Source organism: Chionomys nivalis, chromosome 22 (assembly GCF_950005125.1).
Source record: "Chionomys nivalis chromosome 22, mChiNiv1.1, whole genome shotgun sequence".
In the NCBI taxonomy this organism is placed as follows: Eukaryota; Metazoa; Chordata; class Mammalia; order Rodentia; family Cricetidae; genus Chionomys; species Chionomys nivalis.
Genome location: NC_080107.1, coordinates 7943698 through 8014352, shown reverse-complemented (window position 1 = coordinate 8014352; position 70655 = coordinate 7943698). Strand labels below are relative to the sequence as shown.

General features: G+C 45.1%; 2 protein-coding genes across 7 annotated transcripts; one reads left to right on the top strand and one right to left on the bottom strand.

Annotated features, from left to right (window-relative positions):
* Positions 1–19535: 19535 nt before the first annotated feature.
* Hnrnpa3 (heterogeneous nuclear ribonucleoprotein A3) lies at positions 19536–30201 on the top strand. Of its 4 annotated transcripts, none has more exons than XM_057755376.1 (11): positions 19536–19663; positions 21759–21881; positions 21966–22112; positions 22191–22401; positions 23150–23239; positions 23322–23417; positions 23515–23595; positions 24197–24343; positions 25668–25787; positions 26042–26113; positions 28806–30201. In XM_057755376.1, exons 1-10 carry the CDS (start codon positions 19592–19594, stop codon positions 26092–26094), a joined length of 1140 nt encoding a protein of 379 aa, XP_057611359.1. In that variant the 5' UTR covers positions 19536–19591; the 3' UTR covers positions 26095–26113; positions 28806–30201. The 4 variants fall into 4 exon arrangements, with proteins under 4 accessions (XP_057611359.1, XP_057611358.1, XP_057611360.1 ...); XM_057755375.1 differs by having other exon boundaries at positions 26211–30201; XM_057755377.1 differs by having other exon boundaries at positions 19559–19597; positions 26211–30201.
* A 4348-nt stretch (positions 30202–34549) lies between these two features.
* Positions 34550–62426, bottom strand: Nfe2l2 (NFE2 like bZIP transcription factor 2). Of its 3 annotated transcripts, XM_057755761.1 has the most exons (6): positions 62230–62426; positions 48971–49053; positions 38569–38835; positions 37508–37597; positions 36648–36833; positions 34550–36330 (listed from the first exon to the last, which is right to left on the bottom strand). In XM_057755761.1, exons 3-6 carry the CDS (start codon positions 38830–38832, stop codon positions 35107–35109), a joined length of 1764 nt encoding a protein of 587 aa, XP_057611744.1. In that variant the 5' UTR covers positions 38833–38835; positions 48971–49053; positions 62230–62426; the 3' UTR covers positions 34550–35106. The 3 variants fall into 3 exon arrangements, with proteins under 3 accessions (XP_057611744.1, XP_057611742.1, XP_057611743.1); XM_057755759.1 differs by lacking the exon at positions 48971–49053; XM_057755760.1 differs by lacking the exon at positions 48971–49053 and having other exon boundaries at positions 34551–36330; positions 36648–36812.
* Between the last annotated feature and the right edge of the window lie 8229 nt (positions 62427–70655).

The window sequence follows — 70655 nt, the reverse complement described above, 5'->3', positions numbered from 1 at the left end:
TCCCCATCTTACAGATGGGAAAACCGAGGAAAGAGGGGCTAGCGCATTCCTACACAGCTAGTAAACAACGCAGCCTGGCTTCCAAACCAGGTAGTGTAACCCAGAACTTAATCACTGTGCTATCACCTAACAGAACAAAACTGGAAACGGCAAACTAATGTTTTTCAGTGAGCACCATGAGGTTCGAGTATCACGGTCTCCCTCATTGCTATGTAAAGTGTGCACCCTGATTCTCTCATAGCAGTGAGGAGCTATTGGCTCACCTGACAAAGGTGGAGCACACTGCACACGGACACAAACATTTGTTCAACAAACATTTATCTGTCATCTCTGCAGTTGCATGCCCCACACCAGAGGATAGGAACTCCCGCTCTCCTTAAGTCAACTGTAAACTCAGTGGCCGTGTTATCAGCAGAATTCAGAAGATGAAGACCAGCGCTCAAGTTTAAGTGTCTGTCGTGTCTGTCTCTCTGCGTATGTATGTATCAAAATTTTAATAAAGCTCTAGCAACTGCTGATTTCCACATCCCCAAAACCTCCCATGTAGTATCTGCCCAGTAACTCTGCCTCTATTTTAAACAAGTAATCTAGGCCCTAAAAAGCTAAATAAATTAGCTGCTGTCACTAAACAAGTAAGGGGAAGAGATTCAAACCTGGATTCTTGGTCTCCGCGTGATCATGCTCGCTCCATAACTCTGCGCTATTATGACAGAGTCCAGGCCCAGAGCAGAGCCAGTGACCATCAACCAGATCTCCAAGAGAAGTGAAAAACAGTAAACATGGAAAGGGAAGAGGAACTCAAAAGTTGTGACCCGTTCTTCTCAGTCAGCTCAGTTACCTTTCTATCGCTGGGATGAAACACCATGACCAAGGCAACCTAGAGAAGGAAGGGGTTATTTGGCACGTACAGTTTCAGAGGATGAGGCCACAATCGTGGCAGGAAGCAGGGCAGCAGGTAGGTAGGCAGGCATGGCATTGGAGCAGCAACTGAGAGTTTACATCTAATCTACAAGTCAGAGGCAGATGAAGAGACACTGGGCCTGGTGTGGGCTTTTTTTTTTTTTTAAATATTTATTTATTTATTATGTATACAATATTCTGTCTGTGTGTATGCCTGCAGGCCAGAAGAGGGCACCAGACACCATTGCAGATGGTTGTGAGCCACCATGTTATTGCTGGGAATTGAACTCAGGACCTTTGGAAGAGCAGGCAATGCTCTTAACCTCTGAGCCATCTCTCCAGCCCTGGTGTGGGCTTTTGAAACCTCAAATCCTCCCCACATCACACACATCCTCCAGCAAGGCCACCTCCTCCTGATCCCTCCCTAAACAGGTTCCATCACCTGGGACCAAGCACTAAATACATGAGCCTAAGGGAGCCATTGTCATTCAGCCACCACACAAGGATTAGTTAGGCAGCACCTACATGATGCCTACAGGATCCAATGAAAACATGCCCTAATAGGCTGGCTCCTCTTCTGCCTGAAAGACATGTCCAAATACAGGGGACCTCCTAGGACAGGTACCCCATGAGAAAACACGGAAGAAGCCCAGGGTTTTCTGTGGAGATTAGGAAAACACTCATTATCTACACCCAGATATTAGATCGAGAAAGCCATCGGCATGACTGGAATGAATAAAGCACTGTCAATAGATGCCCACGGGGAGTGGCTGTGCCCAGACTCTCCCTCCTCAGCCTGGCTGTCAGGGTAATGTTTATGATATGGGTGAGACCACTGCTGACCTGGGGAAGGTTAAATACGACTGGCAAAGGGCAGATCAGGCAACAAAATGCGGCAAGAGAAAGGGAGAAACAAAACTAGGGAAGAGGGATGGGTTGTGGCAGCTTAGATAAAAGAAAGTAGATGTGTGGTTTGCTCTGTGGACACCCAGAAAAGATAGCCTACTACAATCTTAGTGGCCTTGTGGAAGGAACTTAGACCAAACAAGAGTGCCAACCTTTCTCCTCTGCCCCTCTAAAGGGACATAAAGGGGCTGGAGAAATGGCTCAGTGGTTAAGAGCACTGCCTGCTCTTCCAAAGGTCCTGAGTTCAATTCCCAGCAACCACATGGTGGCTCACAACCATCTGTAAAGAGGTCTGGCGCCCTCTTCTGGCCTTCAGGTATACACACAGATGGAATATTGTATACATAATAAATAAATAAATATTTAAAAAAAATAAAGGGACATAAAAAGCATTCCATATTCTGGTATTTGCTAGCTGTCTTAGGGTTGTTACTACTGCTATGATGAAACGCCAAGACCAAAGCATCTCGGAGAGGAAAGGGTTTGTATGACTTACACTTCCATATAGCTCTTCATCACGGAAGAAAGCCAGGACAGGAACTCAAACAGGGCAGGAGCCTGGCAGCAGGAGCTGATGCAGAAGCCATGGAGGTGTGCTGTTTATTGGCTTGCTCTTAATGGCTTGATCAGCCTGCGTTCTTAGAGAATCGACCACAAGCCCAAGGATAACACCATCCACAATAAGCTGAACCCTCCCCCCTCGATTGCTAATTAAGAAAATGTTGTACAGGTTTGCCTACAGTTGTATCATATAAAGGCATTTTCTCTTTTGAAAATCCCTCTTCTGCCAGGCAGTAGTGGCGCATGCCTTTAATCCCAGTACTCAGGAGGTAGATGCAGGCAGATCTCTGTGAGTTTAAGGCTAGCCTGGTCTACAAGAGCTAGTTCTAGGACAGGCTCCAAAGCTACAGAGACACCCAGATTCACCCGCCCCCCCCCAAAAAAGAAAGAAAATCCCTCCTCTGTGATGACTCTAGCTTGTGTTAAGTTGACATTAAACTAGACAGCACTCTAGTTATGTGATAGATCCCTTCAGTTCCCTGAGATCATCCCAGAACAAGACGGGACAACCAGAGGACCCATGTGAAACTCACTGCTTACTGTCCTCCAAGAAGACAGCCTTTCTGTTAGAGATGGGTGCCTCGGAACCTCTTTTGAGATCCTGAGGAGTTACTGATGGATGTGGGGAAGAAACATCACAGCAAAGCAAGACTTATTGCATGTAGGCATTGAAAGCGTGCCTCCCGCTCATTTGGTGTTGATCTCTCTGGACTCTGAAAACATTCTAGGGATGGCTACTCCCTAAAGGACACTGTAGAGGAAGAGAGAGATGGTTCAGTGGTTAAAGAGCACTGGCTGTGTGGTTCCTAGCACCCATGTGATGGCTCACAACGGGCTGCAACTCCAATTCCAAGGTGTACAACAAACAGCCTCTTCTGGCCTCGGAGGGCATCACACACACAGACATGAAAGTGGAACATTCATACACATTTAAAAAAAAAAAAAAGGAGGAGGAAGAAGGAGGAAGAAGAAAGAAGAAAAAGAGGGGGAAACCGACAGACATTACCTCCATGGGAACCAAAGTCTGAGACGGAGAGCACTATGGGAACCAAAGTCTGAGACGGAGAGCACTATGGGAACCAAAGTCTGAGACGGAGAGCACTATGGGAACCAAAGTCTGAGACGGAGAGCAGTATGGGAGTCTATTCGTCTTTCCGCCTGGACACAGGAGGCGAACACCAGCAGCACAAGTTGACACGCTGAGATTGGAGCGAACGTAAAAGAATGAGAGTGGAATGGGACTTTCCGCAGCCTGTCTGGCCAGCAAAAAGCCAGACACAGCTTGGAGAAGACTGCACACTTGAAGAACCAGTTTTTCTTCACCCTGGAAGGAAGACAGGGGAATTCCCCAAGTGATAATTCCTGACTCTAATGAAGGAATGACATCATTCCATCTGGTAGAAACTATATATACTCTTGGCACCCATAGCAAAATGGCTGAATTCACAGTTGTTCACGTAAGGGAGTAGGCTGCCAACCCCAAAAAGATACAGACGCTCTCTGAGTGGTGGTGGCGCACGCCTTTAATCCCAGCACTTGGGAGGCAGAGGCAGGCAGATCTCAGCAAGTTTGAAGTCAGTGACTTCCAGGATGGACAGGACGATTACACAGAGAACCCCTGTCTTGAAAAACCAAAATAAGGCCGGGCGTTGGTGGCGCACACCTTTAATCCCAGCACTCGGGAGGCAGAGGCAGGCGGATCTCTGTGAGTTCGAGGCCAGCCTGGTCTACAAAGGGAGTTCCAGGACAGGTTCCAAAGCTACAGAGAAACCCTGTCTCGAAAAAACCAAAAAAAGGCCGGGCGGTGGTGGTGCACGCCTTTAATCCCAGCACTCGGGAGGCAGAGGCAGGCGGATCTCTGTGAGTTCGAGACCAGCTTGGTCTACAAGAGCTAGTTCCAGGACAGGCTCCAAAACCACAGAGAAACCCTGACTCGAAAAACAAAAAAAAACAAAAAAAAAAAAAACAAAAAAAAAAGAAAAAGAAAAACCAAAATAAGATAAAATAAACCACAAAATCGCATTCGTTAAAATGACAAGTGTGGAGCTCGGGAGGTGGCACAAGGATAGAGTGCTTGTCTGAGAAGCACGAGGCCCTGGGTTCGATCCCCAGCAACACTCACACACACACACACACACACACACACACACACACGGAGCTAAGTGAGATTTCTCATAAGAATGTTAATTATTCTGTTTCTTTTGTTGTTGGTGGTGGTTTTTTGTTTGTTTGTTTGTTTGTTTTCGAGACAGGGTTTCTCTATAGCTTTGGAGCCTGTCCTGGAACTAGCTCTTGTAGACCAGGCTGGCCTCGAACTCACAGAGATCTGCCAGTGGCTCACCCCTGCACTCCCCCACCCCCTGTGGCTCACCCCTGCAATCCCAGCATTCTGCAGCAGGACAGTGAGTTCAAATGCAGACTGGGGGCTACAGAGAGAGCTTCCTAGTGGCACAGGGAGACTTCATCTTAAGAAAAAGTGGGGGGGATATGAACAGATCAGAAGAGAATAAAACCAAGGCATGATCAATGTTAAAGATATTCATGATTGCCGGGCGGTGGTGACGCACGCCTTTAATCCCAGCACTTGGGAGGCAGAGGCAGGTGGATCTCTGTGAGTTCGAGACCAGCCTGGTCTACAGAGCTAGTTCCAGGACAGGCTCCAAAACCACAGAGAAACCCTGTCTCGAAAAACCAAAAAAAAAAAAAAAAAAAAAAAAAATATTCATGATTTTAATATTTTCCCTGGGCAAAGGTCACCAGCCATCACCGAAGGGTTTAGAGACAAAACCAAAACCAAAAAAAGCAGCAGGCATGATGAGAAGTTGTCATTATTTTTACAGTAACCACTTAGGTAAAAAATGAAGTAGTTTGTGGGAAATCCATTAAAAAAAAAAAACTGAGAAAAGAAAGGGGCTCATTTTCATTTTGTGCTGAAGGCCAGATCTCCATAGTTGACCAACTGTTTTGTTTTTCTTTCTTTTTCAAAAATAAAATTTCAAGCTGGGCGATGGTGGCGCACGCCTTTAATCCCAGCACTCGGGAGGCAGAGGCAGGCGGATCTCTGAGTTTGAGACCAGCCTGGATGTGGAGTTTCAACTTGAACTTTGCCCATGGTTAGCAATGAGACTTTGATCCAATGTACTCAAATGACAGACAGTTGATTTGATTGAAGGAAATGATAATAAATGATTATAAACTATTCAGCTACCAAATAACAATGTATATGTGACTGAGCATTGTAAGTAAAATGCTTCATTTCTTTTTTTTCATCTGGTTACAGGCTCTGTAAATTGTTTCTCTCTCAAAACTCCTAATAAATAAGAAAGACATGTTTAAAAAGGTTTTTATTATACAAACTAAGATGTCCATGAACTCACAATCCTCCTGTGGCCTCTGGCGTTGTGGTTTTGAAGGTCTTTTTTTTTTTTTAAGGACCTGGGTTTCATTCCCAGCATTTACAGCACAGAGGTTCACAACTGTCTGTAATGTCATCACAGAGGCGCTAACACCCTCTTCTGGCCCTGAGGTAGGTGAGGTACACAGACGCCCATGCAAGCAAACCCTCTTTACATATAATTTTTTTAAAGATTTATTTATTTATTATGTATACAGTATTCTCAGTATTCTGTCTGCATGTATGCCTGCAGGCCAGAAGAGGGTACCAGATTTCACTACAGATGGTTGTGAGCCACTATGTGGTTGCCGGGAATTGAACTTAGGACCTTTGGAAGAGCAGGCAGTGCTATTAACCACCGAGCCCCCCCTACATATAAATTTTTTTTAAAGAAAAAAAGGGATACCAGGCCATGTTGGATCACACCTTTAATACCAGCACTTTGTGAGTTTGAGGTCAGTCTGGTCTACAGAGTGAGTTCCAGGACAGACTCCAAAGCTACAGAGAACCCCTGTCTCAAAAAAACAAAAAAACAAATAAAAGAGAAGAAAAGAAAAAGAAAGAATAAAAAAGAAAGAAAGAATAAAGAAATGAAGGGGTGAGCCCAGTACAGGGAGACAAAGGCAAAAAGGCGTATGAGTGATGCTGGAACACAGAGGAGAACCTGTCTCAAACAGGGGTGGGGGTGAAGAGATGGCTCAGTGGTTAGCTCTCTTTCAGCCGCTCTGGTTCTTTCCATTCCCAGGACCAGTGCCAGGCAGCTCACAACCGCCTGCAGCTCCAGGGGCTCCCAACATGTTACCTCCGTGGGACCTCCACACACATGGTCTATATTTACACGGACAAAGGAACGTATCCGTGATTAATATATATAAAGAGTAGAGGGAGGGAGAGGAGGGAGGGGAAATGGGTGATGCAGCAGAAATGGATGGGAAACAATGTTAGCTACCTGGACAGCCACCATTGGGCGGTGAGTTAGTGAGGGAGGAAGTACGGCGAACAAAGCACCACATTCCCCCTGAACCCCGTTCCTGTTGGTCAGAGTTCGTTCTGGGTGCAGTTAACACCCTAGTACTTTGCATGACATCACCCAAAGACTGGGCAACCATCTGTGAAACTGGAGACCTTGCTCTTTGATGTAGGGTTTCATCAAAAGCCAGGCATTCCAGAAGCTGCCAAGAAAAGTCAACATCCTGGACACACAACGGGACGGCCCCAGGCAGCAGAACCACAGCTGTGGAGCTGTCAGTCACCCGTCTTGACGTCCTAGTCAGAGCAGCCACGGGCCGAGGAAGTCTAAGGGAGAGCACGTGGTAAATTTCCCTGATGATGTGCGCCCATCCTAGGTGTGCAGAGGACAGAAGACAAGAAGTTCTGCTTTCTCTGGGTTCTTTCCTGGCACTCTCAGAAGCAGTGAGATAGGCTAGCTACAGTAAACACAGGCCCCCACTCCCAATATTCACTCTGTGTGGCTATCAAAACCCCTTGACATTATATAATATTAATATAACAATATTAATATAAATGACATTATATAATATTAATATAACAAGGGGTCTCTTATGGCCACCTATTTCACATAGGGCTGAGCAGTGAGAACAACATTTTCTATATTCCTAGTAAAACACAAATCCTAAATAATCTATAACTTAAATAATATACTCTGTGTTTGAGCGGTGGTGGCACAGGCCTTTAATCCCAGCACTAGGGAGGCAGAAGCAGGCTGATCTCTGTGAGGTCTAGGCTAGCCACTCTACAGAGTGAATTCCAGGACAGCCAGAGCTGGTACACATAGAAACCCTGTGTTGAAGGAGGGGAGGGCCGTGGCATGCCTTTAATCCCAGCACTCAGGAGGCAGAGGCGGAAGGATCTCCGTGAGTTCGAGGCAAGCCTGGTCTACAAGAGCTAGTTCCACGACAGGCTCCAAAGCTACAGAGAAACCCTGTCTTGAAAAAACAAAAACAAAAGAAAACAAAACAAAGAAAGAAAGGAAGGAAGGAAGGAAGGAAGGAAGGAAGGAAGGAAGGAAGGAAGGAAGAAAGAAAGAAAGAAAGAAAGAAAGAAAGAAAGAAAGAAAGAAAGAAAGAAAGAAAGAAACCCTGTATTGAAAAAGCAAAATTGCTGGAGACCTGCTTCAGCAGGGTGGGTGGTGATGGTGGGGGATTGGGGAAGGGTAGGGGGTCCCAAAGAGGACTGTGGGGAGTAGGCAGTGGGAGTGGGTTAGGGGAGAAGGAGGAGATAGACAGAATCTGAGGATGAGTCAGGATGGCTGCCAGCAACCTTTAACTGGGAAAAAAAAAAAAAAAAAAAAAAAGAAGACCCCTTTAAAATGCTACAATTGCCCAAAGGATTAAACAGAGGCGGGGCACGGGAGCTGAGGTGTGGCTTGATGGTGACCGGTGAGAAATCTAGGGTTGACCTTGACAATTGGCGCCAGTCCAGGGCCACGAGATCCTCTCGCTAGAGATAAGAATGGCTTCTTTTTTTTTTTTTTTTTTTTAATCAAGCAGGAACTTTTTTTCCTCAAGTCCCTGCGGGAACAGAGGTCCTATGCAAATGCCTGACCTGGGAAAAGGACCATATAAAATATGGTCTTCCTCTAAGGGCCTGTTCCTCTCAGAACGCTCCCGGAGGGAAGGTCCTGCTGTCTAAGTCCTTTCCCGTTATGTGGGACCATTCTGTTTTCTCTGCATTTATTAACTGAACTCTTGCCTTTAACCGCCTCAGGCTCTGGATCTGAATTGTGGGCGTGTCATCCTTGGGATCAGGAGGATCTGGTGCATCTCTGACTTTCCTGTTCTGGGTGTAATTAGGAGGGCACAATGGAATTCCTGGGGGGGGGTGTTTTTTCTCCCCCCCCCCCAGAGAATTATCTTGTTTAGAGAGGCCACCATTGTACACATTTTTTTTTTTTTTTTTTGGTTTTTTCGAGACAGGGTTTCTCTGTGGTTTTGGAGCCTGTCCTGGAACTAGCTCTTGTACACCAGGCTGGTCTCGAACTCACAGAGATCCGCCTGCCTCTGCCTCCCAAGTGCTGGTATTAAAGGCGTGCGCCACCACTGCCCGTCTTGTCATTTCACTCTTCTCAGAGAATATCTTTATATCTTTTCTGAGGAAGTAGCTACTAACTTACTTTAAAATTTACTTATTTAATGTGCATTTGTGTTTTTGCCTGTATGTATGTATGTTGGAGGGTGTCAGGTCTTGGAGTTAGAGACAGTTGTAAGCTGTCATGTGGGTGCTGGGAGTTGAACCCAGGTCCTCTGGATGAGGAGCCAGTGTTAACTGTGCGCCAAATCTCCAGCTACTTTATACTCAACTTGCACATCTAATAGATGAGTAAAATACAATTAACATCTTTCACATTATGTAGGAGGGGAATACAGTCTTTGGTAAAATCCAGTTTGATGGCTAAAAGAGAAAAAATAATACCTATAAATAGGAAGACCAAAGAGAAAGACTTGAAGTACACCACTTTGCCCATTGAGGCCACCCAATGGAGAAGAGCCAGCCCTGCTGTGCCTCTCAGACTAGAGCAACTGCGTCCCTGCCAGACTGCTAACAATTCAGGGCCAACAAGATGGCTGAGATAAGAGAGGTTGCTGAGTGAGCCTGAAGGCCTGAATTCCATCCCTCGACTCAGAGAAAGACAGAGGAGACGACTGACTTCCCAGTTGTTCTCGGAGCTCCACACTTACACCGTGACATGCACACAGGCATCCCACGTGTACACATCACACGCACACACAATACACACACATGCACAATAATAATAAAGTTTAAAAAAAAAGTTTGGAGAGGTGGCTCAATAGTCAAGAGCACTAGCCGTTCTTGTAGAGGACCCAGGTTTGATTTACAGCACCCACATTGTAACTCACAATTTTAACTCCAGTTCCAGGAGATCCACTGCCCTCTTCAGGCCTCTGCGGTACCAGGCAAGCACATGGTACATACATTGTAGGCAAAACACTCACACCCAGCAAATAAAACAAAAATAAATTAAATTTTTAAAAAATCTTCCAAAAAATTAAAATTAAAAAAAAAGTTAAAGTAAAAGAAGGATTCAGTATTATACTTTAATTTTTCTTCTGGATATAAGATCTCACCATGTAGCCCAGGCTGGCCTTAGACTCACGGTCCTCCCACCTAGAAACTTACCTTTATTTATGATATTTCCCTCCAGTCTATCTATAGGGCTGGTTGCGGCTGTCATTGGAGAAAAGCAAGTTTCTGCTTGGCAGCCATCATCTTCCTCCTGCACGAAGGCCCAGAGATGCCTCTACAGCTGTTCAATATGGCAGGGTCAAGAAAGGGGGAGTTACTGAGTGAACCCTGATCTCTGTGCTTCTAACTTGACCTCAAATTCGCTTCTAGTCTTTAACCAGCTATATGATTATAAACAATGACTTAGCTTCTCTGACTCACAGTAACTTTGTATCTTCTGCGGAAATAATAAACCTACCTATGGACAGAGAAAGGATTAATTTAGACAATGTAGATAAACACTTTTGACAAGGGGTGGGTCCTTACTAAAGTTTTCACTCACCTCCATCGTTTAAATAGAAGTGGAAATAAAAAAAAAAAAAAACACTGTTCCTACTTTGTTATCTTTGTTGCTTAGAAATTCAAACTCACAACACAGGAAACAGTACAGAACCTAATGCTGGAATTGACAGAGAGCCAGAAAGGCAAGATGGCTACCTTAGCCGCTCTGGGAATTTGCTCAACTCCAGACAAACAAGTTCTCAAAGGAACAAGAAAAAAAAATCACATTTTGGTTATGTTTTTAAAATATATTTCAGTATGTAGGAATTTGACCTTTTAAAAGTTTTGAGAAACAGTCTTTATTCCACAAAGTAAGGAATACTTAATGTCATCCTCTTAGCTTCCACTATCACATAAAAAGCTTCTCGGAAAGAATGTGATATTCTTGGCACCTAGAAATAGCCTGGTTGCTGTCCTTTCCATCGCTGTGCTAAAAAAGCTCCTTTCACTTGTGAAAGGTGTGTGGCCCTTGAGATTGAGAGTTTGTCGGTTTGTCATGGAATTTAGCTTGAGGATTTCTCTCTCTCTCTCTCTCTCTCTCTCTCTCTCTCTCTCTCTCTCTCTCTCTCTCTCTTTGGGAGCCTGTCCTGGAACTAGTAAACTAGCTCTTTTAGACCAGGCTGGCCTCAAACTCATCAAACTCAGAGATCCATCTGCCCCTGCCTCCCCAGTGCTGGGATTTAGGCGTGTGCCACCACTGCCCAGCTATCTTGAGGATTTCAATACATCCTCCTTTTTTTGTTTGTTTTGTTGTTTGTTTGGGTTTTTTTGGGTTTTTTTTTTTTTTTTTTTTTTTTTTTTTTTTTTTTTGGTTTTTCGAGACAGGGTTTCTCTGTGGTTTTTTGGAGCCTGTCCTGGAACTAGCTCTTGTAGACCAGGCTGGTCTCGAACTCACAGAGATCTGCCTGCCTCTGCCTCCCGAGTGCTGGGATTAAAGGCGTGCGCCACCACTGCCCGGCTGTTTGTTTTTGTTTAATTTGTTTTGGTGTGCTTTAGTTTTGTTGTTGTTTGTTTGCTTCAAGACAGGGGTTTTTTTGTTGTTTTTTTTTTTTTGTTTTTTTTTTTTGTTTTTTTTTTTTTTTGAGACAGGGTTTCTCTGAAGCTTTGGAACCTGTCCTGGAACTAGTTCTTTTAGACTAGGCTGGCCGTAGACTCACAGAGATCCTCCTGCTTCTGCCTTCCAAATGCTGGGATTAAAGGCATGCGGCACCACCACCCTGCTGGTTTTTTTTTTGTTGTTTGTTTGTTTGTTTGTTTTAAATAGGGTCTCTCTGTGTAGCCCTGGCTGTACTGAAACTCTGTAGACTTTGATCTCAAAGAGATCCTCTTGTCTATGCCTCCTGAATGCTGGAATTAAAGACATGTGCCACCATGTCCAATTTATACTACATATTCCTGTTGAGATGCCTTATTCTAGAGAGTATGACAATATTTAATGATTATATTGTAGAAATAAATCATTTGTTATCAAATAGCATGAAGAATGAAACATAAAAAAAGTAGACTTTTGCCGGGTGGTGGTGGCGCACGCCTTTAATCCCAGCACTTGGGAGGCAGAGGCAGGCGGATCTCTGTGAGTTCGAGACCAGCCTGGTGTACAAGAGCTAGTTCCAGGACAGGCTCCAAAACCACAGAGAAACCCTGTCTCGAAAAACCAAAAAAAAAAAAAAAAAAAAGGAAAAAGTAGACTTTTCTATAAAATAAAATTTTCAGTAGGGCAGTGGTGGTGCACACTTTTAATCCCAGCACTCAGAGGCAGAGGCAGGTGCTTCTCTGAGTCCAAGGCCAGCCTAGACTACAGAGTGAGTTCCAGGGCAGCCAGGGCTGCACAAAGAAACCCTGTCTCAAGAAAACCAAAAACAAACAAAAACCAACAACAATTTCAACAACAATGCTATATTTAATATCTATTAAATTTAGTATTCAATGCTTTGCTTATGATGAAATTCAGGGAATCAGCTCCAAGTTGGTTCTGTTTTCTGTAGTAGAAACCACAGACATGGCCACCTATTTCATATGTGGATATTTTTATTCTGCAGAGCACAAATTAAAATGAAAATGTAAACAAAATTAAGATGCATCTTATCCAAATATTCAGGTGATAATCATACTGTGTCTCAGTTTGGTTACTGCTGCTGTGATAAAATATGTTGACATAAAACAACTTAAGTAAGAAAGGGCTTATTCAGCTTACAATTCCAGGTTACAATCCATCATTACTGGAAAATCAAGACAGGAACTTGAAGTCATATCCACAGTCAAGAGCAGAGAGTCAAAGTAGTGGTCCTGGCGCACGCCTTTAATGCCAGCACTCGGGAGGCAAAGGCAGGCAGATCTCTGTGAGTTTGATGAAGCCAGCCTGATCTACAAGAGCTAGTTTCAGGACAGGCTCCAAAGCTAAAGAGAAACCCTGTCTCAAAAAAAAAAAAAAAAAAAAAAAAGAAAGAAAAAAAGAAAAAAGAGAAAAAAAGAAAAAAAGAAAAAAATTCAAATGGCAAGGAAGGAGAAATTTAAATAAGCATATTAGATTTGGTCTCTTTTTGTGAAGTCCTAGAGATGAAACCTAGGGTTTCATGCCTAGTAAGCAAGTATTCTACCAACTAACAACCCCCAGGCCTGTGTCTTCCATTCATGTGCCCTATCTGCTAGAGTTTTTTTTTTTTTTTAGGTCTTTAGGAGTTTAGGAGCCCAGAAACAAGGAGCAAAGCCCAGATCCGTGCCCACTGGAGGACTCAGAGCACTAATTCCCCATTGGCTTCTATTTTATCCTTCCTCAAAATTATGGAATTGTAGCTAAATGTCCTGTAAAAACCATTGTGGCCATGAAATATTCTCATTGCCCTTCACAATGGTTTGATTCTTTTGAAAATTCTAAACATTTTCAGAGTTTTTTTTTAATTAATTAATTTATTTAATTATTAAAGATTTCTGCCTCTTCCCCGCCACCACCTCCCATTCCCTCCCCCTCCCCCTTCAAAGAGTTTTTTATTCTTATTTGTTTATTGTTTGAGACAAGGTCTCACTTTGGAGCCTAGGCAAGCTTGGAACTTGCTTTGTAGGCCAGGCTGGTTTCAGAGTTCCAGAAATCTGCCTTCCTCTGTTTCCTAAATACCAAGATTAAAGGTGATGCACCACCACTCCTGTATGTGTGTTTGTATATATGAATGTATGTATGTATGTATGTGTGTGTGTATGAGATACAGTCCTACTCTGTAACCATGACATCATGAGTCATCTGTCTTAGCCTTCTGAAGACTGGGAGTACAAATATGAACCCCAATGCTTATCAGATATGTCTCTAGTAGATGTTTTTTTTTTTTTTTGGTTTTTCGAGACAGGGTTTCTCTGTGGTTTTGGAGCCTGTCCTGGAACTAGCTCTTGTAGACCAGGCTGGTCTCGAACTCACAGAGATCCGCCTGCCTCTGCCTCCCGAGTGCTGGGATTAAAGGCGTGCGCCACCACCGCCCGGCTGTCTCTAGTAGATGTAAGACCAGGATGAGATATTTCATATAAATGTTTGATTATGAACAAAGTATAAAGGGGCTGGGGAGGTGTCAGAGGCCTGGGATCCCAACACTTAGGTGGTGATAAGAGTCTCAGGAATTTGCCGGGCGGTGGTGGCGCACGCCTTTAATCCCAGCACTCGGGAGGCAGAGACAGGCGGATCTCTGTGAGTTCGAGACCAGCCTGGTCTACAAGAGCTAGTTCCAGGACAGGCTCCAAAACCACAGAGAAACCCTGTCTCAAAAAACCAAAAAAAAAAAAAAAAAAAAAAAAAAAAAAAGAGTCTCAGGAATTTGATGGGCGGTGGTGGCACACGCCTTTAATCCCAACAGTTGGGAGGCAGAGACAGGCGGATCTCTGTGAGTTCGAGGCCAGCCTAGTCTACTAGTCTACAAGACCAGGATAGGCTCCAGAGAAACCCTATCTCGAAAAACAAAATAAAAAAAAAAAAAAACAAAGAAAGAAGGAAGGAAGAGTCTCAGGAACTGAAGATCACACTCAGCTGAGGTCTGAGGTTCATCTGGCCAGTTCACTCCGTTTCCCTTTGCCTACTCACCTCCAAAGAAGGAGAATAATAAGAGGACTAATGTCCTGAAGTGGTCTATGGGGTAGGACTGGGGATGAGCTCAACTGGTAAAACAGAGTGTTTTGGGTATACGCAAAGCTCGACATCGAATATGACTAAGACGGGGCTGGAGAGATGGCTCATTGGTAAGAGCACTGCCTGCTATTCGAAAGGTCCTGAGTTCAATTCCCAGCAACCACAAGGTGGCTCACAACCATCTGTAATGAGGTCTGGTGCCCTCTTCTGGCCTGCAGGCATGCAGACAGAACAATGTATACATAATAAATAAATAAATATTTTTTAAAAAAATTAACACGAATATGACTAAGACATCCTAGTGACTGCTGTAGACCAGACTTTAGAGCCAGTAAGTGCATGGGTTTGGAAACCAGGTACGTAGGGCAGGGCTGTTGGTAAGGGAGAGAAAGGCTGAGTGGTAGTTTCTGGTGGGCTCAGCTCCATGAAACGCTCTTAGTCACTGTCAGAATGTGTAGTGACAATTTGGAGTAGTCAATGCCTTTGAACCATTTTTTCTTTTTTCTTTCTTTTTTTTTTTTTTTTTTAAATTTTTTTTTGTTTTTTTTTTTGGTTTTTCGAGACAGGGTTTCTCTGTGGTTTTGGAGCCTGTCCTGGAACTAGCTCTGTAGACCAGGCTGGTCTCGAACTCACAGAGATCCGCCTGCCTCTGCCTCCCAAGTGCTGGGATTAAAGGCGTGCACCACCACCGCCCGGCCTGAACCATTTTTTTTATCATTTGACGCTTGCAGATAATATTCAAGCACTCTACCCCACAACAGCCACAGGGCTGTGCCCTTTCAAGGGCATCCAGCTTGTTGTCAGGGCAAGTGTGTTCTGAAAGCTAGAGTTTCAATATACAGTTTAAATATGGGGGGGTAACACGGTCTTACATAGCACAGACTGGCCTTGAACTTACCTCTGATCTCCCTATCTTTGTCGCAGCCGCACAGGTTCGGGGATTATAGGTATGCGGCTACTGGCTACTATGTCTGGCTTAAAGTAGAAATATTAATATAAAATTGTTCTACTGGGTTTGAAATCCATCTGCATTATCACGTGAAATGACATCACATTTGTCAATAAAAAGTTGTTTGATTCTTTAAATAAAATTATAATTGTAAATTTTGAATGGTGGTGTAAAGTGGTTTTAAATATTTTATTACCCACTTATGTGATCAGAGGCCCTCAATGATAATGAGTACCCAGAATATGAGGGACTCATCATTAGAAAGTCTGAATCAAAAGCTGCACAAAGTCATTCTAACCATAAAACTCAATACAAAAATATAGTCACAAGACCAAGTTCAAAGTGATCATTAACAAAATGGATATTTTTACTTGCTAGTTTTATGCAAATTCCATGTGCAATATCTTCCCTAATAATTTGCATCTTATTTTTAATCACAATTATATAAAGAGGATGTTATGAAAATTTTAAATCAGCCATTACTTAGATGGCGCCAGATCGCTGCTACTTACCCTAGTGAGCTTTGAAACGTGACGTTGTTCAGTTCAGGATCACACAGTGAGTTCAAGGCCAGCCTGGGCAGTATAAAACCCCATCTCAAAGATTTCTAATTATTGCCGGGCGGTGGTGGCACACGCCTTTAATCCCAGCACTGGGGAGGCAGAGGCAGGCGGATCTCTGTGAGTTCGAGACCAGCCTGGTCTACAAGAGCTAGTTCCAGGACAGGCTCCAAAGCTACAGAGAAACCCTGTCTCGAAAAACCAAAAAAAAAAAAAAAAAAAAAAAAGATTTCTAATTATTTTCTAGGCTTGGTAACAGCCTTTAATCTCAGGACTTGGGAGGCGGAAGCAGATGGATCTCTGTGAGTTCTAGTCAACCTGGTTTCCATAACGAATTTCAAGCAAGTCAAGGCTGCATATGGAGACCATCTCAAAAAAAAAAAAAAAAGAAAGAAAAGAAAAAGAAATCTGTGCCTTGTGAAATGGAAGAAGTGGAAAGACCTCATATAAAGTCTCTAGGCCACCCCTTTCACCCCAACATCCTGTTTCCCTGTCCCTCATATAATGTCTCTAGGTCACCCCATTCACCCCAACATCCCTATTTCCCTGTCCCTCAGATAAAGTCTCTAGGTCACCCCTTTCACCCCAACATCCCTATTTCCCTGTTCCCCACTCCATCCTACTACAGTCCCTCATTTCAAAAAAAGTTAGGGCTACAAGGATTGGCAGAAGACAAGGTTCAACAAGGTCTGAGCCTGTGTTTTATAGGGTCAAGAGCTAGATCAGGGATATTATATGTGCGATGTTTTGGGCACAAGAACTGGAGGTACTTTTAGGGGGAAAAAGCATGGAAAAATAGTTGGGCATGAGTGCTCACCCATATAGGTGGGGTCTTTGCCAGCTTGACCTGCAGTGTGAACTCCAGACCAGCAGTACTGGGTCTTGCTGACCCAGTCTTAAAACACAAAACCCAAGCTAGTCGGTGGGGGTGCATGCCTTTAATCCCAGCACTCAGAGGGCGGACGGATCTCTGTGAGTTTGAGTCCAGCCTGATCTGCAGAGTGAGTTCCAGGACAGGCTACAAAGCAACACAGAAAACCCAACTTGGGCAGACAACATGCAGACAGATTGCAGATCTTCACTGCTAGGCCTGCCCCCTTTCCCGAGTTCAAATCGTATAACTTTTCTCTCTCTCTCTTATTTATTTAGGTTTTTGAAGACAGGATTTCTCTGTTTAACAGCTCTGTCTGTCCTGAATCTCGTTCTGTACAGTGCTGAAATTAAAGGCATGCACCACCACTGCCTGGCGGCCTCTCTTTCTTTTGGATTCCGCCCAGAGCCTATAACCATGCTTTCACAGACACACTGGACTTTGGATTCTCTGAAGGACATATCCCACACTCCACTCTTCTACAGATGCTTGCCCACCTCCATGCACTACTCTTCCCTGTCTCTCTTTCCAGCAGGGGCTGGGATTTACAGCTTGCCTACTTTGTTCTTCTCTCTCAAACTTTATCAAAATGGTCAAACTACAAAAAGAAAGACAGAAAAAAAATCCTAGACAAACATAAAATGTCATGTAGTTCTTACCAATCACCCTGGCAGTATTTCTCAGAGGAAGCACAGTTTGAATATCATTATTGAAGGCCTTTAAGATTGTCCTTCCTAGCCGGGCGATGGTGGCGCACACCTTTAGTCCCAACACTTGGGACGCAGAAGCAGGCCGATCTGTGAGTTCAAGGCCAGCCTGGTCAACAGAGTGAGTTCCAGGGCATCCAGGGTTGTACAGAGAAACTGTCTGGAAAAACCAAGGACTAAAAAAAAAAAAAGAACGAAAGCCCACGCCTTTAATCCCAGAACCTGGGAATAGAGGTGGGAGGACCTCTGTCAGTTTAAGGCCAGCCTGGTCTACAGAGTGAGATCCGGGACAGCTTCAGTGCTTTCAGTGGTGAACCATGACCTGGAAGGATAAAAAGAATTAAACCATTTCCTCTCCTAAACTGTTTTTGGTCATGGTGTTTATTATAGCAACAGAGAGCGACTAGAACCAGGTGTCATGTAGCCCAGGGTGGCCTCACATTCCCCTTTGTAGCTGTGAATGTCCTTGAGCTTTTTCTTTTGAGACAGGGTTTCTTTGTGTAGCTGTCTGTCCTGAAACTAGCTGTGTAGATCAGGCTGGCCCGAAACTCACAGAGATTCTTCTGAATCTGTCTCCTGATTGCTGGGATTAAAAGTGTCAGGCACTACACCTGGCTGTTCTCAATCGTCTGAACTCCTAAGGCCACCCCACAAATGCGTGATTAGGGGCTGTGTCACGTTGCTCAGATGAAGATCCAGGCAAAAGCCTCATGCATTCTAGGCAAGCAAGTTAGAACATACCTAAATCCATTTTTCCCTCAAGACAGTTTCTCTGTGTAGTCTAGCTGTCCTAGAACTTGCTCTGTAGACCACGCTGGCTTCAGACTCAGAGATCCACTAGCTTCTGCCTCCTTAGGCCTGCGCCACCACCTGAGTTCATCTCCAGTCTTTCTCAGAAAGGGACAGATAATTTCTAAAGGAATTTGTTAGGCAGAATGGTAAGTTAAAACAGGCGATTTGTTGCAGGAAAGGGCTTGTCAATTGTGCTTTTCTTTCCCTCAGTAATTTTAAATACATTTTATTTTTTTTTCTGAAACAGGGTCTCACTATATAGCACTGGCTGTCCTGGAACTCTAGGTCAGAGACCCACCTGCTTCTGCCTTTCAGGGTGGCCTAGAGGTGTGCTAAACCACTCCTGACAAATCCCTATTGTTAATTTACAGTTGTTATGGGTGTTGGGAGATATCTAATCCTATGTTCACTGTTATTTGAAAAACTAAAATCCAAATGACTTCAGATCCCTTTGCCAGGCAGAGAAAAGATGCGATTTCTAGTTCATTCACGTGCTTCACAGTGAAACTTTTAACAGATGTCATTTTAAAAAGACTCAAATCACTAGTCAGCAGGTAGTCTAGCTGGCCACAAAGCCTCGTTATGAACTTTGGGAATCCTTCCATTCTCTAAAATTTTGTATCCCAAACACATGATTCTGTTCCTTCCCCTCGGATTGATAAAAGCCTGAATTCTTTCAATCTGCGGGTCGCCCGAAGAGTAAATCTCATTAAATCGACCGCGTTTTCCCGCCAAGGCCGCAGGGCTAGCAGCCTGGGCCTCGTGAGGAGACGGCGCAGTCGCACTGTGCACGCATGCTGGGCCTCAAACACTTAGATCCCCGCGACCGGGGCGAAGGGCTCAGCGGCTCTCGGGCCGCGTGGTTTTCCTTCGGGCACTGGAATAGGGTGACCTCGGAAACGGAGACTCAGCAGCGCACGAGGGAGGGGCGGTAGGCGCCAAAAGAAAGGGAAAAGGCCTTTCTCCGGGCCAACGCGCGGTCACGCGGCTTTCTCCCGACGTGGGCGCTTCCCATTGGTCGAGCTGCCACTGACGTGCCCCAGTTGCCCGGCGCGAACCGCGGAGGGGGCGGCGCTGCGTTGGAAGTCGGTGCGGCGAGCGCGCGCTCCCGCGGCTCGACCAATCCCCACGCTCCGCTCTCGACCCGCCAACCCACCCGGCCAATCGCGCTCCGCGTCGGCACAACTCCGGCCCCGGTGGGCGGGCGGCGCGAGGAAAGAGCGACACGTGATTACTAGCCCCGCCTCTTCCTCTCGGTCCCATATTGAACTCGAGTTGGAAGAGGCGAGTCCGGTCTCAAAATGGAGGTAAAACCGCCGCCCGGTCGCCCCCAGCCTGACTCCGGCCGTCGCCGCCGCCGCCGGGGGGAGGAGGTATTAGGGGGAGAGCGGGGGGTTGCTGGGTAGTTGCCGGCCTGGGGGGGCTTTGGCTCGATGGGAGCGGGGAGGCCGGAGGGAACCGGGACGATCGTCCCGCGCTCTGCGCTGAGAGGGCGGTGGGGGGGAGGGGAAGCGGGCCGGGCGGCCTCATGGAGGCCCTCGATCGGCCTGGCCCTCTCGGTCGGCCGCCCCGGAGACCGCGGCGCGGCCGGGGAGGGGGGTCGGCGACCGGGCGGGGATCCCGCGGCCTAACGCGGCCTGGCTGGCGAGGCCGCGGCCGGCATGGCGGGCCTCCGCGGGAGCGGTTGGGAGGAGGCGGTGGGGGAGGGGAGGCGCACATCCGGGCGAGCGAGCAGCAGGCGGGCGGCGGCCACATTGACATTGATCCGCTGGCGCGTTACGAAATGGCGCATTGGCCCGCAATGGCCGCCGCCTGCTTTACGCCGCCGAGGAGTGCGTGGGATTGGAGGGAGCGGTGAGAGAGGCGGCCGGGCAGAAAATGCCGCCGATGGCCTCGAGGCTCGGGGCGCGGTGCTTTGCGCTGGGGTGCTGCCGGCGCGGAAGCGGGCTTTCGGGCCTCCTCGGCGATGACGATCCGCGCAGTTCTCTGGCCGGATTCTCTCCGTGCTCGTTTGGGGGTGCATTACTGAAAAGCTTGCCGCTTTAAGGTGCTTCCTAACCCGCTCCTTTTCGCTCAAGTATTTGGAAGGAAAGTACTTATAGGGTCTTGGCGGTTGAAGTATTAATTGTTTCAGGATTTGCGTGTAGGTAATGTGTTTATTTGGAGCTGTTAATACTTAATCTAATTTCTTATTCTTTGGATTGGTGCCGGTTGTGGTTTCCTGGATTTTGGTTTTGGAGAACTGCGACCACAGTCGGGAATTTCACGATTGCGGGGATTTTGTGTGTACAAAGATGTTATTTTTGTGTATTGTCTAATGCATTTATCCGAGGCTTGACTAAATGGGACTAAGTGAATTGATGCTTTGGGCAGTTGATCATTTAACGTGTTTGTAGTATGTAACAGCCTTGTCACTGAATGCTTTAACACCTCTATTTCTAGAAGATTGAAGACATTTTTAAATGTGAATCAGTCTCTTTTAAGGATTTGTTTTGATTTGTCTTAATGCCTTCATTAAAAGCAGGTCACTTGAATTTAAAACCATGAAAATGATAAATTCATACTAGCTATTTTCTAAGTAGATTACGGTTTTGTGCTTAATTCCTCAGGCAGACGGTATTATGCTTTACGGTGACGTAAATTCCAATTACATGCATGTGTATGTAGTGTTTGAAATCATTTTACGAAGTTTTAAGTGGGCATACAGCAAGTTCAGTTGCTTACAGAAAGCTAAGTCCTGCACCTGGGTGTGATGATGCACACCTGTTACCCTAGCACGTGCAAGGCTGAGGTCGGAGGGCTGCCTCAAGTTCAGTCTAGCGTGAGAATCTGCCTCACCAGCCCCTTGCTCTCAGCACTACGGGGTTTAAGCCATAGCGGTGTTTTTTGTTCTTTATGGGATGTCTGTTTTGCTTAGGAATGTCTTTTAAATAACCGATTTGCTGGAAATCTGAATTTTTCCGAATTTGCTACACAAACCTATTAAGTTGCATTTTGTAGATTGTGTTTTAAAATCAAGGGTTTGTTGGTGTTGCAGACTGAGGATAGTGGCAATGGCATGGGTGAATGAATGATGCTGACTTAGGGTCCTGTTCCCCATCGCCTCATGACTTGTTACAAACATCTGAAATATATTCCTTTTAGTTGTAGCAGTCAAAAAGAGTTTTGTTTTTTAATTCTGGGGTTCGGTTGAGTTAACAATAATGTTTTAAAATGACCCCAGGTACCATTGTGGTTTTTTTTATTTTTAAGACAGCCCACCCACTATGTATTTTATACTGGCTTTGAACTGGATATGTGACCCAAGCTAGCCCCTGCTTCAAACGCTGAAATTAACTGGTGTGTACTGTCATGCCCAGCGTAGAGCAGATTTATTTAATTGGGATATTAATGTTAAAAATTTTGAAACCCTCGTGACTTAAAATTTGCTCCAAGAAAAATAAAACTGTGCTGATCTTTTTTTCTCAGGGCCATGATCCAAAGGAACCAGAACAGTTGAGGAAACTGTTTATTGGTGGTCTGAGCTTTGAAACCACAGATGATAGCTTAAGAGAACATTTTGAGAAATGGGGCACACTTACAGATTGTGTGGTGAGTTCTTGGTGAAAGGGTGGTCTTAGGAACAGGTGGGGACCTATAGGACTATGTAAATACTTCTGTTCCTTTATTTTGTAGGTAATGAGAGATCCCCAAACAAAACGTTCCAGGGGCTTTGGTTTTGTGACCTACTCTTGTGTTGAAGAGGTGGATGCTGCAATGTGTGCTCGGCCACACAAAGTTGATGGGCGTGTGGTGGAACCAAAGAGAGCCGTTTCTAGAGAGGTATTTTAATAACATGTTGTATGATTTATGGGGCTGTAAGAGTTTAGTTTTTTTGACTTAAAATTATTTTGTTTGCAGGATTCTGTAAAACCTGGTGCCCATTTAACAGTGAAGAAAATCTTTGTTGGTGGTATTAAAGAGGATACAGAAGAGTACAACCTGAGAGACTACTTTGAAAAGTATGGCAAGATTGAAACCATAGAAGTTATGGAAGACAGGCAGAGTGGGAAAAAGAGAGGATTTGCTTTTGTGACTTTTGATGACCATGACACAGTTGATAAAATTGTTGGTAAGTAACAATTAGTTGCTGCATGAATGATTTCTGTTTTTAACTGGATCCACTAATGTGTTTATACTTTGAAAGGTGTAGAAGGATGTAATTCTAGTTTTCATGAGTCATCTAGAGCAGTGCTTCTCAACCTTCTAATGCCATGACCCTTTAATACAGTTCCTCATGTTGTGATGACCCTAACTATAAAATTATTTTTATTGCTACTTCATAACTGTAATTTTGTTACTGTTATGAATTATAACGTAGAAATCTGATGTGATTCGCATCTCAATTAAGGAACATTTCTTCACCGGGTGGTGGCACACCCAGAGGCTGAGGCAGTTGGATCTCTGAATTGGAGGCCAACCTGGTCTACAGAATAAGTTCTAAGACAGTGTGGGCTGTTTTTTTTCTTTTTCTTTTTTTCTTTTTTTTTTTTTTTTTGATTTTCGAGGCAGGGTTTCTCCGTAGCTTTTTGGTTCCTGTCCTAGAACTAGCTCTTGTAGACCAGGCTGGCCTTGAACTCACAGAGATCCACCTGCCTCTGCCTCCCGAGTACTGGGATTAAAGGCATGCACCACCACCGCCCAGCTGAAACCATGTCTTGAAAAACAAACAAAATCATTTCTTCCCCATATATCCTCTCCCCTTCTCAGTCTGCCAGTTTAACAGTATTTTAGTTACTTGCATGGTAACAAAGGGTTTTACTTACATGATTTTCCAAACAAAAATAACTTTCTTTTGTCTTTTACTTAAAAACTTGTAGTTCAGAAATACCACACTATTAATGGGCATAATTGTGAAGTGAAAAAGGCCCTTTCTAAACAAGAGATGCAGTCTGCTGGATCACAGAGAGGTAAGTAGGATTATATATACATAAATAAGATATGAACAATACTTGAAAGATTTTAAAATTTCTACTTTGACCTGTGTTACAGGCCGTGGAGGTGGATCTGGCAATTTTATGGGTCGTGGAGGGAACTTTGGAGGTGGTGGAGGTAATTTTGGTCGTGGTGGAAACTTTGGTGGAAGAGGTAAGGTACATTTTTAAGTGCTAATGCATCAGAAATTTACTAGTAAGTTCAAGGTATAGGGTTAATTCAACCTTTGATTTTTATTTTTTTTCCTTAGGAGGCTATGGTGGTGGAGGTGGTGGCAGCAGAGGTAGTTATGGAGGTGGTGATGGTGGATATAATGGATTTGGAGGTGATGGTGAGTATGTAAAGATTTTGGTCTTTAATTTTTGCATTGTCAGGAATCAGACACATGACCTCATGGGGCAGATGTTTGCTGGGTTATCAGTCACAGTAAAAGTGTCATACCTTCCACATTAAAAATTTACCACAAACTGGGCGATGGTGACACACGCCTTTAATACCAGCACTCGGGAGGCAGAGGCAGGCGGATCTCTGTGAGTTCGAGACCAGCCTGGTCTACAGAGCTAGTTCCAGGATAGGCTCCAAAGCCACAGAGAAACCCTGTCTCGAAAAATCAAAAAAAAATTTTACCACAAAAGAAACCTCTGCCAAGTAAAATGTTAACTAGTTGTCTTAAAGTCAGTACGATTTATTTGTACCAGCAGTTGAGCTAAAATTGCTTTTGTGTAAGGCTATATTTTTAGTGAAAACTGACTTGTTGAAAAAACAAAAGACTCATCTTAAGATTTCAGCCACCAGGATTGCTTGGCTCTGACTAGATTTTAGAGTGTTAATCAGTTCAGTGGCACATTCCCAGTGACAGTGTGGTAGAAACCAGAAGTGTTTGAGCCCTCCTCCCTCTACATTTGTCTTTGTGTGGCTTTTTTTTTTTTTAGGTGGCAACTATGGTGGTGGTCCTGGTTACAGCAGTAGAGGAGGCTATGGTGGTGGTGGACCAGGCTATGGAAACCAAGGTGGTGGATATGGTGGTGGTGGAGGAGGAGGATATGACGGTTACAATGAAGGAGGAAATTTTGGTGGAGGTAAGTTACAGATGTTTGAAATAAACACAAATACTCAAACATTCTTTTTTTTTTTTTTTTTTGGTTTTTCAAGACAGGATTTCTCTGTAGCTTTTTGGTTCCTGTCCTGGAACTAGCTCTTGTAGGCCAGGCTGGTCTCGAACTCACAGAGATCCGCCTGCCTCTACCTCCCAAGTGCTGGGATTAAAGGCGTGTGCCACCACCGCCCGGCCTCAAACATTCTTAAGGATAGACTTGGGAAAGAAATTTTAAGTGTTAATAGCTAAAATGAAAACAAGCTCATCGGGCTGGAGAAGATAGCTCAGAGGTTAAGAGAACTGACTGCTATTTCGGAGGTCCTGAGTTCAATTCCCAGCAAGCACATGATAATTCATGCCCATCTATAATGAGATCTGGTGCTCAGAACACTATATACATAATAAATAAATAATAAAAACAAGCTCATCCATGTAAACTTAGCTGACTGGCCATGCCCATTATTTTTAAGTTGTGGGAAAAAGGGTACTGCATACATTTCACAATTAGAAAACAATTTTTAAGATAATGCATGTAGGGAAATTTGGGTTCCAGATCAGTCTGGATAGCATAGAATAAGGTTTCTAGTGTACAGTTGAATGCTGTTGAGGCATTTACAGTATTTTATGATCATAACTATTCCCAAAACATTGTCATCGTAACAAATAGGATATTTTTTTGAAGAGGTACTATATTATAACCCAACTAGCCTTAAATATGTATTGGACTATGGCTTTGAAACCTTGCACCCACCTCCCAACCACACCAGTCAAATTTGATCTTTAAAATTTTTTTTTTGCAGTTTATAAATTAATATAGTAAAACAGACATGTAAAAGTTAGTAAATTACATGGGGAGACTTAGAATGGAGTGTGCAAAATGTTTGAATACTTAGGTGAATAGGGTGCTATATCAGCTCTTACAATACTTTGGGTGTGTTACTCTATTATGTATTTGTTATGTACATTATGGGTTTTCCATAATTATTACAGGTAATGAGCTTTGGAAAGGAACTCTTGAACCTAACTCGTAATGTGAGTGCTGATACTTTAAATTGCTGCTTTAAAAGGTGCATTGTATCAGAATCACATTGACAGTTTAGATGATCTAAATGATAAGGTCGAAACATGCTGAAATTTAATGAGCTTCTTAGAAATGTTCCATTTACTAAGCCCCAAATCTATATTAGCTCAGGCTTCTGGTAAATGGAGTTTAGTACCTAAGGTTGATGTTAATGCTTGCATTAAAATACTTACATGATTGTACAAATTATTATGGTAAACTACAAATAAAATCTTTGTGATTTCAGGTAACTATGGTGGTGGGAACTATAATGACTTTGGAAATTATAGTGGACAACAGCAATCAAATTATGGACCCATGAAAGGGGGCAGTTTTGGTGGAAGAAGCTCAGGCAGTCCCTATGGTGGTAAGTCCTTTTTAGTTAGAATTCTTTTTTTTTTTTTTTTTTTTTTGGTTTTTTCGAGACAGGGTTTCTCTGTGGCTTTGGAGCCTGTCCTGGAACTAGCTCTTGTAGACCAGGCTGGTCTCGAACTCACAGAGATCCGCCTGCCTCTGCCTCCCAAGTGCTGGGATTAAAGGCGTGCGCCACCATCGCCCGGCTTTAGAGCCATCTTAGTTAACATTTTATGTGTATTTAGAACTGTGTGTGTTATTTTCCAGGTGGCTATGGATCAGGTGGTGGAAGTGGTGGATATGGTAGCAGAAGGTTTTAAAAAAAAACAGCAGAAAAGGGTAGGTATCCTTATTTTTTTTTTAAATTATGATGATAAAAGATTATATGGACTGTTCACTGAGTGTAATAATTTTTTTATCCTGTATTATTCAACAGGCTACAGTTCTTAGCAGGAGAGAGAGCGAGGAGTTGTCAGGAAAGCTGCAGGTTACTTTGAGACAGTCGTCCTAAATGCATTAGAGGAACTGTAAAAATCTGCCACAGAAGGAGCGATGATCCATAGTCAGAAAAGTTACCGCAGCTTAAACAGGAGGCCCTTCTTGTTCAGGACTGTCAGAGCCACAGTTTGCAAAAAGTGCAGCTATTGATTAATGCAATGTAGTGTCAATTAGATGTACATTCCTGAGGTCTTTTATCTGTTGTAGCTTTGTCTTTCTTTTTCTTTTCATTACATCAGGTATATTGCCCTGTAAATTGTGGTAGTGGTACCAGGAATAAAAAATTAAGGAATTTTTAACTTTTCAATATTTGTGTAGTTCAGTTTTTCTACATTTTAGTACAGAAACTTTAACAAAAATAACGCAGTTTTGAAGGTGTTTCCTTGTGAGTTAACAAGTAAAGAAGATCATTGTTAATTACTATTTTGTATGAATTTTGCTAAAGTTAACTGTAAAGAAACACCTACTGACTTGCAACTTAAGGGGAATCTATTCTCCCCATTTCCAAAACCATGATAAATGGGCGCTGACATGTGGAGAGAATAGATATTTGTATGTTTGCAATGTGTGTTTTAGATAATTAGGATTGGGTAATAAAAAAAATAGCATATTTGTGAATTTAATAGCATTAAGATTACTTTCAAATGAAAAAGATCTCAAAAGTTCCTATTTGGTTTTTGTGCATTTTCTTTCAAAATGTAATCATGATTTAGTATATTAGATCTATTGAGTCCTAGCTATGTTAAGAACATCTCCATTCCTCATTTACCTTGGTCACACTGAAAACTGCTGCCAATAGTTTGGGGTATAAAGTGCTTATACTGCTCTCTACTAAAGGGTGGTGAATGTATTTCATCTCCCAGTTCAACAGTTCTAATACAGGACCACTAAGTCTGCTGTGTCTGAGCAAACTGGTGGATACCTGGTTCGTTCTGCTTTCCAAGTTTTAAACCCCAAAGCACACGGATCTAGTCCCTTTCCTTGGTTTACTTTCCCCCACACAAAATTTTTCAGAACAGAGGAATAAAAATCACTTGTTGAACCCCTAAGTGGCTGGCATGCTTTCCTGTTTATACCCTATACATTTTGCTGGATGATGAAGCCAAGGATAGTTAAGGTGTCATTGTCCAAAACAAAGCAGCAGAAAATGTAGCACAGTTGCTTAGTGTGAGCCACCTTACTTCCCAAAGATCTTGAGTTTAAATTGGATAGTCCTGAATGCTTAAATCCCCAAAGAACACACGGTTATTCTTTGTACATATTTCATCCTAAAACATGTTGGTGTTTGTTCAGAGACCCTGGTTGAGAAGAGTTCTAGATACTAAGGTCGTTTGAAAAATGTCTACTGTTGCGCCAGCTAGTGCTTAACTTCATCCAGGCCCTGAGTATGTGCTCTGCTGTTGCTTTCTTTGGCAGTTGGACGTTGAATTCAAATTTTTCTTGGTTTTTGAAGTATAAGCAAAACAAGCAATAAAAAGGGGAATGGGGCGGGCTAGTGTAATATGCTCTCTTGTGCTCTAATTCTGTGCCTCTGTGCATTATTAATATTTGGATGCATGCAATGCTAGCATGGAACTTTGGTCTTCACATACTGCAGTTTTTCCAGAAAACACTCACAAACCAATAAATGTAACAGACAACAACATTCCATTTGTTAATGGGCATATGTGAATAAGCAGTGTAGAAAATAGGCTCATGTTAGAAAATGGTTACATCTTTCATAACAAAGTGTGGTTATATAAATGGACACTGTCAATGTTCATAGTTTAAACCCGGGTACCTGGTCAAAATGCTTAGGAAATATTAAAACTGAGCTAAATTGTCTCAAGTCATTTTATTCATACAATAAAGATTTAAAGAATTGGGGAGGTTAACATTTCCTGGTTTGTTTGTGAAATTGTTGGACACAACCTTGACAGTATCCTTTAATGTCATGAGGTCGATTGTATTGTTAACCAACTTTTTGTATTCTGGAACAAGTATAATAGTGAAACATTTTAAGTAAGTTGATGTTTACAACCTATAATCAGGTGAAACCTGTATGTGACCTGTTTATAAGTTGTACAAGGTTAGCTTTTGTGAAGAATGTGGAAAAGTAAGCCATGAGAGTGACTTAACCAGCTTTAAAGGACCTAAGTTGTGCTTTTTAAAGCACTGGATCAAAGGAAACCCACTAAGACAGGACTTCAGCAGCCTTTGTGTTTGGACAAGTCAGCATAAATAAAGAATGAGAAGGCAGCAGCAAGAACTTCAACAACAGAGAAGTGGAGGCATAAGATACTATGGTGATAGTGAGCAACTTTCCAAAAGCTAGTTAAATCTGCTTATTGCAACTGAAATGTCGAAGAAAGTAGCAGGAAGGAGCTCCGCCTTTTGGAACATCAATGAGATAGTTGCCACAGTCACTAGGTCTAGCATTTAGACCTGCAAGGAAGGGCAATAAGCATTAGGTAAGGCTTGAATTTGAATTTTTTCACTAATTAAAGAGTACGTTTTTGTAAAGCAAGGTAAGAGTAATCTTTTTAATTTGCAGGTGAATGAGAACCCTACTTGCCTAAATGAGGAATGTCATTCCTACCATCTTAAATACGAAGGTTTCTGGCTGGGTAAGGTTTGTAGCTCACAGTAAAACCTGATGACACCATTGGTTCCCCTACAAATCCATGCCACAGTTTGGAACATTATCCCCATTAGCAGGTACACTGGCAGGATCCTCAAGCTCAGTTTTATTTTGGGTACCCTGTTGAACAAGTTCTAAGACTTGGCAGTTACATTCTTCAGTGGCCATGGGTATTTGTCAAAAGCCAGATGTGGCCTCTTCATACATACCACTCACCATTGGTATCTGTGGTAAAATCCATTTTCTATAAGGGAAACGAAAGTCGTGTTGGCTTTCCAGAAAATAATTTTTTGGAATATGGCTTTGAATAAGCTACTAGTTCCTACCCTGAAGAAAATGGGGAACTTTCACCAGTTACCAGAATGCTTGTCTTCCTCAAGGTTTTCTTGCATAGCAGTTCACTATCATGTGGACCATTAGGAACAGTCATTTTACTTGTGTGTCTGTCCCCTCCATTCCCTAAACACAGGGTCTCACTGTTGTCTTGGCCTAGAACTTGATCCACCTGCCTGTCCCCTAAATGCTGGGATGGTTAAAGGGTGGTGCCTAATTGTCACGTTCCTTAAAAAAATCCAAAGAACAATTGAGTTATTCAGATAAGTTGCTGATTGTTCATAAGGGCTATTGTTTTTTTTTCCTGCCTTGAAAGGGCTTTGAAAATTGCTAATTCAGGTTACTTTTTAATAACTTCACAGGATAAGTTTGCAAAAATACTGGTTAGAGATGTTTTTCACACAGGAATGCCCTATATGTTTTCCCTATACTAAGTTTGCTTGGTATTTCAATCATGACTGAATTTACATTACCGTAGGTCAAGGTAGCAATCTTTCAATGGTGGTTCTTTCATTCAGATTTAGAGAAATGCATTTTTTTAAACAGGCGTTTCATTTGAAATAAAATGATTTTACTTAATGTGGTTCCACTGTCATTTCTCCAAAAGCATTTTACATACAAAAGGTGGACAGGAAACAACTGGGTGATTGTTTGACCTGTGGGATACTGTTCCTATTTTACATGTCTAAGAGCTGCATTCACATGTCAAGAACATGGGCTACAGAGAAATTGGCTTGGTTTCAATGGTTCTGTTATGTTGCAATTCAAAACATTCCTGACAATGAGTGATGGGCATGACAAAATGGTAAGCATGGGATGTGTAGGGTGCTGTGAGGAACGGTAGTCTAGCCAAGTATTCGTTTTTGAATGTTTTTTTTATGACAGCAAAGATGGTCTGTATTGCATTCAATTGTTTAATTTGTAGTATAATGAAATGTTAACAGATGACTTTTTCATTAAAATATTTTTAGAAGTGTGTGTGTGTGCTGTTTTCTCACTTTACAGTGTTCCTGTAGCTCAGTCCTGTATGTGGATATAGGCAGTAACAAGTTTGGGGTGAACCTTAATAGAGTGAGCTTGTTTTAAAAGACAGAGTTTGACTTAGAGAAAAGCATACTACTACCTAATAGGACGACTACACGGGATAATTGGTGTTTGTAGAATTTATAGACTTTATGGGGATAAGGCGTGTGAAATGGTTCGGGGGAAATGAGTTCTAAGTGTGACAACTTTAACCTTGAAAGGTGGTTCCTTGGTCAGATGTGAAGTAAGTAGGGTAAGAAACCGTCTCTGAGCCGGGCGGTGGTGGCCTCGGGAGGCAGAGGCAGGCGGATCTCTGTAAGTTCGAGGCCAGCCTGGTCTACAAAGGGAGTTCCAGGAAAGGCTCCAAAGCTACAGAGAAACCCTGTCTCGAAAAACCAAAGAAAAAAGAAACCGTCTCTGAGCTCTGTATTAGCAGCCTCCACCCCAAGATATGGGAAGTCTTCATAACGTTTGAGTTTTGAGATTATAACAGCTTTAAACCCAGGCTGGCTCAGATTCCACTTCTCTGCCGGGTCTGTGAGGATGCCTAACCACTTTTGTAAATAGTCCAGGTGAGGGTCTTCACATACTGGCTTTATGTAATTAGGAACCACAAATTGCTACTTTACCATTACTAATTCCATTTTCACCAGAATATATTTTTGTGTCGGGATGAAAAGAGCTCTAGTGCCACATGCTGAGTTTTGCCCCTGATCTTTGCTTAGCATGCACAGGGTTCTGGATTCAGTCTCTTTCTGTTCAAACCTGCCAAACAGGAAAGATCAAGATTGAGCTCCCTGATGTACTTAAGCGCTATTTTTTTTTTTTTTGGTGGTTTTTCAAGATGTTTCTCTGTGGATTTGGAGCCTGTCCTGGAACTAGCTCTTGTAGGCCAGGCTGGTCTCGAACTCAGAGATCCGCCTGCCTCTGCCTCCCAAGTGCTGGGATTAAAGGCGTGCACCACCACCTCCCGGCCTTAAGCGCTATTTTCTTCAGCAAGATTAGGATCCTGTTAAGCATTAAGTTGGCATAACTTTAGGCTGACTATTTAGGAGACATGCCAGTTTTGGCTAGCACATTTGAAAATGGGCAGTGGTAGGGTGTTAACTAGATGTTCAGCCCCAATGGATAGTTCTGGGAACTGGAAGGTAAGCATTTGCCCACTGATAATCTCTAAGGTCTAATTAGCATATACATGTTCCAAATTATGTAAATTTTGAGCTTTAAAGTTTTAAAGGAGCTCAATGGTAATCTGGAGGAGGCAGAGGCAGGTAGATCAGTTTGAGGCCAGCCTGGTCTACAGAGTGAGCTCCATGACAACCAGAGCTCTTAAGCAGAAAAGCTAGTCTTCAAACAAACTACGTATATGAATGGATGGAAATGGATGAGTCTTAGAATGCATTTCTCTTTAGGCATTACTTTTTTTTTAACCACTCTCTTCTACCTTTACCAGTGACACCCACACTCCCTGTCCTTGACCACTAAAGATTGTTTTGCCTGTATGCACATAAATGTGCATACCTGTTTTTAGAATCCCAAAGAGCACACCATTCCCTGGAGTTCCAGATTTTAAGATAACTGGGTGCTAGGAACCAAACCTTTGTTCTCTGCAAGAGCAGCAGGTGCCCTTAACAGCTAAACCATCTCTCCAGCCCCTTCTATTGTGATTTTTAATAACTTAAAATAGTTGACTATCTGTAGGTTATAATGGTTTTCTTTTTAATGGACATTGTTTCCCCTGTGGTTAATGGAAACATTTTTAAAGCTGCAGATAAGCCACCTGCAGTGAATTTCAGTTTTATGTCTTCATTTAATAACTATTAGGGTCAGGTGGTGGTGGCGCATGCCTTCAATCCAGCACTCGGGAGGCAGAGGCAGGTGTAGCCATCGTGGTCTACAGAGTGAGTTCCAGATCAGGCTCCAAAGCTACAGAGAAACCCTGTCTGGAAAAACAAAACTATTAGAATGCAATTAGGTTTTATTTCGTCTATAAGCTTTGCCTGTCAGGTTTAGATTGTGAACCTAATCCTGTGGGCTTGGACAATTTATTTGGGGTTGATTTGTGTTTTTCTTTATTTGATATTGTCAATAAGAAAACTTAAAATTGGGTTTTGGAATTGAAGAGATGGCTTAGTGACTAGGATTATTTGTTGCATTTCCAGAGGACTTAGGTTTGATTCCCAGCACCTACATGGGACAGCTCAATCAAGATTTTCCTGACAGTTAAAAGTTTAAAGCCATGTACTATTATTATCCAGCTTCATAATCACATAAATTATGGGTGTGGTAGCACATTTGAATAGACTCCCTATTTACGAAAAAACAGCTGGAAAAAAAAATCTCTTGAATGGGTTTCTAGGTTCTTAATACAAGAAGCTAGAGTTGGCACAGTGTTTAAGAACATTTGTGGCTCTTGCAGAGACCCTGGTTTGGTTCCCAGTCCCACATAGTCACTAAACCTCCAGTTTCAGGGGACATGCATTCAGGTAAAACCTTCACACACATAAAATCTAAAAATAAGGGGCTGGAGAGATGACTTAGCAGCTAAGAGCACACACGACTCTTGCAGAGGACTAGAGCCCAGTTCCTAGCAGCCACATCAGGTGGCTCACAACCAGCTGTCGCTCCAGTGTCAGGTCTCCACAGACAACTGCCCTCACGCACATACCCAACGCAGACGTTCAGGCACACATAATTAAAAGTTAAAAATAAAGATTTAGAATATAATGTTTGATGTATCCTCAAAGATGTACATTTTAGAATTGAACTAAAAACAGTTCAAGGTTTAGACAGTTGGGCTAGATTTAATATTTCACATATAGAACAAAGGGATATGGGGTTTTGGTAGTTGGGTATGCTAATATGTTTAGAAATTTTACCATTTCTTTTTTTTTTCCTCATGGTTTTTTGAGACAGGGTTTCTCTGTGTAACAGCCCTAGCTGTCCTGGACCTAGTTCTGTAGAACAGGCCAGACTCAAAGTCTCAGCGATCTGCCTGCCTCTGCCTCCCGAGTGTTGGGATTAAAGGTATGTACCATTGCTGCCCATCTTTTTTTTTTTTTTTTTTTTTAAAGATTATGTGTATGGGTGTTTTGCTTGCATGCCTGTCTGTGTAACTGGCGCCCATAGAGGCCTGAAGAGGGGGCTGCAGTTACAAATGATTGTGAGCTGCCATGCAGGTGCGGGAATTTGAGCCCAGGTCCTCTAGAAGAGTAGTCAGAGCTCTTAATCAAGGAACTGTGTTTTCAGGCCCTCTATTTGAAATTTTAAGCAATTACATAAAGCACTACTTAATGTAATTTAGGTACTGTAAAGAAGTTCTGTGGTCAGTTCTCTGCCCCCTCTTCCCCGCCTGGACAAGGTTTCTCTGTGTAGCTTTGGAGCCTGTCCTGGCACTCTGTAGACCAGGCTGGCCTAGAACTCAAAGCCTGCCTCTGCTTCCCAAGTGCCGGGATTAAAGGCGTGCACCACCACGTGGGCCCAGCAAGCAATTCAAAGCTGGCCTGGTGTACAGAGTTCCAGAACAGTCGGAGTACAGAAAATCCCTGTCTTGAAAAGTCAAAAAAAGGGGGGTGGGGGGAGAAAAAAAATACAGTGGCATATACGAACCTCACACTGGTCTCTCTGACCCCAAACAGGCTCATTTCCCACTCAACCGCAGCCCCTCCCTTCCAAAGACTGCATGGCACTGTTGCGCTTTTCATAGTGGTTCTTCCCATCACCCACTCCTGTAGCTAGCTCAACCTTGGCCTGCGGTCTGTGTTAGCATTCAATGCTCTGACAGTGGCTTGACCTACACCTTCAGATGTTACAAGCTCAGGGTTGCAATGGTTTTTACAAGTATTCATTTATTTATTTGGAGTTTTTGAGACACAGTCTTTCTCTTTCTCTCTCTCTCCAGAGCTCTGGCTCTCCTGGAACTCTCTATGTAGACCAAGCTGGCCATAAACTCAAAGAGATTGGCCAGTCTCTGGCCCAGGGTGTCATGATTAAAGACAAGAGCCACTATACCCATCTTTTTCTTTCTAAACTGGTTTCCTCAATCCTTTTTCTTTTCACAGTATGTTTCCTAGCCCCCTCTCAGAATGCCACTTACTTAGATGCTACAGGCACACCACTGCTCTTTACAAACGTGTTCCTGGGTACCACAATCTTAATAACCACATTTAGTATAAAAAGGTTTTATTTTTGTCTCCTTTGAGGCAAGCTCTCCCTATGCAGCCCTGGCTGACCTGAGTTCAGAGATCCTCCTGCCTTTACCTCCTGACTGCTGAGAATAAGAGACGTCTACTATCATGCTGGTTATAAAATGCTTCCGAATTTTCAAAAACCATGTAAAATAACCAAAATGTGGCAAGTGAATTATTCTTCTACGGAAAATACTGTTGTGGATAAACTCAAGCAATCCAGAGTAATTTAAGTCATGATATTCTTTTATTAGTGCTAGCTCCTTTAATTTTTGTCAGAGCTAAATATAAAAATGTCATTCTTTTTGTTCATACAGTATATAAAAAAGTATAGTGGTTTGGTTAGTTTTTCAATAATTTGCTTTTAGCCAGATGTCATATAAATCTATGAATGTAACAAATAGGAACAGTATAAATAAGTTTTGTAGTATTTACACTTACACAGAAACTAGCCCAAATGGTGCCCGAAGAAATTAACTCCAGAGTTAAAATGAAACTGATTCAACATCGAGGCTTTAATGCTTTATAAAGTTTCCTATTTTCTACACTAGCCGTGGCTAGAATTCTGCATAGTTACTTATAAAGTGTTTCTGCATTTCACATCACAGTAGGAAGTTCTAGCAGTACAAAACAAACACTAGCTCAGAACAAAAGGCTCCATCTTCCCGAACCTAGTTTTTTTTAGTATCTGGCTTCTTGCTTTTGGGAACCAGGAACACATTGCCGTCTCTGGTCTGCTGCAGGGAGTATTCACTAGGAGAGTAAGGGTTTCCAGCCTCATCACGTAACATGCTGAAGACTTCAAGATACAAGGTGCTGAGCTGCCTCTTCAGGAGATGGAGGTTTCTGTCGTTTTCTCCCTTTTCTCTGAGTAGCTTTTCTCGCTCATCTTTTAGGTGGCCTAGGTCTTGCTCCAGTTCTACAATGTTCTCCAGTTTCCTTTTCCTACAGTTCTGAGCGGCGACTTTATTCTTACCTCGCCTGCGTATATCTCGGATCAGTGCAAGCTGAGCTTCATTGAATTGCTCCTTGGACATCATTTCATTGAAGTCATCAACAGGGAGGTTAATGATTTTTTCAACAGGGAATGGGATATGGAGAGCTTTTGCCCTAAGCTCATCTCTCGTGAGATGAGCCTCCAAGCGGCTTGAATGTTTGTCTTTTGTGAACGGGACTTTCTGATGCCCAGGACTCACAGGCCTTTCTTTTGCTGTTGTACTCTCACAGTGCGGATCATGCACAGGAACACTGTGCCCTTGAGCTGGTGACAGAGGCTGCACCGGATCCCCAGAAGAATGTGTTGGCTGTGCTTTGGGAGCATTCTGTTTGACACTTCCAGGGGCGCTGTCTAGCTCTTCCATCTCAGAGTCACTGAGCCCAGGCGGTGGGTCTCCGTAAATGGAAGACTCCACAGAGTGCTCTGGGGATGCTCGGCTGGGGCTAGTGTTCAGGGAGATGCCAGAGTCCGAGTCATTGAATTCGGCTGTGCTCTCAGAATGCTTCTGGTTGAAAGCTTTACAGAGTGACAGGTCACAGCCATCAACAGGCCGGCTTAGAAGTTCAGAGAGTGACTGACTGATGGCGGCAGAGGAAGGCATGCTGCTACCGCCACCGGGCTCTGCTACAAAAGCAGAATAAAACTCATCACCAAAATCTGTGTTTAATGTGGGATTTGAATCTAAGGAGTTGAGCTGGCTGGCATCTTCTGTGGAGAGAATACTGCTGAAAGAATCTTCAAAACCGTGAAGGAAATGGGGACTGCAGCTGCCCACTTCTTTCTGCAGCGGGGAGGTGGAGGGGTAGAAACGGTAATTGCTGTCAATTTCTGTCAGGTTGTCTTCTGCGCTGGGAACAGTGGAGGTCTCAACCAACAGCTTGTTTTCAGTATTAAGACACTAGAAAAGAAGTTGATACTGTATGACTCGAGGCTAGGAATTGTTTAGATCAGTTCTCTGCCCTCATTCCCAAGGAGTTCTTTTCAATAATTCCAAGAATTCTCATTTTCAATAGATAGGCAAGGTTGTCAAAACTCTAAATTAGCTTTCAACTTGGAAGCTATCCTGAAATATTCAGCCTGCTTAACTAAAAATTCTATGGTTAAGCGAGCCCGGGAAGCTCTCGTGAGTAATTTAAACACAGCCCAGTTTCTCCCTGTAAGCAGGTGACGTAAATAATGGATAACCAGGATGACAGGGCCGCGGAGTTCGCTCACCTGCAACTCGGGAATGGAAAGAAGCTCCTGCCAAACTTGCTCCATGTCCTGCTGCATGCTGTCTAGATTCATAGCTGGCTCCAGGGAGCTGCTGAGTGACTGAGCCTGATCCAGACTGCTGAAGACTGGGCTTTCCACGTGGCTGGGGATCTCCAGGGCGAGTGACTGAAATGTAGGTGAAGAAACCTAAGATTGACAAGGTGTTTACATGAACGAGAGCACAGGCACGCGGAGCACACGGCAGCAGCAGGGTCTGCGGCTCAGCTCTCCGATTTCCAATCATTGTTTCTATCAAACAAAATACTTCTTCCTTCCCAAATGACTGCACATTTATAATTTACTCAGTTGTTACCCATGTATTTAAGGGTACACTTCAAAATGGACAAAAATAATCATTAGGACTTAATTTCTGTCTACAATAGCAAAGCCAACGGAAGCACTGGCTATAGTCCTTAATCTATATCCATCTCCTTTGGGAAATTATTCAGATTCTTTTTTTTCTAGCTATACAAATAAAACTGACTTGGTTCAGGTCTTTTTTTTTTGGTTTTTCGGGACAGGGTTTCTCTGTGGTTTTGGAGCTTGTCCTGGAACTAGCTCTTGTAGACCAGGCTGGTCTCGAACTCACAGAGATTCGCCTGCCTCTGCCTCCCAAGTGCTGGGATTAAAGGCGTGCACCACCCCTAGCTCAGGTCTTATTTTTAAACGTTGTATAGATACCTGTATGGTTTCCCTGACAAAGAACTTCTTTGATCAAATTTTTCCTTCTAAAATTTTCTTCTATTCTCATAATTGGGGGACACATTAAAGGGTCTACTACCAGATAAGAGAGTTTTGCTGTTAAGTAAATATTTTTATACCTCATGGTCATCTACAAATGGGAATGTCTCTGCCAAAAGCTGCATGCAGTCTTCAAAGTACAGGGCATCTTGTTTGGGAATGTGGGCCACCTGGATAAAAAGGGAAAGATACAAAAGAACTTAATAAAAGTTCTACTGCTGAGCCTAAGAGTTGTGACCGGCATCAAGTTGTTCATAAAACAATGATATTTATAAACTAATGATACTTCAGAAATCAGTTTGTTGCACAAGTTCAAACCAGATCACTTGGGTCAAACCTTAGTGCCCCTCCCCCACCAATAAAGAGAGCTGGAGGACTGAACACAGGGCCTCGTGCTAGGCAATAACCTCCCCTAATTCCCTGAGTGATCTGGGTAAATGATTTAAGCCTTTTGGCTTTAGTTGTCTACTGGTATATAACACAGTACTTAACACAGTAAGTTAAATCAATTACTCATACAGCTAGGGCCATGCCTGCCCTAACACTGTGAGCCATGGCTACCAACACTACTACTGCTGCTCCCAACAGGGTTCTCTGGAATTCACAATCTATGCTCACTGGGATCTGTCTTCATCATCACAAGGATCCCCTAAGAGGAGCACAAGTACTGAGCTCATCCAGAAGCTAAGCTTGGGAGCCTGACCAGTCAAAAAACACATGGTACCCTGATTGCTCTTAGGGCTGAAGAGGGAGGGGGACTTGATTGGGGGAGGGGGAGGGAAATGGGAGGCGGTGGCTGAGGCAGAAATCTTTTTTTTTTTTTTTTTTGGTTTTTCGAGACAGGGTTTCTCTGTGGTTTTGGAGCCTGTCCTGGAACTAGCTCTTGTAGACCAGGCTGGAGTCGAACTCACAGAGATCCACCTGCCCCTGCCTCCCAAGTGCTGGGATTAAAGGCGTGCGCCACCACCGCCCGGCCAGAAATCTTTAATAAATAAATTAATTAAAAAAAATAAATGCTGTCAAAGCTGACAGTGAAGATTAAAAAAAAAACACATGGTAGACAGCTGGCAACTCAAATCCGGGTGGTCCACTCTGAGCTCTCCTTAGATTGTGCCATACTCTCCCTCGGAATGACGTGTACCTGGGAATAGCTGGCGGGTCCACTGCCGTCTGGTGAGATGTGCTGGGCTGACTGAATTGGAAGGAATTCTCCTGTCTCTTCATCCAGCTGTAGCTGAGCGAAAAAGGCCTTCTCCTGTTCCTTCTGGAGTTGCTCCTGTCTCTCCTTTTCGAGTTTTTTCTGTTTTTCCAGCTCATAGTCCTTCTGTCGCTGACTGAAGTCAAACACTTCTCGGCTTACCCCAAGATCTATGTCTTGCTTCCAAAGGATGTCAATCAAATCCATGTCCTGAGTTTAAGAAAGAAAAGGAAGGAGACACCATGGTCAAGACGGTCCACAAAGGGGAGAATACAAACTCGCTCTGAATCAGAGGCAGATGGAGTGATCTAGAAGAGTGCTAATAATTCCACTCACTACAAGTAACAGGATCTGTCTACAGCCAGCCATTCTAATCACAATTTGAATCATTAATGACTAAGTAACAATAAAGACAGACAAGTTATGCATATTTCACATTAGTGTGTTTTTTAAAATCTCATATCGATTGAGAATTGAAATTACAGCAAATACCCTGAGTCACTCATGTTTGAGGCAGGGTTTGGCTTTAACTCGTTCAGCAAATACCCAGTTTACAGAGAAACAGATTTGCTATTGAGCTTTAGTCTCTAAGTCATGAACAAATTAGTAAAGCGAACCGGCTACTACCTATAAAAGTACCAAGGTAATATATGCTAAGTACACCACACCACTGACCCAGGCCCTCACACCTAAAACACTCTTCAAAACAAGCACTGCTCTGGAGAGACTGAAGACATCACATAAGACATGGGGAGATCTTACAGAGGCCAAGCTTTCATTTTAATCAGCATCATTATTCTGAGATCATGTGTAGCCCAGGCAGTCCTCCACTCACAACGTGCTAGGATTAAGGTATGGGTCACTATGCTTGACACTGGAGCCATCTCTCCAACCCCAAAACAGTTTTTATCATATATAACTATAACTATAGTTTTTGAAAAAGTCTAAAAAGCTTTTTAGAAAGCTGAAGTCCGTTTCTATATCACCTATACTGAGAACATCCAAACGGGGCTGGAGAGATGGCATATCAGTTGAGTACCAGCTACTCTTCCAGAAGACTCACGTTCAATTCCCAGCGTCTACACGTCTACACGTGACTCACTAACTCCAGTCCAAGGCCTCTGTGGTTGCTTGGATGCCCGTGGTGTATACAAGCGCAAGCCAGGGCTGATCCTGCTTAGCAGAAACAGAGTGGCCCTGGTCAGAGTGCTATGGTCAGAGACCTGAACGCAGACATTCTGATCAGAACACAGCAGCAGCAACAGTGAGCGAGGCTCTTCTTGGGCCTGTGTTTTGCTGTTTTAGATTTCCAAACAAGTTTAAGAAGAAAAATGTCTGAAATTTGACTTTTTTTCCCTCCTAAGACAATGTTTCATAATGAGCCCAAGATGGTCTGGGGCAATCTTCCTGCCCCAGCTTCCCAAAATGTGTGCCATGATAACCTGGCTCCAGATACTGGCTTCTGTAGGAAGCATTCAAAGGAGAACTGGAAGACAGCGTTATGCAGAACTTTGTTCGCCACGGCCTGAGTGCTGCTCTCTGTAATGACCAAATAAGCACCAAGCATTTCCTGTAAGGAACCCTGTGACTGGCGCGTGACTTCCACCACAAAGACCCATCCCTGACCCACCGTTCTGTGGAGCTTGAACATCATCTAAGAGGAAATACGAGGGTGGCGAGGGTGGTGCCCACAACAAGCAAGAACAAGACAGCAGGGGAGGGGAGGGGAGGGGAGAGGAGGGAAGGGAAGGGAAGTGCCCAAGGAGAACTAAAACTGCTCAGAGCCAGGGCTTTGAGGGGCAGCCAGGGCCTGACCCCACCTTGTTGGGCCCCCAGGAGGGAAGGCCACACAAACAGTCTGGGGAGGAAATCAAAAGCAGGGAAGGGTCGCACAGCGGTCCAGCAGGTATTTCCTTAGATAGCCCACGGGTAAAGCAAGTCCAGGGGCGAGCCTTGTGACACGGGGCGAACGCTGCCCGCCACCTATTGTTTCAAGATTTTGTTCTCATAGATTCCTGAGTGTGTTCCAAATTCTGCCACAGACTTGGCTTATACAATAGACAGCAAAAAACAAAATGTTGGATAATTCGTGTTAAATCCCCATCTGGTTCAACAGAAAGTTATATTCAAATGTGTGCTAATCATTTGCCATCTGGGTAATCCATCACAGGTTCATGGAATTCTTCAGTTGGACAAAAAATTCATGCCATTTTGAAATAAACATCTCTGTACATGAATAGAGATTTTGAACACTGGAGCCATACTGTGTTTCGAGCCAATTTTAGTTCTTTGAACAAACATCTATCATGTTTAGATGATTTTAAGAGAGAAAAAAATTAAGCAAAGATGATCTCATTCTAAATTAAAGTTATTCACTAAACTGCGGGGGCTGGAGAGATGGCTCAGTGGTTAAGAGCACTGGCTGCTCTTCTAGAGGTCCTGAGTTCAATTCCCAGCCACCACATGGTGGCTCACACCCACCTGTAATGAGATCTGGCACCCTCATCTGGTGTGAAGGTGACCATGCAGGCAAAACACTGTATATATAATAAATAAATCTTTTTAAAAAATTTAAATTAACCCATTTCACTAAACTGTGACTTTGGTATATTATTGAAAAATTTTAAATCTTATCTTAAAATAAAGTTTGTGTTATTTTATGGTAAATCTGGTTTAGCTTTGTTCCCTCCCATAGACAATGCCCAAATGCTCTGGAATAAAGTCAGACAGAAAACATGACTCATTTCTACAGTCTGAAAAGCAACCAGATGAGAGTTATCAGAGACAACATAAATATTTACCCATTTTCTTCTCGAAGGCTCCTCCTGCCCCACATGGCATCGCATGGTAGACAAAACAATGCCAATTGTTTTTCAACAAAACTTCCAGCAGTGGCAGAAGAGACCAAGCGTTCACAGCAATAGGCCCCACACCCGAGCATATTTGGTTTTAGTGGATTAATTTTCTAATTCTTAATTGTGAAATAGATAATTAAAATATACAGAATAGTTAACAGTACAGAATTGATGGGGGAGGGTCACCTTTCTATCTGTTGTTTTATTGGTTAATCAATAAAGAAAACTGCTTGGCCTCTGATAGGCTGGTAAGCCAGCTCGTGGTGCTACACAGAATATTAGAAATGGGTTAGATCAATATGTAAGAGCTAGCCAATAAGAGGCTGGAACTAATGGGCCAGGCAGTGTTTAAAAGAATACAGTTTCCATGTAATTATTTCAGGTATAAAGCTAGCCGCGCAGGCGGCTGGGTGCCAGGAACTTAGCCCGCCGCTCTTATCACTACACAGAATAGTATGAGGTCAAAGAGGGCCTTACTGCTATCTAAACCAAGCACAGATATTGCTAAGTTTATGATGGTAACCACAACAACATTAGAAAGAACTTGGTGAAGCCCCTCATATGTACCTGGCAGACTCTCAACACTCAGCACTAACCCAAGTTTTCCTTCTACAGAAACCTTCTTCCCTCAATACTAGAGATTCTAACCACATAAAAATCCCCCAAGTCCCACCAAGAACGAATGACTCCACAAGGTTCCACAAAGCCTAGCTCCCGGATGTGCTGTTTCCTAGGCTGTGACCAACCTCCCCTGTTTAGGCTAGGAAGTGGTCTGCTTCCTCAGGCTAGCAGGTCACCGTGTGCAGACACTTTCTCGGGCTGCTTCCTGTTCTCAAACAAGCTTCTTAGCAGTGACTCACTTGGTCTAAGAAATATGATCCAGTCAGCTTACTGGAACTCTCACCCATTACGCTGTCCGCTGCCTGCAACACATGATGCAAGACAAGGCAAAACTGGAAAGTGAAGGCAGCCAGAACACAGCTTTCTTCAGAGGCCCGTTTGTAACGTGGTCAAAATGAAACCACAGGGGACATTTAGTTCGTTTCCAAACAGTGGGTAACCCCACTTGCTGTGGGACCCGCACAGCTCTGTCATACTGGGCTCTCACACAGTGGGGCTGCTCTGGAGCAGAGCAGGGCAGGGTGTGGCAGGCAGTCTTCAGGGTGATTCCAGGGAAAGCGCTCTATGAAGACTCTACAGTTACTCTTAGAACGGCATGCACAGCTCACGGTCAAAAGAACCTTCAGGAGCGCTGGTTCAGTCTTCCTGGCCTGCTTCACCTCACCCAGTGAAATCGAGCTCGGTATAGTCTAGTCAGGCAGCCTGGGGCCTGATGTCTCCACCCCTGACCTCTCTGACAGTCAGCTCTTGGAGCTGAGGCTTCAGAGAAACATCTGGTGCTTCGGGCTTTCCTTTATCTTCTTTTTGGGTCCCCAAACTAAATTGTTTAGTTTAACTTTCAAGGTCACTTTCAGATCTAGCCACTTAACAAATAGCTAAAAATAGCAACAATCAAGACAGCCCACCCAGGCTTGAGGGGCGGGTCAGAACGAAATGTAGTCAGAGACCCTGGAACCTTGAGATCTGGCTGTGGAGATGGCAGTGGTGCTGAGGGATTTCAGATATTAATATAGTATACTGAATTGTATTTAGACTACAGCACTCAGAAAACTATTTATAACGACTTGCAGGCACCTTTAGGGTAGTTTCCAAAAGGTCTGCTAACTTTTTTTTCAATTATGAACTGTTTTGAGTGTAATTTGTTTTGTTTTTTTGAGAAAGGGTTTTTCTCTGTGTAGTCCTGGCTATCCTGGAACTCACTCTGTAGACAGGCTGGCCTCAAACTCAGAGATCCTCCTGCTTCTGCCTCCCGAGTGCTGGGAGTAAGGGTCTGTGCCACCACTACCCAGCAAGTATGAACTGTTATTTGACTCTGTAAGGAACAGCTCACCAATTTGCATACCGTCTCTCTCCGAGGGCATGCAACCTCTGTGTCAGTCCAATTTTCCTTCATGTGCTATGAAGACAGCAAGAGCAAGCAGTATTTCTTGAAGTCATAGGCGCTAGTGGCTAGAATTCTTGTCAAAACGTGGTCATGTTCATAAATGTGGTGAAGACCAGCAAGCTTAGTGTCCAGTCTAAGTGTAGTGTTCATCTGTGTATCCATCGGACACACACACAGGCCACAGCAGAGGGGCCGGGGACACAGAGATAAAGAGGCAGTCTCTGCCGAGTTCTGAGACACGAAGAGCAGCATGACGGAACCTCAGGCAGCACAGAAGTGTCACCAAAGTCACAGAGACACAGCAGAGGCAGTAACTGTCATCAAGCAGAGCAGGCATGACCAGGAACACCAGGAACATAGACGTGGGGTAAGTCTGGGTTACCAAGGCCCAGCTCAAGGGAGTCTCTGAAAGCAACAGGTGTCAGGCAGGGTTGAGCACACCAGCAATCACAGTACTCGGGAGGCTGGAGCAAGGTCATGAGTTCAAGGTTAGCCTGAGCCAGCAAGAGAAAACAAGAAAGCTATCCAAGGCAGTAAGAACATACAAAAGTCATCACAGCTCCAACCTTGTGTTCTCGGGCTCCCTGCTTGACAGTGGTGATGTTTTCCCTTGTTCTCAACTGTGTGCATTCCCTAAACCCACAACAGAGGCTCCAATTCTCTAGCCCAGGGAAAATTCTCATCCCAAGACTTCCTCCTTTCCTGTGGACTTTTCGGTACATGTGACTCAGATCACATGGGAACAACTATTTATGCCACACGGTCACGGAACGCTACCATGGAAAGGGCTGCCAGAATCACCTAGATCGTTCCTCTCATTTGCAAAGTGGGTGAGATAACTTGATTAGGGGCAGAGGGCAAAACATTTAAAACTACCCCACCTACATCTCTAATTATCCCTTCCAAGCCGGCAGAGAAGAGATAGACCTCTAGTTCACCGTCCCTTCTCAATGAGCTTCAATTTGTTTTTTTTTTTTTTTTTCTTCAAGAGAGGGTTGGTTTCTTTAGCTGTCCTGGAACTCAATCAGTAGCCCAGGCTGGCCTGGAACTCAGGGACCCACCTATCTCTTTCTCTGGAGTGCTGGGATAAAAGGCGTGAGTCACCATAACCAGCACAGTTGCGTGCTGTAAGAAAAACCTTTTTATGCGTTTCTGTGTGTGGATGCATGTGCTAAGTATGTGAGTAGAGGCCAGAGGAGGGTGTACTCCCTGAATCTGGAGTTCATATTTTTCTGGCCAGGCTAACAGCCAGCGAGCTCTGGCAATCTTCCCCAAGACACAGGGGTTATAGGGATGCCTGAGACCGTGCCCATTTGTTATGTGAGTGCCGGATTTGTTATGTGAGTGCCGGACTCCAGACTCGGGTCCTCGCAGCCATTGCACACCAATCACTCTCAACCACCGCGCCGGCTCTCCAGCCCTGGGCTCACTGTTTACAGGAGTGTTTCCCCTATGAGGGAGGAGCCCGGACACTGTCATCTCCATTTCTTAGTGAGCACACTGAAGCTTTGGGGGAGAGCTCTCTCTTAACTCACATTTCCAGCAACCAACAGAACTAGGACTCCAACCATGAACTCTGATTCCAAGGGTGAAGGGAGGGGACAGTGTATTCTCCATAGGCTCCAGCACCTTGGTAACTCAATAGTCACACCAAAGCAAGCAAAAAAATGTAGGAGGGGCTGGAAAGATGGCTCAGCAGTTAGGTTAAGAGCACAGGCTTCCAGAGGACCCAAGTTCAATTCCCAGCACCCACATGACAGCTCACAACTGTCTGTAACTCCTGGGGATCTGACACCTTCACACCAATGCACACAGAATAAACTAAGAAAATGAAAGAAAACTCAACAACTGTTGTGCATGTCTCTGGAAGCAGACACTGCTAACACTGTTGCCAGGTGAACTAGCACACCCCTGGCCATCCTGAACTCAAGGATGCAGAGACAGAAAGAAGTATTGCTGTAAACCAGAGGACGGCCGGGCTATACAGCAAAAACCAGCCCAGACTAAACAGGGCAACATCAAAACCAAAACATAAATTAAAAAAAAAAAAGAAAAAAAGAAAAAAAAAGCCTGCTGTGCGGGACTGACGTGTAAAATCTTGTTATCAGAAAGCCAGCGGGCATCTGACCAGGTAGGGTCTCCATGGAGGCCTGCCTTCCCCACCAGTGTTGTGAACAGCAAGTGGTTCTTCCAAGGCTATACCACTTCTTGGCCCAGCAGGAGCCTTGCAGCCCTCAGTCCCAGCCACTGCCGTCAACCACTAGAGCAACCTGACCTTGAACCAACTGCCTGAAACTAGTGCGGACCCAAAAAGGCCCAAATCGGGCAGTGCAGACCAAGTACTCAGACAAAGTTGACTGCTAGGGCCACAGCTTCCCAGGATCGGGGAGCAGGCAACAGCCTTGCCCTCCTTGAGGAAGACAGCTCTGGGCACTGGCCCTGACATTCGTGTGTTTGAAGGCCACAGCCTTCATCTGCATCTTATGTAATTCCCGTGTCCTCTCTGTGTGAGTAGGAAAACACAGGGAAGAGGAAGCGCTCAAGACAGTGCCCACACGGGTTGTGCCTGCAGCTCCAGCCGCCCTTCTCTGCACCTGGGGCATCTCCACCTGAGGGCTTAGATCAGCGAGGTCAAGGCAGGCCTGGGCAATCAGAACAAAGTCCTTCCTCTTCCCCACCTCCTCAAAAAGCAAGTCAAACTCTAATCTGCCCTTAGGTTTGTTCAGCGGAGCTGCAGATTCCTCTTCAAGCTGGCCTTACAAACAGTGCCATAAACCAGGCCTACCCAAGCACACAAAGCCAAACTCTTTGTCTTTCCCCTTAAAGACTAAAGCTGGTTAAAAATCACGACTTTGAGTCAGGCATGGTGGTGTTCCTGACTTGAAGCCTTTAATCCCAGCTCTCAGGAGGCAGAGGCAGACAGATTTCTGAGTTGGAGGCCAGCCTGGTCTGCAAAGCAAGTTCCAGAGTAACCAGCGATACTCAGAGAAACCATGTCTCAAAAAAAAAACAAAAACAAAACCAAAAAACGTCTCTGGCTGCCTTTGTGACTTAAGTTAGAATAGGAAAACCAGGATGGAATTTTCCAATGTGGATGAGCAAAGTTTATTGTCACCTCATGCAGTGTTACCTCTATTGTCACCTACACTGCCCAAGAAAGACACACCATCCTTTCACTGGAGGGTGAGAGTGGGGGGTGGGGGATGGGGACAGAGCAGGGGGGAGGGCGGCATTCTTTACCACCTGCAATGCTGTGCTAGAGAACCATTTTCAGTTTGTAACAGGAAGACAGGAACCTCTCTGGTCGACTGCGTTGCCGAGTCACGGTGAAGATGAACAGGTGGGCCGGTTGTGGTGGCGCACGCCGGTAGGATTTGCTGAAGGAGGCAGAGGCAGGAGGATCACGAGTTCGAGGCCAGCCTGGGCTACACATTTTGCCAGGCGGTGGTGGCGCACGCCTTTAATCCCAGCACTTGGGAGGCAGAGGCAGGCGGATCTCTGTGAGTTCGAGACCAGCCAGGTCTACAAGAGCTAGTTCCAGGACAGGCTCCAAAACCACAGAGAAACCCTGTCTCGAAAAACCAAAACCAAAAAAAAAAAAAAAGAAGATGAACAGGTGGGTTCCAGGCCCTACCTAGTACTGGGCATCAGCCTTGGCTTCTGCACCTATCTAAGACTGGGGTTGGGTGGGAAGATTCCTAAACGCATTCCTCTAAGTGTTTCTGATTTTATGATGTCCAAAATATAACTAATTGTTTTTGAAAATTAACTTTTAATGTGAAATATACATTAATTTTAAGTACCTACAGTATACACTAACACAACTCTAAAGGAAATACAATGTGAGTAATTTGTCATGGTATTCTGTGCAGCTTAGACACAATAACAAAACCAACACAGTAGCCGGGCGGTGGTGGCGCACGCCTTTAATCCCAGCACTTGGGAGGCAGAGGCAGGCGGATCTCTGTGAGTTCGAGACCAGCCTGGTCTACAGAGCTAGTTCCAGGACAGGCTCCAAAACCACAGAGAAACCCTGTCTCGAAAAAACCAAAAAAAAAAAAAAAAAAAAAAAAAAAAAAAAAAAACCAACACAGTAAATTCAATTTGAACGATGTATTTAATCCGATTTGTTCAAATATTATTTAACATGTAACAAAAATTACTGTGATATTAGAAGTGACAAATACATGCAAGCACATGACAATCACTCTCACCCAGAAGACAGCACGAAAGGGTAGTCTTACCGAAACACCAAAGGCATGCCTACAAGCCCCATTCCTGAGCTACAGAGTACCGCAAAAGCACTAAGGCAATCTACAGAAAAGCAGTTCCTGCTCTTTATAGATTATGCTGGCCTGGCACCTGGAAGGATGCACTCAGACAGTATCCTGGCCAGCCCAGGGTCCTATGGTTGTTACATCCCTAGTAGTCTGAGAGCAGGTGCAAAAGGTCCCTTTAAGAGACAAGCCCCGCCCATTCCCGCTCCAGTTCCACTGTTCTTCCGAATAGGCAAGCAGGTCTCTGGCAGGGAGTGGGTGCCAGCCTGTGCCCAGAGGCAAGTCTCGTCCCTTCCCTTCCCCCGTTTCTCAATGAACTCTCTACTGAAGCTCTGTATTTGGCTCTCACCAGCCATCAAGGTCCCTCTCGAGCAGAATCATAGCGGTAAATGTCAAGTTCATTAAAATGAAAACTCCAGCTTCTCAGTTTCACTCACCACACCTCAAGCGTGCAAAGTGGCTAGGGACTGCAGCGGCCTCCACTAGGGGCCTTGCATTCCTTAGGAGTGCTCTGTCTAAGCAGATCCTTCGGGTGGCTAATGACTTCCTGAGGCTACAAGTGTGGCCGGCAGTCCTTCCAAACACTCTAGGTATCTGTTAGCAATTATCTCAAAAGCCAGTGTGAATCGGAATCACAGAGGGCTCTCAATGACTAACGTGATGGACTCCTACTCTCTGTTCCAAATAAAGACATAAATTAAACCTGAGCTTGGAAATTATATTTCAGATGTGTACGTTTGAAAATGCATCATGGTACTCATCACTGTTGCTGATTGCTACGAAGCAATTTGGGTCTCTTAAAAAGGATTATTAGGGGATGGAGAGATGGTTAATCTAATGGTTAAGAGCACTCGCTGCTCTTCCAGATAAGCCAGGAACGGCTCACCAGCATCTGTAACTCCATTCTCAGGGAATCTGTGCTCTTTTCTTGACTCTGAAACCATGAGCATGTGGTGCAGACACACACAGGTAAAACATTCATATGCAGAAAAATAAATGCAAAAGAGGAGTTTAAAGTATCTTAGTTTCACTTTCTTAAAATGAATGTAGAAATCCTCTCCTTAATGTCAATCTTTTAATTAAACCCACTATATAGTTGTGTGAGACACTAACCACACGGAAAGTGGAAGGTTACAACTGTGGACAGTCTAAGTCTGGGTAAAGCAGCCATTACATTGCAACAACAACAGCCACCACTGGCCACATACTTTCTGCGTGCTCAAAACTTGTACCGCCTCGTCGGGATGCACAGCACAGCAATCCACCAAGCGGGCAGTATGTCATCGTCATTCTGGAGTGAGGAAATGGAAGCACAAAGAGCTTTAGTACTTTTGCCAGCAAACATCGAACACAGCGACAGTGAGCTCCAGAGCAGGCAGGGGATCTTGCGGAGCGCGCTCCCACCCGCTCTAGCACACAGGCTTCAATTTCCCAGCGCCCCTCCCTGGAGAGGCTGCTTGGACAAAGGACAGCACACCATAGCTTGGAAGAACTGAGCAGCTTTGCCATATTAGCCGTGTAGGTGACAGTGTCCACCCACCTACCCCCACAGGGGGCTCTAATACAGCAGAAAGCCAAGACAATGCTAGCCCTCACAGAATGATCTTTTATATGAAAAAAGCATGTAAATCATCTTTAACATGTAAAGGAGAAGGCCAGGGTGTGGCAGCGACTCTATTAATAAGTCTATCCCCTGTAGCAAACGTCAGCGACCCAGAAAGCGAGCGAAAAATAGAAGGTGAGGCCGTAACTTGTTGATGGCAACAGAGTGGCCACCAAACGCCTTGCAGCTGGCCATCTCTCTCAGATCCCAGGAGATTTTCTTTTTCTCCACTGCTCTGCTGACTTTAAAGGCCAAAGTTATTTTGGAAGAGATATTACAAAACAATACTTTAAGCCTTTGGGTGGGGATGAGGGGAGGACAAGGAGGTGGTCGGCTCCACCTGCGCTGGGACTCAGACTTCCTCCAAAGGCGCGGCTGCTCTCCAGACTTCTCTATCCAGCTACACGGACAGGACAGACAGGACACCAGGTTCCTAGGCCAGAACCCCTGAGTAAGAAACTGTGCAAGTGAAGAGACAGGCCTGGGAGGCGATCCTTATTAACCCATTTAACGAGAAGGGATCCAGCAACAGGTTGGAGGGTCCCCAGGGAGCCTGGGCAGTACGTGGCCTTTGTTGGGCTCAAAAGTCCTCTTCAGGGGTTGGCTTTCATTCCCAGGAGACTGGTTTCCAACCAGGCTCCATATAAAAAGGTCGAAGGAGGCAGGAAAAGAGGACATTTATGGCCAAGAATACAACAGAGCCAGGAAGCCTGGGCTCTGCTGCAGCTGCTGATGGAGGAGGGATTTGTTTTCCAAGGGGCCAATGGAACCCTCACACGGCTACACATCCCAAAGCTCCCGAGACACATGACAACGGCGATAACAGCAGCCACCACCTGCTGATCATCTGTGTGCCAGCGCCTACACTGAGTTATTTTACGGATACAACGTCACAGACATGATCCACAGTGAAGCCCACAATGAGTCAGTCTCGCCTTTAATCTCAGCACTAAGGAGGCAGAGGCAGGTAGATCTGACTTCGAGGCTAGCCTGGTCTACAGAGAGAGTTCCGGAACAGCCAGGGTTACACAGAAAAACCCTGTCTTGGGAAGGAAAAAAAAATATCTTTTCTGGGGAGGAGCAAGGGTAGGAGTTGAGACGGGGTCTCATGTAGCTGAGCCTGGATTCAAGCCTACTGTGTAGCTCAGCCTAGCCCTGAATTCTTGGTCTTCCACATGCTGGATATGCAGGCATGTTGTAGTGATGAGGCGAGCGAGCAGGCCTGCTTTTTGTCCTGCTTGGCTCCTGCATGGTTAGCTTTTTTTTTTTTTTTTTTTGGTTTTTCGAGACAGGGTTTCTCTGTGGCTTTGGAGCCTGTCCTGGAACTAGCTCTTGTAGACCAGGCTGGTCTCGAACTCACAGAGATTCACCTGCCTCTGCCTCCCAAGTGCTGGGATTAAAGGCGTGCACCACCACCGCCCGGCCTGCATGGTTAGCTTTACACCCGAAATAACAACACACAAATTGTATTCTTTTAAACACTGCTTGGCTCATTAGCTCTAGCCTCTTACTGGCTAACTCTCACATCTTGATTAACCATTTCTAATAATCTGTGTAGCACCACGAGGTGGTGGCTTACCAGGAAAGATTCAGCATGTCTGACCTGGCGGCTGGCTCCATGGCATCTGACCAACTATGCTTTCTTTCTCCCAGCATTCTGTTCTGTCTACTCCACCTATCTAAATCCTGCCCTATCAAAAAGCCAAGGCAGTTTCTTTATTAACCAATGAGAGTAACACATAGACAGATGACCCTCCTTCATCAGCATGTGCCACCATCTCTGGTTTTAAATGTTTTCAAACTGAAAAAGTGCAATGTAGCTACAATTACAGATCCTTAGCACACGGCTGTCAAACAGACCAAGCCATTAGAAGGGCATTCATACCCACTGTACAGCACAGGTCTCTCACCATCTCCCATCTCCAGCCTGCCCATAAAAGCTTCCTTGACCACAGCCAACCCAGACCCTCTGTCCTTTCTAAAACCTCCCAAGGCTGCCAGGGCTCTGTGATTCAGGTGCAGAACAGCACAGGAGAACTGGAGCCCCACCCCCACCCCATGTTAACCTTCTCAGCAGGCACAGGAGCCACTCGAATCCAGCTCATGCTGCTGTTCCCCGCTTTACTAAGGGGCCTCTAAACCCAAAACATGAAATCTACAGGCTAGAAAATCTAAACACCTGAGAAAATGCTACCACCTTTAGATACCCTAAGCACCACAGGCAGAAGTGACATTTTCTTCTGTGGTGGGGACATGGCCTTGTCATTTGTACTGAGCACCAAGCTCCTAGACAGCAGTTAGAGATACTTCTTCCTTGTGTTTATTGAGCAACTACTGCCAAGCACAAGATTGTAGACCCAGCAGAACAGACACCACTAATGAAATCACACTAATCACCCTATAAAACACACCCTGTAATTCAGCAGTACAAGAGCCAAAGGTCAGAGGAACTAGAAAGAGCAATTTCAGAAACTCTCATCCCTGAAGGGCAATTGCTGCACTATCTTGAGAGATTAAAGCAAATCTTTATTCTGTGCAAGTCTGGATGCAGACCTCATGAATATTTGCTCAATGAGTAACTATACATTATTTAATCTCAGGAAAAAAAAAACATTTTCATTGTAAACCATGAGGTCTAAAGTCACAGTTCAAATGACCAAACACATTTTTCATATCATTTGTGACCAAATGCCAGTTACAGAAAAATTAGCTCCATTCCTACAGCAATACTTGAACATTTTCAGTACAAGAAGTACTGTGTCTGAAGAGTATTGCCCTACACCCTTTCAGCACACACCTTTCAAGGTAAGACAATTATCTCTGGGAGGAGCAGGGTCGGCTTCTAGGGACAGAGCCTCAGGCCTTGTGCGTGCTAGGTACTCTGCTATTCCCAGACTAGATTTCCAGCCTTAAGACGAGTTTCTAAAGGAGGACAAATGTGAAAGCATCCTGAAACGTCCACTAAAAGAATTCCGTGATCTGGAAGCTGGGCACCAGCTGCAGCCTTGGAATCTCGGCGTTCAGGAGGTAGAGGCTCGATGACGTGAGCTTAAGACCATCCTGGACTAGCAGCATTCAAGCCAAAGTCTGCCACCACGAGTCTGTCCAAAAAGCAAAAGCCAGACATTTGCAATCCAGGAAGCAGAGAAAATAATTAACCAACTCGGTGTGTTTTCTTCAAGGACACTAGCTCTTTCCCTCGAGAGGGTCAGGAAGGGTGCGTGTGGGCCCACAGACCACTGGGCTAGTCTCCCGGCATCACTGGGAATGTGGTGTCGCTGTTAACTTGGCACGGCAGCCTATCCAGACATTTATACCTTTCCCCACTCTCACCTCAGGACTCAGACTTCTTCAGGTGAGACAAGCACGGGGGAAAATAACGCGGCAGCGTTTCTAGCTCTTTCTCCTCACACACTCAACAAGAACCGCGTTAACTCATCTTTTAGGACCAACCGCCTTCTTGCAGCTACAGGCCCCGGTGTCAATGGTCCTACAAGCACTGCCCCGGGTGGGAAAGGATCTGGGCCAGCCACTCCTCTTCAGTCAGGAAGATGTGCCTGGTCACTGCAGCCACCTTTCGTCTCTCCCCTTTGCCTCCATTCCTTGAGAATAAAAGGCACAAGCAGCTCGCTCTCTGAGGAGGTGATGGGTTTCCCTACAAACAAGACAGCAAGTGTCCACCAACGTTGTGCAGCCAGGAGTCTAAGAACAGGAGGCAGAGGATGGGGCCTTCTGGTAGCTGCTGTACTGTGGGTCTTTTCTCCACGGAGAAGCTGGGCACAGGAGCACACTGCCCCATTGGCAGAACTCTCTAGCATTCTGTAAAGAAACCTTCGTTCTCTGGAGCTAACAAGAAAAAACACTTTCACCTCTAGAGACGGACAGAACGAAGGACTGAAGCAGTAACGTCCAGGAGCCAGAAGGCAGGGACTGGGGACACGTGAATTCCCTGTTCTGCCACATGCACGCAGTGTGGTCCTGGGAAGAAGCTTAACCACTCCGGATAGCTTCTGTCAACTGTAACAGATATCTACATAGACTTATTAACACTGTCTGCGGACATGTGTCTGCGGACATGTGCGTGTGTTCATGGTGTGTGTGCAGGTGAAGAACAGCTTTGCGAAGGTTCTCCACCTTTACGTGGGTTCTGGCGACTGAACTTATGACGTCAGGCTCACACAGCAAGCCCATATTTTCCCACTGAGCCATCTCGCCAGCTTCTATGTAGATTTTTGTTAAGAACAAGGACCAGGGCCGGGTGATGGTGGCGCACGCCTTTAATCCCAGCACTCGGGAGGCAGAGGCAGGCAGATCTCTGTGAGTTCGAGACCAGCTTGGTCTACATGAGCTAATTCCAGGACAGGCTCCAAAGCCACAGAGAAACCCTGTCTCGAAAAACCAAAAAAAAAAAAAAGAACAAGGACCAGAACTAGGGTCTGGCAGTAGCAGGATTTCAACAAATACGAGTTTGCTCCCAACCCGGGAAACTGCCAGTGCGCAGTGCAGCTGGCCCTCGGACTGCAGAGCCAAGCAACCCTCAACTGAAAGAAGGTTCACCTGCCTGCATGCGTGCTCTATTACCCCCTAACAATTTAACTTTACAAGGAGGATCTGAGCATCTGAGGGGTTCAGTGCCCACAGGTTCTGGAAGTACACACCCCGAGACACTGAGGGGCACCAGTGATGGGCTGTCTTCACAGGGAGAGGGTGAGCTGCTAACAGAACTCTAAGAGTGTCTCCTCTCTCTCTCTCTACTACCGCCTTTTGCAGGGCACAGCCGACACCTCACAGCCACAGCCTTATCATGTGAACTTTGACCAACTGAAGCACAGAAGACACAGACCGGACTTGAGCTCGGGACTTCCGGCTGACTGGGAAAGCCAATGTTCTACCTGGAGGAGCCATTTTGACCCACATCTCTGGAGACAGAGGACTGTACTTGTCAAGGTCAATGAGGAGAGTGTTGAGGTGTCCAGTACCCTCCCCCCACATTCCAGGAGTGGCCCGTGGATTAGTCAGAACCAATTGCTTCAAGCCAGGTAGAGATTTTCTAGCGACACAGAAGACAGTCCACAGACACCTACTCTTAGCTTGGGAACCACTAGGAACAGGGGAGTGGTGGCAAGTCCATCCTCCCCATTCCCCCTCCAGCAGCACAAAGTAAGGCAGACTTTAAGGGTGTCTTTTAATGTATCTCACGGTTTCATTGAGAACTGCCAGCAGCAAAAGCAGAAACTTCAAAACTTGGCAGTTTTTCCTACTGCAGATAAAAAATGGTGCATTTATTTTGGGCGCTTTACCAAGACTTTATTGGTTTAACAACAAAATCTCATGATTCTCCAGCATTCTCTACTCGCAGAAACAAGATTCCCTGGCTTGTCAGGCCAGGTGAGCTCATACCACCGCAGGGAGCTGAAGGTGGGCTACAGTATGAGATCCTGTCTCAAGAAAACCAACCAATTCGGGGCTCCAGTATGGCAGAACGAACCAACAGAGTCCCAATTCCCGGTCACCCGTAGGAAACACAGCCGCAGAGTAATCCCATCGGGCGGACACAACTCTGCAAGGCTCTGCCGCGGCAGGCACCAACGGCAACCACTTCCCCTCCAACCTAATGTCCTGGGCTGGGCAGAGGTGAGGTTCTGCATCCATGTGCAACACTCCAGATTCCCAGAAAACATCAGAAAGAGCATTAGATCTGACAAAGGAAATTCCAACTCGCCTTTTCAACAGGCCAGTTGGTTAGCCACACAATCCAGCCCCAACATTCATGTCCTGTCTCTCAAATATGGGAGGTACTAACCCTCCCCAAGGAGAGTTTTCAAGTCTTTTAGGGACAAATATAAAAATAAGATACCATTTTTCAAAATCTTAAAGCAATCGGGGTCGAACTTTCACCAGCTTCCTGACAGGTGACTAAACACACCCCAGCAAGCAGTTGTGGGAATGGCTGGGGTGGAGCCCAACCAGCTCTGGCTGGCAGCACTGAGCAGAAGCAGCGAGGGCACAGAGTGTATAGGCCAGCTGCAAAGGGCACACCCAGTATACCCCACCCCACCCCTCATGCTCCCACAAGCAAAGGCGGCATCTAGTTCCAAATGTGCGAATCAGGAAATGGCTCAGCAATATAAGTACTGATCACTGTGGTAAGGATTATATAGTTGCTAGAAGAGTCAGGCACAGTCGAAAAACGAGAGCTGTTAAAAGCTGGCCTGGGGATTCCAGAGTTTTCTTTGGAGAAAGAAAACAAAGGCCAGGAATGAAGTGTGCAGGAATCCAAGTCAACACCCACCCCAGCGTGAGCATTCCATTCTCCTCCTGTGTTTGGAGACAGGGTTCTCTGCAGGCCAAGCCATCCCCAATGCCAGCAATCCTCCCTGGAAAGCTGGAATTGTAGGAATGACCACCACACTCCTGGCTCTCACTGCCTTTTAAAAATTACGTGCCTGTCGGTGCGTGTGCAGTGTGTGTGCTCGCGCGTGCATGTGATATATGCTAATTTATGCAGGTGCCGGGGGGGGGGGGGGGGGGAGGTCAGAGCCTTAGGTCCTCAGCTGGAGCCGGAGTTATAGGCAGTTGTAAGCCACCTGACATGGGTGCTGTAAACTGAATTCAGATCCTCCTAGAGAGCAGCAAGTACTCTTAATTCCTAGCCCCCTCACAGCCATTTAAATATGCCATTCCTCAAAGATCTTATTGCAGGATCTCCACACTCCTAAAAACCTCATGGAAAAGTCCTACTGGTTCTTTTGGGAAAGCCTGTCGATAACAAGGGCATCATGCAAATCTTCACAGGGTATTAAAGAACTCAAGCCATATTTATTGCACTTCAAACATTCTCCAGGTAACTTGAGACACGGGCTACAGTCAAACACAAGAACTTTTCACAAAGAAAGCAGCGCTCTAACCAGCTCTTCTAAATCACTGCACGCAAGGTACGCGCAGTGTGCACCAGGCACTGAGCTAGGTCCCTAAGGTACTAGCTCGCAATCTTCGCTGCAACTGGAACCCAGTGGGATGCCTTTATAGGTAGCACGACCGCCTAAAGCCACCCCTAGAGACTTTGACTGAATAAAGAAAACATCAATACTGTTAGGTGAGTCTAACAAACGACAAAGTTTGGAAGTACAAAAAGGAGAAATAACTCAAATGTTTCACAATTTGAAATGTGCTATGCCCACACAATGGAATAGTATTCGGCAAAAAAAAAAAAAAACGGATGGAGACACAGGATACATGGTCTAACAAGGCGAAGCTTCAAAACATCATGCCAAGCTAGTCATAGAATGTTTCATTTCTTTGAAATGTCTAGCATGGACAAATCTAGAAGGAAAAAATAACTGAGTGGTTATCAGGGGTTTGGGGAACTGGAGGAAAATAAATAGGAAGTGGCTACTAGTGGGCCTGGGACTCCTTCTAGGAGTGGTAAAATTAACTACAGATGATCACATAACTGTAAGCACCCGGACTACTGAATGGGCTTTAAACGGGTGAGCTGTGTGGTGGGCGGATTCTATTTCACTTGAAGCGATCCTTCAGAAGACAGCTGTTCCTGGAGTGTGACGATGTGAGCATCAGCAGGTCATCCTAGAGGCCTGGGGAGGAAGGACAGGTGCTCACACCTGCACAGGCCCTGGCTCTGTCTCCACACTGCAGCAGTCTGGGTAAAAAAACACTTACTCTCTGGCACGAAGGACTTTCATGGCTGGGGAGGTGAGCTCAGGGGTAGAGTTTGTGCCTAGCATGTGCAAGGACCTGGGACTGATCCCCAACACCCCAACCACCCACTGTCAGGTCAGAGAATTCTGACGCAAGGTTTTGTGACATCACTGTTCACACATTAGAAAAATGACAGATTAGCATTGTACTGCTTCCCGCCCACGCATTTATCAAAATTAATTTTTACATATAATTTATTTAACTTTATTTTTTTTATTTTTTTTTTGGTTTTTCGAGACAGGGTTTCTCTGTGGTTTTGGAGCCTGTCCTGGAACTAGCTCTTGTAGACCAAGCTGGTCTCGAACTCACAAAGATCCGCCTGCCTCTGCCTCCCGAGTGCTGGGATTAAAGGCGTGCGCCACCACTGCCCAGCAAATGAAATGGGTTTTTTGTTTTTTTTGAATTTTCGAGACAGGGTTTCTCTGTAGCTTTTTGGTTCCTGTCCTGGAACTAGCTCTTGTAGACCAGGCTGGCCTCGAACTCACAGAGATCCGCCTGCCTCTGCCTCCCAAGCGCTGGGATTAAAGGCATGCGCCATTATTTAACTTTATTTTATGTGTATTGGTATGAAGGCATTAGATCCCTTGTAACTGAAGTAACACATAGTTGTGAACTGCCATGAGGGTGCCGGGAATTGAACTCAGGTCCTCTGGAGGAGCAGCCAAACCGCTGAGCCGTCTCTCCAGCTCCTCAAAATTCCTAATATTAGCCGGGCGATGGTGGTGCACGCCTTTAATACCAGCACTTGGGAGGCAGAGGCAGGCGGATCTCTTTGAGTTCGAGACCAGCCTGGTCTACAGAGCTAGTTCCAGGACAGGCTCCAAAACCACAGAGAAACCCTGTCTCGAAAAACCAAAAAAAAAAAACCAAAAAAAACAAAAAACAAACAAACAAAAAAACACACACAAAAACCCCACATCTTTGCTTTCCTGTCTATAACATATACTATTGCCAACTGTCCAAGTCTTGGCTTGGAACCTTAAAGCCCTTTCTGTTAAATGTTGTTGGCACTTACAGCAATGAAATTTCAGTACCTTCCGGAGATCACATTGTCAAAATAGAAACTCTTCGGCACATCACAGTAAGATGGTCTCTTCTACAGTCACGGATGGAGTGAGGCAGGGTAACCACTAACTACCTCTAGAAGCCACCTCCACCCCAGGTTCAGCACATGCTGAAGTGGGTGACCCAAGAGTTCAAGTAGCTAGACTCACATACACAAAATTCAGGTAAATCACAAAACCCTGAAGGTCCAGAAGCATATTCAATACAAACAAATCAGACAATAACTCCTAACAGGATTTAACAATAAAGGCAAGGAAATAAAGTACTAACCTCCAAATGTACTAGTTTCAATGTACTAGTAGCCAGACAGACTTGAGCTCTTAGTGCCAAGTTGCCAAGACAGGGGTTTCGTGTTCAGTTTGACCTAACAGGTTTCTGCTGTTTTCAACTCCTTGCCCCCCAATCCCAAATCCAGTTTCCATCAAGCTAGTTTAACCCTGTTGGTCACACTGTACAACACACCCTAAGTAGTAAATGTAACTGTGTCCACCACTCCAAAATAAACACGGGAGACCGTATCAAAAACAAGGCAGAGGGCCAGGCGGTGGTGGCGCACGCCTTTAATCCCAGCACTTGGGAGGCAGAGGCAGGTGAATCTCTGTGAGTTCGAGACCAGCCTGGTCTACAAGAGCTAGTTCCAGGACAGGCTCCAAAACCACAGAGAAGCCCTGTCTCGAAAAAAAACAAAAAAAAACCAAAAAAACAAAAAAACAAAACAAAAAAAAAAAGCAAAAAAAAAAAACAAGGCAGAGGCAAAGATACAGGCAGCTAAAAGATTTAATTAATAAAAAGGGAAAATGGCCATTGGAAAATGGGAAGCAGACTCTCAGACACTGCTTTAAAAATGATAATTACAGAAAAAAGCATCCTGCCTCTCCAAATGAAAGCTGCCCATCGCCTGCTTCGGTGCCTCCCTGGGCAGGACCACAGGCACCATTGCTGGTTTCCTCACTTGCTGCCATTACAAGGATGTCCTCCCTCTCACAGGGTGGTTATCAGCCTCCTTGGTAAGAGGGGAAGGTGCAGACATTAGCCTTTATCATCCCAGCCTCTCCTCCCTGGGTTTGTTTGTTTGGTTTTGAAATCTACCCACTTAAAAGGGAAGCTTCGTGGCCCTGCTTCAAGTTCCATTTGGTCCAGTTTGGAAGTGGAAATTCAGAGACCTAGGTAGGAGTCAGGCTAAGTTTGGATTGTATCTTCAACACGAAACAGTTGGAGGCGGCGTCCTGGCCTCTCTGTGTGCCTCTCTCCCGACGCGAAAACTAAAGATAAAAAGTGTGCCCCATGGGGTTACTGAGAAATGAGATATCCAAGAATTCCCATACTTCTTGGCTTACAAAGGAGTGTCCACTCACCTATTACCTACATCTAAATTTCAAATTGTCCCTGCATCCTCAAGCCAACCCTAGTTCAAGGAAAAATTAAGAAGGATGGATTTATGAAAATCTTCTTTTAGATACACTCAATCACAAAGAAGGATAAAAAAAGCATGAGATAAAACCAGACTCGCTGAACATAGCGGACAATGAGGGCTGCTGAGAAGTCAAGGCACTGGGTTTTGATCCTACTGCACGTACTGGCTTTGTGGGATCCTAGGCAGTTTGGATGCTCACCTTACTAGACCTGGAAGGAGGTGGGAGATCCTTGGACTTCCCACAGGGCAGGGAACCCTGTCTGCTCTTCCGGCTGACGAGGGAGGGGGGAGTTAGTTGGGGGAGGGGGAGGGAAATGGGAGGTGGTGGCGGGGAGGAGGCAGAAATCTTTAATAAATAAATAAATAATAAAAAATAAAAATAAAATAAAAAAAAACAACAAATATTAGGAAAAAGCAGATATCTAGCTTTCAACTCCCCTGGTAATCCTAAAAAACGAGGGCTGTTCCCTCAGGGTTGTTTTTAAGGACCCAAGTCAATACAAATGGAATTTCAAAATGGCCCTAGTTACCTTTACAGCAGAAAGACTGATGTAGTCTTGCGTTTATCAACCTACTTTCGGTTTTTGTAGTGTCTCAGAGATGTTCCACGTACCTAAAAAGTCAAGTTGCTCTTGCTTAGCGTTCACTCTGGGGGACAGGCCTGTCCACTTTCTCTTTGTGTTTGACTTAAAATTAATCTAATCTGTCTCATTCAATATCGACTTCATCTCTGGTCTTCAAAAGTATTTTCTCTTTCCCAGACACCACTGGACGAGTAATGGATGGTTTTCCCCCGGAGATGAGGAATCATTGCGCACAGTTAGAAACCATATCCTCTATGACTACACAACCACCTGCTCAGATCTGCAAGGCAATTCAAATCCCTCTGGACTACCAAACAATGATTTTAAGATAAATTATAATCCTTAATTTTTTTTTCAAAGTCTTCAAACATTTAAGGTCTGGAAATAACAAGAAAGGTTGCTGTTGGCAAATGAGAACTCACGTGAAAGAGAAAGTGCTGCGTCTGCCATTTCTGTACATGAAATGTGATGCTATGCGCTACACAGAAAAGAGGAGAAAACTTTAAGACGAAGATGGTTTGCGCCGTGAATCCCGTGCCAGACAAGCACTCCTTCTGATTACTAATGAAGAACAGAACATCAGAAAGTACAGTTTACTCGTTCATCCTAATGAAAACCAGGCAAGAACCCCAATCATTTCTGGAGGAAAGTTCAAGGGAGGGAATAGAATTAAAACATTGTCAGTAACCAAACGCTTACACCAGGGCCTTTAGGGTCAGCCTAAGATTTTATATTTAAGCTAACTTATTGTTTGCCAAGTTACACATTCCTTTCAGCTAAATGTTTTCTTTTTCTAAAAATCCAATTACGACACAATTTTTGGCAACATAAGCTTTTACTTCTTTAAAAAGTGCCTGAAGTATGACCAGTAACTGGTTTTCACTTACATAACAATCTTCAAAACTTATCAACAAAGTGTTATGAAACGCAAGCGTCCCATCCTCTCTGTCTTCATAAAAGTACGCAACATGCTAAGAAATTAAGGGGGCAAAAATCTCAAACAGCAAGGGAAAACATACTAAGACACAAGAGAGGGGTAATAGCTAAAAGCAAAACTTCGTCAACAGTATAAAAAGCAACAAATTTTAACCTACAACTCTTCCTCTTGACGGCAAGGAACAGTATATCCTGCCTTACACATTTTGGGATTGCAATTCTGTAAGCTCTATCCAAAGACAAAGCCGCCCAGGGGAAAATAACAATTGCGCAACAGATCAACAGCTCCAACTTGTCCCTTGGCCCCAGAGAGGCGAGGTTTGCACGCTATAAAGCAGGAAAGGGCCAATCGAGGGCCTCTATGACTGCCAACCGGCCGTTGTCACCCACCCGGAGGCCACCGCCACGCATGCAAGCAGCGTGGGGCCCCGCGAGTCACGGCGCACAGAACACGCAGCCCCCGTGCGGCCGACTCGGGTCCTCTGAGCCCGCCCAGGTCCACACGTCCTCGCCTGACGTAAGGCCAACCCCGGATTCCCGGGTCGAGGAAAGCGCGCGGAGCCCTGCCTGCCGGCCGCCCGTCGGGGCGCCTGAGCACGAGGGCCACCCGGTGACTTTCTCTCTTCCGCCCCCGAAGGACTGCCCTATTCTAGATCAAGCCGGACTGGCGAGACCCTACAGACGACCAGCTCTCGGGCCGAAAAAGCCACAGACGGCAAAGTGGGCTAGGCCACCGCGCTGGAGGTCGCGGACGGGAACGGGCTCCGGGGCGGTCGCCCGAGGAGACCTCAGCTCCCCCGAGCGCGGCCCCGTGACTAGGCACATTTTTACCGGCACCGACTCTGGGAAACCACGCAGGCCCGGAAAGGGCCGGGCGGCGCCGGCTAAGACAGCCAGGGTCCACCCCCTCCCGCCGCCTCTGAGCATCCGACCCAGCGAGGTGGTTGTCGTCCCCGGCCCCACGGCGCCCTTGGGGACCTCCGACTCGGTCCCTACTCTTGTCGCTGTCCCAACATCCCCCGTTGCCTTCCCGGCCCAGCCGTCGCAGTCCGGGTTCAGACTGTCCCTCGCTCCGGAGGATCCCTCCCCTCGAGCTCCTGCCCGCTCCCTAGGCACAGCCGAGAGGCCCGAGGGCCGGAGCAGCACCTGCTGGGACTGTAGTCCTGGCGGCGGCAACTCCAAGTCCATCATGCTGAGAGCGGACGCTGCACTGGGGATCCCCGACGGCGAAGTTACGCTGGCTGCCGAGGTGCGGCGTCGGCGGCAACTCCACAGAGTTACCGGGATCCAGCAGACAGCAAGCTCGCTAGAGTGTCCGGCCAGTCTCGGTCCGCTCCGCCCCCCGCCCCCTTGGGGCGGAACAAGGATCTGGGGAAGGGACAAGCGCTTAAGGGCGGAGTGAGGGTTCGGGTTAGAGGCAAGGGTTAGAGGCGGGACAAGGGCATGGGGGGGGGGGAAGCCTGGGGGCGGAGCAAGAGCCTGGGGGAGGGACAAGGGCCCGGGGGTGGGGCAAGAGCCTGGGGGCGGGGCCAGAGCCTGAAGTCTCGCAAGGGTCCGAAACAAGGGCAGGGGCCCAGGGGCGGGGCAAGGGCCCGGAGGCGGGACAAGAGCCTGGGGGCGGGGGCAAGAGGGGCTCGGGCAAGGACCCGGGGGCGGGACGAAGGGAAAGGGACAAGGCGGGGGCCAGAGGGAGGAGCAAGAGCCTGGGGGCGGAATAATGACCCTCTGGGCTTCCGGCCAGAGCTCTTGTGTTCCCCTCGGCCTCCGCTGATGACCCTGCTCTAGCGGTCCGGGCGTGGCCGAGTCTGGAGGGCTGAGGTCCCACGGGGGCGGAGTGCGGGCGAGAGCCCCACGGCTGCCCGGGTCCTTCCTAGGACAGCTCTCCCTTGCTAGAGATTAGCAGCTGTTTGCTGAAGGTCGCTCGGGTTGTGGCGCTTTGAAGCAGTTTAAACAGTTGGAGCAAACATACCGGGAGCCTCGGCCCGGGCGCTGCTATCGGAGCTGCACCTCCCTGATTCGGATCCGCAGAACCTTGCCCGCTTTATCTCGCCCCACCGGCTGACTGCGGCGCCAGCCCGGGGTGGGGGCTCTGGGCTGGGATCGGGACTGTGCAGGCAGCCAACTGCTCTCTGGCCCCTGTTCCCTTTCATGCCTGTGTCGGACAGCTCTGCTCTGGGGAGATGCGTCCACACTGCAAACTCGTGCTCACTTAATCTACTTCTCCCACGTGCCTTGGGCTAGCGGCCAGGACTGAAGGAGTATGCGGGTCACCCGCCCAGAACAGACACAAAGCAGGCACACAAGTAGCATCCTTCACCGGTGTGGATCACCCTTCCTTTCTGTGTGCTCATGATACAGCTCCCCCTCTTTTTTACTATTTTATTTTGTAATTTTGAGATAGGGTCTCATGAAGCTCGGTGGCTTTGAGCTCCTTATCCTCCTGCCTCTGCCTCCACCTCCCAAGGGCTGGTATTGTAGCAGTGGTTCTCAACCTTCCTAATACTGTGACCATTTAACATAGTTCCCCTTGTGATAATTTTGCTGTTATGAATCATAATGTAAATATTTTATATGTAGGATATCTGAAATGTGACCCCTGTGAAAGTTGGTCTACCCCCAAAGGGATCATGACCCATGAGTTGGAAAACACTCCATTATAGGCTACGCTACTAGGTTCTGCTGGTGGTGATGGTGATTTGTTTGACAACGTCCATTTCCTAACATACTTCCCTAGCCCCTGAAAAAATTCAATCTATAAGACAGTTTGTAAAGACCTAGGGTAAAAAAAAGAGAAATCAAGGGATGTTCACTGATGTATTAATAGTTGAAATTCCACGGAGTATTTTTCTCTTTGTTTTTTGAAAGTCTGTTTGAAATCCATAATATCTTCTTTCAAAATGTAACTTAAACCCATTACCCATCTGGCAGTGGTGATGTAGGCCTTAAATCTCAGCACTCGGGAGTCAGAGGCAGGAGGATCTCTGTAAATTCAGGACCAGCCTGGTCTCAGACCAAGTTCCAGGACAGCTAGCGCTACACAAAGAAACTCTGTCTCAAAAAACCAAAAATAAATAAATAAAAACTATTACCTAGCCGGGCGATGGTGGCGCACGCCTTTAATCCCAGCACTCGGGAGGCAGAGGCAGGCGGATCTCCGTGAGTTCGAGACCAGCCTGGTCTACAGAGCTAGTTCCAGGACAGGCTCCAAAGTCACAGAGAAACCCTGTCTCGAAAAACCAAAAAAAAAAAAAAAAAAAAAAAAAAAAAAACAACTATTACCTAGTCATGGGTCTGGGGCCCTTCAGAGATTCACCAGTCTGACTATTAATAGATATTAACAAGAGGCTTTTATTCCGATACTGGCGCCGGTCTACACACCTACACCTGGGACTGGGGAGTTTCCAAATGCAAAGCCCAGCCACCTCAGTCTGGGCTTTATACAGGCAAAGAATACAAAGTTAGAGGCCGGGCGGTGGTGGCGCACGCCTTTAATCCCAGCACTCAGGAGGCAAAGGCAGGCGGATCTCTGGGAGTTCGAGGCCAGCCTGGTCTACAAGAGCTAGTTCCGGGAGGGGCACCAAAGCTACAGAGAAACCCTGTCTCGAAAAACCAAAAAAAAAACCAAAAAAAAAAAAAAAAATACAAAGTTACAATTTACTCTCTGCAAATAGAAGGTCCTATCGTGCAAAAAAAAAGAGCTTTTTTACAGAAGTAGCAGCAAAAAATTTAACATTTATGAGCCTTCATTTCGCGATCTAATTTTTTTTAAATGTTGTTTTATAGTTCTCTTAAGCACAGAGATTTTAAACTTTTAATCATTAAATTAGCAATCAACATGTCAGTCATCCCCCACCCCCTTGAGTTATTCCCTGAGCCAGATCTTTGCCTCTGGTGGTGGGTACCTGTTCATACTAGGACTTAATTACCATCGGCTGAAAATCTCTTAAGTGGGCATGTCTACATCTGGTTAAGGCATTAATGATGCAGGGGCCAACTGTAATGGGTAGGAGCTGGAGAACTAAGGGCCCTGTGATGGCTGACAGCAGTTATTAGCCAGGAAGAACCTGAGGAAAAATGGGAACCAATAACTTCCTCCCCGAAGGGCCTTTTCCCTCTCTGTGAGGTGTTTTTAAAGTTTGGCTAAGTTATACCAATAATTCCTGAATGGTCTGCAGAGAAGCAGTGGCTTTTTCTAACTAGCTCTTATGACTTAATTAACCTGTTTCTATTAATCCATGTTATATAACATGGTTTGATTACTTTCCCTCTGTTCCCTATGTCCAACTTGTTCCAAGGTTTGTTGGTATCTCACAGACACCTAGGTTCATCCCTCTGACTTTGGCTTTCTGCCCTGAAGTCCCACCTAGTCTCTCTTGCCTATCCATTGGCCATTCAGCTTTTTATTACACCAATCACAGCAATACATTTTTACAATGTACAAATATCCCATGAACCCTACTTCAGCTAATGAGTCAACCTGTCCTAATTTTGCAACAGACTTTTCTAATGCAAACAAGTCCTGGGTTATTTGATGTTCTAAGCCCCCCCCCCCCCCCAGATAGGGTTTCTCTATGAAGCTTTGGAGCCTGTCCTGGAACTCACTCTGTAGATCAGGCTGGCCTCAAACTCACAGAGATCTGCCTGTCTCTGCCTCCCAAATGCTGGGATTCACCACTGCCCGGCATGAAGTTTAAGTTTTTGTAGTTGATATCAGTCATTGCTGTGCCTGTTGCCCTAAGAATGGCTTACTATGACGACTTTAAGAAGAGGAACTGCATGTTTCTTTCTGCCCCAGGTGCTGAAAGATTTGCAAATACAAGTGCTCCCCATGCTGCGCCGTCATATACAAACATCTGGGGAAATAGGAATACCAAGATACAAAATTTGGGGGGATTGTGCATATGCCAACTAGCTAAGCAGGGATGTAATCCATCACTGTATGCAAACCAAACAGTTTCAGCTGAGAGGTGAAGAAAGAATGGCCACCTGGTGAAGTGTGACCAATAGCTGTGAGACATTTATGGCAACTTTGCATTTGCTCTTAAAGGGGAATCTAGACACATACCCCATGAAAGAGCAGGTGGTAACACAGTCAGACAAACATTATAATTTACAACCTGTATCAGTGAATCTTTTCAAGCCACGGTGATGGTCTGTTTTTTCTTTTTTTTCTTTTTTCTTTTTTTTTTTTTTTTTTTTTTGGTTTTTTCGAGACAGGGTTTCCCTGTGGTTTTGGAGCCTGTCCTGGAACTAGCTCTTGTAGACCAGGCTGGTCTCGAACTCACAGAGATCCGCCTGCCTCTGCCTCCCGAGTGCTGGGATTAAAGGCGTGCGCCACCACCGCTCGGCGGTCTGTTTTTTCTATATCAGGGTCATCATCCTGTGACCCTGACGTATGCATCCAAGTGTAGACATGGTCACCATGACAGCAGTGAGTATGGTAAGGATGGTGAGGTGTGGTCCCTTCCAGTGGGGTCCCAGTTTCCTTTAGACCTAACATTCCATCTGTTGAGGGTCAGGTGTGACATACTCTCTCTTCTGTAACTGCTTTGCAGCAGAGACTAGGATGTCATTGTCGGGGCCCATGAAGGCTGGAATGCTAGTCAAAGGCCAAGGATCGGGGTTCGGGTGGTGGAGGGCATGCACCAGAAGCAGCTGGTTTGCTGATGCGGCTGAAGACATGGGGACAGTCACACTGGCTGGACTGGTTTACATCAGTTTCAACAAGTGCAGGGCTCACGGCTGTTAGGAGCAGTTTTCAGTTCACAGCCGATTCCTGGATGGTGTTTGTCAGCCACGTGGAAATCTGCTAGGACAGAAAACACCAACCAACCAACCAACCAACCAACAAACTTAGGACAGAAGTTGAAGTTTAGGAACTTAAAGGGAAATTTTACATTTATAACTGAGCGCTCAGGAATGAGCAGCAGGTGGGGCAGCTTAGGCTGTTGATCCACAGGAATGTCTATCTGGGAGTCCATTTGGCCTAAGTCATGATTTCCTGAAGCTTACATGAACTTAAAGTTGACAAGAAGGGATAAAGGTTTTAGGTATATTAGCATTCCCACTATTTGGAATCTGTACAGAATCCACATTGTAGAAAAAAGCAACACCTTTGAGTTACAGTAAAAGCTTTCAGACTTCAAAATTATTTTGAGTTAAAAACATTAATACATTTTCCTCTCTCCAGGGGGCTGGATATGTATAGATTGGACAGAGATGCTTTTTTAGCATGAAGAAAAGCATCTTTTAGTCTCTACTTAGAAAACAACCAAAGGAAATTTAAAATTTTGAGTGTGTGACTACAATAGTAGTCAGTGACTTACCAGAGCCAGAGTAATAGCTCATCAGAACTCCATTGATTGATATGTTAAAACTCTGAACTTTTGGACTGTTAACACCATATATCATCTCTAAGATTTTTTAAAAAAGATTCTTATTTTATGTATATGGATTTATCTGATCATCAGAAGGGGTCATCTGATCCTATGAGGCTACCATGGCAGATGGTTGTAAGCTGCCATGTGAGTGCTGAGAATTGAACTCAGGACCTTTGAAAGACCAGCCAGTGCACTTAAGCCCTAAGTCATCTCTGCAGCCCCATCTCTAAGTTTTCTTTTATTATTATTATTTTTAAAAACTATTTATTTATTTATTTATTATGTATACAATATTCTGTCTGTGTGTATGCCTGCAGGCCAGAAGAGGGCACCAGACCTCATTACAGATGGTTGTGAGCCACCATGTGGTTGCTGGGAATTGAACTCAGGACCTTTGGAAGAGCAGGCAATGCTCTTAACCTCTGAGCCATCTCTCCAGCCCCTATTTTATTATTTTTTAATTATTTTCTCAGACCTTTACAACTTGCATAAACCTCAAACCTTTTTTCATTCAGTCATTTACCACAAGACAGAGGTTGGTTACGGAGCACAGTCATGGCAGAGCAAGTTCTTTTAAATAGAGGACTAGTAAACATTTTATGGAAACCTGTTTCATGAGTTTGCCTTTCTCACTAGGAGACCTAAAAACTCTAGAAAAAGCAAGACCTGCTGCTAAACTGAATAAAACTACAGTTGGCTGTCAGCACAATTAGAGTTGTGAGAAGGATGAATTTGAGCAGAAGTATAAACCAAATGGCCTCTGCATCAATGAAATGAGAGACTTACCAGCTACCCAGACCATTACCACAAGCTCCTACTCATGATCTCAGTAGCTTCTTTGGAGGTAGAGTGGCTTCAATCTCCAGTGGTCACATAGGACAGCATTAACTCTCTGACTGCCACTCAGGGCTGCATCAGCGTTCAGCTTCCAGACCCAAGATCCTACGGAATTTCCTGTAGATGAGGAACCTGAGAGACTGGCCTATCTTGGTGAGGCAAAGAGGGGCAGTCAATTCTCCTCTGTCCTGCTTGTTCACAATCTTGGTGGGGTCCTGGGGGTTGGTGAGACATGGGGCTATTTTGCCCAGTGGTTAGCATTACCACAATCCAGGTGGTGTCATCTTTGAAGGAGACCTTAGGGCTGCCTGTAGGAGTTGGCTTTTGTGTAGTGGGAGCTGCGGGCCTCTTCCCACAGCCTGGCTCATGGCTGCCTGGCTAGCTTATGCCCCAAAATAACGACACACAAACGGTATTCTTTTAAGCACTGCCTGGCCCATTTCTATTCATGTGTGTAGCACCTTGAGGTGCGCTTACCAGGAAGATTCTAGCCTACGTCCATCCTGGGTCGGAGCTTCATCACGTCTGCTCTGGAGCACATGGGCATGGCATCTGTCTCTGAGAGGAGCTGCCCTGCATCTGAGCTCACTTCCTCTTCCTCCCAGCATTCTGTTCTGTTTACTCCGCCTATCTAAATTCTGCCCTATCAGATGGGCCAAGGCAGTTTCTTTATTAGCCAATGACCTTCCTCCATCACTTTTGTTTTTTTGTTTTTTGTTCGTTTGTTTGTTTTTTAACACAGGAAACCTTTTTGATGTGGGATTCCCCTCTGTATGCTGTGAATACCATTGGTTAATAAGTAAATTGTCTTGTGTCTGCGCAGGACAGAATAGAGAGGTAGGCGGGGAAAGCCTACCTCAACTGGTGCTGAGAGAAAGAAGGCAGAGTCAGGAGCCACCATGGAGCCACCACAGGGGAAAGACATGAGCTGCCAGCTGGAACCTTGCCAGTAGGCCATGAGCCTCGTGGTAAAGTATAAAATAATGGAGATAGGTTAATTCTAGATGTAAGAGCTAGCTAGCAATACACTTAAGCTATTGGTCAAACAGTATTGCAAATAATATAGTTGCTGAATGATTATTTCATGGTCTAGGCAGCTGGGAACAAACAAGTGACCTCATACTACACTTTTTCACTGAAAACTTTAAATATTCAGCCGATCTCTGAAGAATTTTTGAAGGCTATCTATTAAGTAATCTTACTTTAAATAAACTTTACTTGTTTTTAGCTACTTATTTTAGACTTAACCTTGAAAACATATACAGAAAATGTCTTAGGTAGGGTTGCTATTGCTGTGAAGAGACACCATGACCACAGCAACTCTTGCAAAGAAAATATTTGATTGTGGGGACTCCCTTACAGCTCAGCGGTTCAGTTCATTATCATCATGGCGGGGAGCATGGCAGCATGCAGGCAGACATGGTACTGGCTACATATTTATCAGAAGGAAACAAAAAGTGGACTATCTGTCATACCGAGTGAAGTTTGAGCAAAAGAGACCTCAAAGCCAGCCCCACAGTGAAACACCTACTCCAACAAGGCCACACCAACTTCAACAAGTCCATATTTCCTGATAGCGCCACTCCCTTTGGGATTATGGGGACCAATTATGTTCAAGCTACCACAGAAACTTAAATGAAGCTTATCCATGAAAATGAATTATATTTGTTTTTAGCATGACTATAAGCACAGTTCTGAGCATGTTGAAGAATTTGATTATTTATAAGGTACATGACTATTAACCTGCATGTCCTAATTATAGCCTTAGAAAAATTACAATTCTTTAATTGAAGTTCCTTTAGTACCAAAATAAAACTTCAAATTATAAATTCAGCCCATCGAGAGACTAAGAATCCCACTCGTGATCCTTTTATAATGCATCGTTACAGACTATCACTGTAGTGATTTTTGTGTTTTAACAAATAAAGCTTGCCTGAAGATCAGGGTGCAGAGCTAAGCTGCTAGAGGCCAGGCAGAGTTGGCTCACCTTTAATCCCGCACTTGATAGGTGGAGACAGGAAGGGATATGGCTGGGCAGAGAGAGGAATATAAGGAGGAAAGAGACAAGAGTTCACTGCAGTCTGAGGTTTGGTGGAGACAGATGCAGTCTGAGGACAGGATCGCTTCCTTGGTCTGAGGATTTGATAGAGGTAAAAGGTCTTTCTAGAGGGTGACTTTCACCCTCCTAATATCTGTCTGACTCCAGGTTTTATTTAGAACAATCAGAATTCATGCTACACATCACAGGTTCTTTTTTGTTGTTGTTGTTTTGTTTTGATTTTTCTAGACAGGTTTTTCCTCCCTAACCATCCTAGCTGTTGGTCTACAACTCACTTTGTAGACCAGGCTGGCCTT

Coding starts and splice junctions, on each gene's coding strand:
- Hnrnpa3 (XM_057755376.1), top strand. CDS start 19,592: ATGGAGGTAAAACCGCCGCCCGGTCGCCCCCAGCCTGACTCCGGCCGT. Junction 21,882..21,965: donor GCACACTTACAGATTGTGTG/GTGAGTTCTTGG, acceptor TTTATTTTGTAG/GTAATGAGAGATCCCCAAAC. Junction 22,402..23,149: donor CACAGTTGATAAAATTGTTG/GTAAGTAACAAT, acceptor AAAAACTTGTAG/TTCAGAAATACCACACTATT.
- Nfe2l2 (XM_057755759.1), bottom strand. CDS start 62,274: ATGATGGACTTGGAGTTGCCGCCGCCAGGACTACAGTCCCAGCAG. Junction 38,836..62,229: donor CAGGACTACAGTCCCAGCAG/GTGCTGCTCCGG, acceptor TCTTAAACTCAG/GACATGGATTTGATTGACAT. Junction 37,598..38,568: donor GACCCGCCAGCTATTCCCAG/GTACACGTCATT, acceptor CTTTTTATCCAG/GTGGCCCACATTCCCAAACA.